The following is a 72,089-nucleotide window of genomic DNA, read 5'->3' as shown; positions in this document are numbered from 1 at the left end:
CTATCCCTATAAGATGTTCTGTAAAACTGAGGTTCATCATCAAAGAAATTTAAACACATATTGCCTATGATTCCTCTTTTGATAATTCACAATGTGCCTTGGATTTTAAAATTTCTGAGAAGTCTGGCAGTAAATAAACATATCTTATAATGGTCAGTTTTTTGGTTTGTTTATGGGTTTTGTTTTGTTTTTTCCCACATTAATGCTTGCTAACATCCCAAGGGATAAGTATTCACAGACACATTTTTGGGAAAACTTCTATAAATATACCCAGAGGGAGATAAACCAACTGATAATAAATTCCATAGCTATACTTCAAAGCCAAACATTAGAGTACCAGAATCACACACAGAACTCTGGGACCCTGGGTTTGTGCCAACCATTTCCTACCTTTATGTGTTCTGTCCAAACACCACAAATACCCCTCCCTTCCAGTTCCCCCAACAGCCATTCTTTCAGCATTGTTTTAAGGATAAAACTCTTTGAAGTTCTTTGAGCTTCAGTAAAAAGCAGACCTTTGTCTTTAGATGGAAAGTAGCAATATTTGAAAAAATACACCTACCCAAGTAGGACAATATTAGGGGCATGTCTAAGAAAAATAAAATAAAAATATAAAAGTTGATTTTTAAATGGTCACTTTCAGAAGTATATAATGGTGTTTGGGCTATGCAAAGGTATTAGAACTATGACTATTTTCTCATAAAATTGCATTAGCTCAAAACATCAATAGTCAATCGTTGGGAATGGTCAAGAAATAGAAGAATAAAAAAGAAAGTGATGAGAAATGTCTTGATGAATTCCAGAATGTTTCTTCTGAACAGCAAAATTACAAAGAAAATAATCTCATTTCAGAAAATACTACGTGTGGTAATGTATATTACTAGATCTATTTTGATGATCATTTTGTATACCTATATCAAGTCATTATGTTGTACACCTAAAACTAATCTAATGGTACATGTCAATTATACTTCAATTTCAAAAAGTAGAAAGCAATACTAATAAAAAGAAAATAAAATACTAATACTACATTTTCCCACAGAGCATCCAAGAATTTCCAGACATAGCACTTACTGGGATTGTAATGCCAAGGGGTATGTATGGTGAAGTGATCTATTTAATGTCTGTCTCACCCACTACATTGTGATCTTCCTGAGGGAAAGTACTGTGTCTGCATGTTCATCTCTGCATCCTCAAAAGTAGTACAGCACCCACACTCAGAATGAACCAATAAAATATTTGTGGAAGTTAGGAAAGGAGGAGGAAGTAAAGGAGGGAAGGAGAGAAGAAGAGAGGGATCTTCTTGAGGTTTGATTGCTTTCCCAGAGTGATCATGGATTTACACTATTTTGCCTGGTTCTTTCAGTGGCCCCATAGGTTGAGTATAATCTATGGCCATGAAATAGGAGATAATTAACCCACATAGGCATTGAATCATTACATCACTTTTATGTGCACTTGTATTCTGATCAGTCTTTGCAACAGCAGAAAAAAAATGAGAATAATAGGAAAAAATGTAGTTCTTATACTAAATGGATTCTATATGGATTTTATACCTGGATAGAGTCATATGATCTATATAAGATCATATGAAGAAAGGATGAAGGGAATTGAAATGTAGTATTTTTATATTGTTTGCATGCAACTAAGAAATGAGTATTTGATCATTGTGATTTTCACAGAAATCTCATTATGTTTTTCATAATCATGGCAGTCTTTAGGTTGCACAAACTCTTGGCTGGATTGCACTGGTATCTCCCATCAACTACCATTCAGCTATCAACATGCATAAAAAATTAGTATTTGGTTATCAGAGGTCAAGGGAAATAAAGAAAATGTGGTCATTGTGGGTCACATTTTTCCTTTTTTCCACTAAAACCATAAATAGGTGACCCAATAGAGCTGCTGTATATGTTGCCCTGTAATTACCTAAATCTGCACACAGAAATTAGGTGGACACCTTTACAGAACACAAGGCAGCAAGCATTTAAGTATCACTACTTCATAGGTATACTGCATGAGATCATTTATATATTCTCATAAAAAAACAAGGAGAAAAAGATAACTTTAGTTTCCTACTCTAATCAATTTGAAGTAAGAAAAATCACAAATTAACATACTTTTTATTATTATGTTGGGCAGGGTGTAAAAAAAATAGTTCTGCTTCAACAAAACAAAAAGACTCAGGTATTCTCATAACTTTTCTGAGCCTAGATTTCAGCGAGGCCATTCCATCTGATTGTAATTCCTGTAGGGAAGCAGATGGTCGGGCAGCATAACCAAGAATTACAACAATCTATGTAGGATGTTCCTAAGACATGAGTTAATGCTCTCAAACCCATAAAGCTTGGGACTTTATGGAGATGAACCACATTATAGACCCACATGCAAGCATGTGCTCATCAAAATTACTTCAACTGAATCAACAGCTCAGCTCATTTGCACCTCCTGACCTTCTGGAACTGACCTGTGATATGCATCCTCAAACCAGCTTCTTCCCTCTAAGGACCGAAATTAGATATAGAAAGATACACATAACTAGCGGGATAACACTCACTTTCAGGTTCAGATTTCTGGATCCAAAACAAATATGAGAAACAAGGTAAACTGAAATGCCAAAAGTAAGAGGTTTTAAATCATAATCCACTACCTCCCTAAGATTTCAAGGGACACCACCAAAGATGACTAGGAAAAGAGGTGGGAGGGAGAACAAATGGAAAAATTCACAATAGTAAACTGGTCTCCACAGATCATACACAATTAATTAAAAAAAAAAAACAAGAAGGAGAAAAAGATAACTTTAGTTTCCTACTCTAATCAATTTGAAGTAAGAAAAATCACAAATTAGCATACTTTTATTATTATGTTGATTATTACTTATCACCAGCTTTGGTGAAGTGAACAGAAGGCAGGGCTTGGAATCCAAAAAGAAATAGATGCTAATCAGGGCTCAGAAACTTACTAGTCAGTGACCTTAAGAGGTTATTTTGCTCTTGCTGCCTCAGTGTCCTCATCCTTAAAATGGGGATAGTAACACCTGCCTTGTAGCATTGTTGTAAAGTTCCTGGAACATAGTACACTGCCTATTAACATCTTTTACATTTCTTTCTCCTTCTATTTTTTCTTTTTAGCAAATGCTCTCATTTTTAAAAATCTCACTATTGGGCAGCCCAGATGGCTCAGTGGTTTAGCACCAGCTTCAGCCCAGGGCGTGATCCTGGAGACCCGCATTAGGCTTCCTGCATGGAGCCTGCTTCTCCCTCTGCCTGTGTCTCTGCTTCTGTGTGTGTGTGTGTGTGTGTGTGTGTGTGTATCGAATGAATAAATAAAATCTTTAAAAGAAAAAAATCTCACTATTTTTAAAACTCTTCTACATAGATTTTTCTTATCTGATCTCACAGCAGTGACTGATAGAAACATTAGGTCTTATTGACATATGAGAACACAGAGGCTCATTCTAGAACCCACACTAGATTCTAGTCACCCAGGCTACTTCTCATTCTGTGCTAATCCCACTAGATTGAATATTGGAATAGATGAATCATATGAAAACACAGCTGAAAATAGTAAACAGACTCTAAGATCAAAATAGATGGATCAAAAGTTTTTAAAGATATTAAGTCAGTAGACAAAAGAATATTATGATGATAATAATGAGAATATTATGATCCAGGTGATATACATTTCAGTTTCCACTACACAGTTGGGACTACAGAAGGCTAGAAATAAATATATCATTACGAATTATAGAATGCATGGTAAAGGACTTCGCATACAGCTCTCCAGCTGTGGAATAACTAATTTAAAAATCCGTTCTTTTTGCAATTATTGTTCATAGAAATCTACAGATTATATATATATATATATATACATAAATAAATAAGACGGTTATTAAAGGTTTTTGCTATGCGACCCCTGGGTGGCTCAGTGGTTGAGCGTCTGCCTTTGACTCAGGGTGTGATCTCAAGTTCCAGGATCGAGTCCCACGTCAGGTTCCCTGCAGGGAGTTTGCTTCTACCTCTGCCTATGTCTCTGCTTCTCTCTGTGTGTCTCTCATGATTAAATAAATTAAAAACAAAAGTTTTTGCTGTGGCAAAGTTAATGTTAAATAGTAAGGTTTCATCAGTTTTAGCAACTTAAAAAGATAATTAAAGTAATTCATAGTGTAGTTAAATACACTGGTAAAATGTCTTTTTACTTTTGATCTAATTTTCATTTTATTAGTGTAACTGGCAGTTACACACTACCCCCTAGAAGTCTTCATTTAAAAATGAAATTTTAGAACAACTTTATGAAAGTCTCAGAAATAAAATGGTGAAACAAAGAGGTAATTTTAAGGGTTCAGTAAATTCTGGAAGAAAATACAAATAAAGCTTTGTATTTAACACCCAGCACTGTGTCTGGTAGAAAGCTTTCTAGTCAAGTTTTCCTTTTCTGCCAGGGGAGCATGTGCTTTATGTTCAAAAGAATGAAAGGCGGGGATCATGTGTTTCATCTCAGATGAAATCTGAGAGCAAAGAGAGTAGCAAAGTAGGATCAGTTCAGTGTAGCGGCAGGTTTGTGTTTTATGTAAATAAAAGAGCCCATCAATAATTTCTCGAAGCCCCATGTGCGAACAGCCTGGCTGGGTTGCCATAACTGTACTATACCAACCAGATTCCCACTTCAAATCAAGATATTCCTTTTCAAGCTGCTAGAAGTGTTGGCTGATACAGGTAAGTCCTTCCCAGGGAACTGCCCTTGGCTGAAGGGAGCTGCCTTACCCAACTTCGTGCTCCTCTCTCCTGGAGCAGCTGGCCCCCAGTGACTGAGGGTTGCAGAGTTATAAGGTGCAGCAGCCCCTTGCCTCAACTGAGACTTTGAATGCCCCTCCCCACCCCAGCTCCAGAGCCTCTTATGGGACTGGCTGAAGCTTCTGTTACAGCTACATCACAGCTGAACCTCACTCTACCAAGACTGCTTCCCTCAGTCCATCACCAACATTGCTCCTTAGAGCACTCACCAATGAAGAACCATAAATCCCCATTTCAGAGCTGTTTCCAGAGGGCCCAGCCAGAGACACTTGGTCACAGAAGTGGTCCTAGGAAATAGATTCTAATATGGGATTTTGGAGATATATTGCCCACTGGCCAGCTGGCAATGAGGACCCCACCAAGGGTGGTAAGTGCAGAACTGAGATCCTGGCACATGGTAGGAGTCAGTTGTCAAACCGTTTAGCTGATGTTGAACTGGGGTGGGATGAAGGAAAGGCCGTGCATGGGCTCAGGCATCTGAGAGGTGCAGTGAGCATCACTGTTATCAGGACTATGGAGTAGGGGAAAGCTGATTGATCGGGGAGACAGACTTCAGTGCAGAAGTGACCGGAGCTCAAGCCAACACTAAAGGGTAAGTGTGTGTGAGGGGGAGAAATGATTACAAAAGAGCCTTCCAGCCAAAGGAAATAGCATCTACAGAACCTTTGATACAGAAAAGTGCCTGGCAGTGAGAGGAACTGAGAGTGAGACAAATCTCTGGGGAGTGGAAATGAAGCAGGGGAAGAAGGGTGCCAGATGAAGCTAGAGGACTAGGCAGGGGCCAAATCACAGCATGGTAGAGATTCTCGTCGTTCACAGCAATGATGAATCACTGAAGGGTTTGGAGCATGAAAGCTACAAGATAAGATTTTCCTTAAAAAAGATCTCTTTAGCTATTTCTGAACTGAGAGAAGAGAACAAAAATGTACACAAGGAAAGCCTTTCTGCATTGATCAGAACCAAAACGCAATTTTATGTAGGAACAGTGAGTGACCTCCTATTGAAGAGGCCTGCACAGGTGAGTCTGTGTCCTCTTACAGGCCATTGGAGTGGCCCATACTGGGAGGCGGTGACTCTCATTAGAGTCTTGTTTACTCACTGAGCTCTCAAACCGCCTTCTTGGTGATGGGAAGTGAAGATGCACTTACTGGTTGATGTCTTCAGAAGCAATCTGGGCCATTTCCCTTTAGTTTAAGATTTTAATCTCTACTTGACTGGAATATGGGCTCCACTGTTAATGGATACTTTATCTGTTATGTCACTGCTGTATCCCCAGCTCTTAAAATAGTGCTCCGTACTTAGAAGATGGTACTCAATAAACAGTTGTTGAAAATGGCATAATTTACTTTAAAAGGAAATACTCCTAATAAAAGTGTAGCAAATTCCTACATTAATACCTCGACATGAATGATAACTGTGAGCATAGGCTTAAATGGGCAGTAGAGAAGCAATGAATGAGGAGGCTTGCCTACTTTATTATATTATATTATATACTTCATTATATTTATAGTTATATTTATAGAGGTGGGTAGGTAGGGGAGGGAGACAGGTAATGCTTGTAGGTTGAAAATCTTCATGGGACTGGCTAATGATACACTTCTGAGTCAAGCTGTAACCTTGTGCTGTTAAGCAGTTCTTTCAACGTGAGAGCAATTGTCATGTTTTGACATAAACTGGTCATTGAGCCTTGCTTTTCATTTCCTGTTTTGTTTTAATGGAAAGATTTCAGTGTAATCTTCAAAGGTAATCTAACCTATCAGTGAAATCCAAAGGACCTCCAGCCCTCGCTTCCAAGAGTGGGCCTGTAGAAGAGTCAGTCACTCTTGACTGAAAGATAAATGGCAGCTCTGTTCCTTCCGGCAGCTGTGTCCCTTATCCTGAGCGTCATTTCAGCGCTGAGTCTGAGGCTTGAGTACCCCCACCCTCAATGGAGTATTGTTCCGGGGGCAACTTTGAAATTCCACCCCCACCCTGGGGTAGGGTGGCCCATCCTCAGTTCCCCACAGGGACAGGCAGTGGGAGTCATCCGGATGGTCACCAGGAATCCCAGGTTCCATCTCAACCTCCCTCTGCAGGGACAGGAGCAACAGGTCCCTCCTCCCTGACTCTAAGCCTGATCCTCTAAGGTGCGGCAGGGTCTGGGGAGCTCTTTGTTGGGGCAGATCTGGTGGTTTGAATAAAAACAGTCATGCCAAAAAAAAAAAAAAAATCCGTATCTTCTAAACTTTTATCATTCGTATCTTCTAAACTTTTCTGTGCAGCTCAGAACTGAAAATCAATTTTATGTAGGAACAGTAAGTGGCCCCATATTGAGGATCCCTGTACAGGTGAGTCTGTGCCCTCTGTTGTTGTAAACTAGGATATTGCATGTTCATACGGGGAGAGACCGGCTAGGACACCCAGACTCAGGAGCGTGTGAGAAGAGTGACATCCAGCGGCCAGTCCGGTGCATTTCTGACGCACGGTGCACCCAGACTTCACCCAGGTGAAGAATGGAGCTTTTTGCTCTAGATGCTGACTTCAGCTTTGTCCTTCCAACCTGGGAACCCTGGGACACTCCAGGGAGATTCTGATTTCAGACCAACCAGGTTCTACCAGTAATATTTATCCTTCCACATTTCTGGGTTTTTCTTTCAGACTAATCATTCATCTCCCTCCAGAGTTGCAATGTTTTAAATTGCATCAAAAATTTAATAACTGTTAATGTTCAACACTTGAAAAAATGTAAAGTTCCAAAATTACATTTATTCTTAGTTTTGAAAATAAGGTTTGTTATTCATTCAACAGATGTTTATTGTGCACCCACTAGGTGCCATGCAGTGACCGAAAAAAGAATTCTTACCCTCTTGGAGGTCATACTCCTACTGGGGAAGACACACAGTAATGTACATAAACTGTACATACGTACATATATACATGTCAAGTCATGGTACATGCTAAAAGAAAAAGAAAAAGAAACAAGATAAAAACATAGAATCTGACAAGGGGATTGGTGCTATTTGGTCTGGTGATCATACAAGGTCTCTCTGAGCACATTTGAGCAGCAGTCTGAAATGAAGGTTCAGATAATGTGTATATCAGAGGAAGAACGTTCCCAACGTAGAAAAAAAAGCAAAAAAAGAATAACTGTCATAAGAATCGAAATTCTAGAGAAAATTTAAAATGAGATCATCAGTGTTGAAACAAAAATAATTATCCCTGAAAGCCTAAGCTATGAACCTAAACTCAGCTTTCATATTGTAGACAGAAGAGTGCAAATGTTAATTACAATCAATCTTTGAATTAGGAATTCAGACCTAAAGTAAAATCCTGCCCAATAATCACAAAATGCTGCTATTTACAGTTTATTTCAGTGAAAAAGCCAAGGGTCGGGAATGTAGATAGATTCTTGCTTCCATCAGTCCCCTCCCTTGCCAAGTAGACTCAACAGGAACATAACACAGGCTGCCCAGTGGTAGCTGAGGGCACTATCTCTGTCTGTCTCTCTCTGTTTCTGTCTCTCTGTCTCTCTCTCTCTCACATACACACACACACAATGGGGAAAGGTTCACATTCATCATGTTATATAGTAAAGATACAACTTTAGGAAGGATAATTTGTACCTTTTCCTTCTTTTTGAGGTGTGATATATTTTTAAAGGTACAACTGGCTTAATTTTTACATCTGTTACATATGTATGGGTTTAACTACCACCCAGATTAATATGTAAGACATTCCCAGCTCCTCAGACTTTCTTTTGTCCTCTCTCCCACAACCTCCAAAAGGAATCATTATTTTGACTCTGTCACTATGCATTTATTTAGTTTAGCCTGTTCTTTGAACTTATAAATGAAATCATAGAGTATATATTCTTTTTATATCTGCGTTCTTTTGTTCAACATTAAGTCTGTCAGATTCATTCACGTTGCTATACGTAGCAATAATCTGTTTTCATTGCTGTCTAGTATTCTAGTCTAAATACATAATATACAATTGATATGTTTCACCCTTGATAAACTTTTGGGTTATGTCTTGGTTGGAGTTATTATGAATAAATTTATTATTAGCATTTTTGTACACGTCTTTTGGCAAAAATAAGCATTCATTTTTATTGAGTACATCCTCAGGATTAAAATTCCTGATTCATAAACTGGGCCAGCTACATAATTTGCAGGCCCAGGTGTAAAATGAAAATGTGAGGCCTCTTGCTTAATAAAAAGTAAGGGAAAAGAGGGACACGAGGGTGGCTCAGCGGTTGGGCGCCTGCCTACGGCTCAGGTCATGATCCTGGAATCCTGGGGATCGAGTCCTACATCGGGCTCCTACGAGGAGTCTGCTTCTCCTTCTGCCTGTGTCTCTGCCTCTCTCTCTCAGTCTGAGTCTCTCATGAATAAATAAATAAATCTTAAAAAAAAAAAGTAAGGGAAAAGTGCCATCCACAATGCTAAAATAGAAAACTCTTTCCTTTTTTCCATGATTTCTCTCAACTTGTCATAGCATTCTTTCATTTGCTATTTAATATCACTTTATGTAAAGAACAATTAAAAGGCTTAGATATTAGAATGAATTTCACCATTCACCTTTATATTGTACATTGGCAGGTTGCTTTTTTTAAGATTTATTTATTTATTATTATAATAACTATCATATTATTATTATATAAATATATATTTATTTATATATTAAATATATATTATTTATATTATATAAATATATAAATATAATTATAAATAATTATGTATTTAATAATATATAATTTATTATTATTATTATTATTATTATAGGGGAGGGGCAGAGGGATACCGAGAATCTCTAGCAGAGATTCCCAGCTGAGCACAGAGCCTCACGCAGAGTTCAATTCCACTACCCCAAGATCATGACCTGAGCCAAAATCAAAGAGTCACTCAATCTACTGAGCCACCCAGGCACCAGGAAGGGGCAGTTCTAAATGTAAATGTAAGGGTGTTTAATCTGTATGCAGAATCACTGCAATTACACAATTTGTATTTCATAGCTTGTACATGCCTATAAATTCCACTCTTCTTCTTTTAAAAGCTTATTTATTCATTGGGGGGAGAGCTGAGGGAGGGGCAGAGGGAAAGAATCTCAAGCCTGAGGTGGAGAGGTGGGGCTCAATCCCCAGATCCCTACCCAAGCCAAAGTCCAGAGTCAGCACTCAACCCAACAAGCCTTCCAGGTGCTCCCTGGATTTCATTCTTAGCAGAACAGTGAAAATGCTGCACTGAACTAAATCAAATATTTTTATTTTGTTTCTCGGTACATGCCCCTTATACCAATGCTTCCTACCCTCAGCTTACCAGTGAGAAAGAAGGACTAAAAGGAAAAAGAACTGTAGGTTACCCTATCTTTTCCTCTCCTTCCATGTTTTCATTTCCAGCGTGTGTATTTGGCTACTGCAGGGAAGTAACACAAGTAAGAAATGATATGATAGGATTCCTTGGTTTTTCACGTTCTTTAAAACAGTATTGACTTCTGTCCACATTCAGTGCAAGTTCGGGTTCTAGTGGAAACGAGGTTGGCCAGGGATGTCAGTGGCCCCCACGTACCTTGTACTCCTTTGAGTCTCGCTGAGCTCTCGGGCATGAGGTTGCACAGAACTTGGTTCCCCTGGGCATGCGCACACCGTAGGGGAAGCAGGCCGCAAAGAACAATGGCAGATACACACACTGCAGCTGCCTCCCTGCTCAGGCACATGCTCCAGGGTCTCAACAGGACTTCACTTAAAAAAAAAAAAAAAAAAAGTTTAAAGAGAAAATCATGAAGAATTTTAAGATGTGACCAGCCGGGCATTAAACTATGCACAGGGCCCTTCTGAGTTTTGTAACCTGAGTGATTACGCAGGTCATCTAATCCCTGAATCTGGCCCTGTTTGGAAGCAGTTCTGCTAAACAATATTCCAAGGTAGCTTTACTGATTTAACTCCCACCAGCAACATATGAGAGTTCTGGTCACTCCAATTCCTCACCAATGCTTGGTACCATTTTACCATCATACTGGGAGAGGATTAGTAGCTCTACTGTGATTTTAGTTTGCATTTCCCTGGTGACGGATGATGCTGAAGCTGGGAGGCCTGTTCTCCACTTTGATAGCTTCTTTTGCTAAAGTACCTGTTAAAACTTTTCCCCCTTTTTATATTGAGTTGTCTATCTTTTTCTCATCAATTTGTAGGTGTTGCTCATATTTTCTGCATTCTCTCCATGTACATATATATTGCAAATATCTTCTGCTCTGTACTCTTTCACTCTCTTAAGGACTCACTCAGTGCTTTTTCAAGAACAATAGTTGTTAATTTTAATGAGTTCTAGTTCATCAATTTTTAGGTTTCCAGTAAGCTTTGATATCTTGGTGTCAGTTGTCCAATTTCATTCTTCTTCAACATTTTCTTGGCTATTCCTTTTGAAATACCCTATTTGCCAACCTGGCATTTTCAAAAGTATTCAAATCTGAATTCCTTAAATTACCCAGCAGAGGGAACTATGCTACAATCGAGTAAAGCCAGACTACCTCTGGATTCGGACCAAAGCAAATTATTAATGTTGTACTTTGTCTTTCCATACCAGAAAAGAGAAATCTTTAGTTTCTTTTCACATACTCTGGCTAATTAGCACTCCCAGCAGGTGCAACCACTAGCTGACTTATTACACCAACAGTTGTGTTGAGAACTTTCTGGTGATTGTGAACGCCAAGGTCATTCAATATTTGCAAGGATTTTCATCTTTATTGCCACCATTCTTTATGGTACTGACTAATGTAACTTCTGTGGCTGTTTATGAACTCTTTCAGAAGCCATTGTTTCTGCTAGGAGTACCGGTCCATTTTCCCCAGCAATTCTGAACCTCAAAATAGAAATGACCAAAATAACATCACGAATCCCTTACTTAAAAATATTCCTTGAAATTAAATGAAAATTGCCTAGTATTCAGAAATATACACATATACCCACAACATGACGTATATATATAACATACTACATACATACAATGTGTATATATAACATACTATTCTGCATAATATATGTCAAATATGGTCAAATAATCTTCCAGTTTGTAGCTTGTCTTTTAACTCTATTTTATTGTCTTTTGATGAGCAGAAATTCTTAATTTTAATGTAGTCAAACTTATCAATCTTATTTTTATGCTTAAGAAATGCTTTCCTATCTAAATTCACACAGCTATTCTACAATATCATCTTCTAAATTTTTTCTGGCTTTGCCTTCACATTTGACTCTTGGATTGATTTGCTAGCGCTGCCATAAAAAAGGCTGCCAATTACAGCAGTTTGTTGTCTCACAGATCTGGAGGCTAGAAATCTGAAATCAAGGTTTTGGTAGAGTTTGTTCCTTCTGACAACTGTGAAGGGGAATTCTGTTCCAGGCCTCTCCCCTAAGCTCCTGATGGTTTACCAGTAATCTTTGGAGTTTCTGGGCTTGTAGATGCATGACCCCAAGTCATGTGCTTTTATGTTCACATGACATTCTCCCTGTGTGCATTTTTGCATCCAAAATTCTTTTTTTTTAATATAAAGACCTCATTTGTATTGGATTAAAGGCCCATCGTACTCCACTATGATCTCATTTGAACTTAGCTTTTCTGAGAACTGGGCAGTGGACATCATTTAATCCATAACAGCCCTTTAATCCACCTCTAATTATTTTTATATGTGACATGGCAACTTTCCCAGAAGCATTCACTGAAAATCCCATCCTTTCTCCTCTCATCTAAAATACCCTCTTTTCGGGGCACCTGGGTGGCTCCGTGGTTGAGTGCCTTCATGATCCTGGGGTCCTGGGATCGAGTCCCACATTGGGCTCCCTGCAGGGAAGTCTGCTTCTCCCTCCACCTAAGTCTCTGCCTCTCTCTCTGTGTCTTTCATGAATAAATAAATAAAATCTGTTTAAAAAGCAAAATAAAATAAAATACCTTCTTTTCATTTATCAAATATCTGCAAATGTTGGACTCTATATACCGTTTCATTGATCTTTTATTCTACCACATGGTCTTACTGTACCTTTATAATAACTCTTGAAATGTGAAAGGGAAAGTCCTCCCATCTGAACTTTTTTTTATTTTTTAATATTTTATTTTCTTATTGTAGAGATAGAGGCCATGTGAGCAGTGTTGGGGGTAGAGTAGGCAGGGAGAAGCAAAGGGAGAGAGACAAGCAGACTCCATGCTGAGCACTGAGTCCAACATTGGGCTCGATCCCATGGCCCAGAGATCGTGATCTGAGCCGAAATCAAGAGTTAGATGCTTAACCAACTAAGCCACCAGGCACTCCACCAACTGAACTTTTTAAAAGATGTCTTGATTATTTATGGAACTTTGAAATTCCCTATGAATTTTATAATCACCTTGTCAAGAATTTTATAATCACCTTTCACAAAAATCTGTTAAAATTTTCATTGGAATTGTATTTTTTTTATTTGAGAGAGCAAGTGAGCAAGAGAGCTAGAGCTCTGTTCATAAAAATGAACAGATATGGGATCCCTGGGTGGCGCAGCAGTTTGGCGCCTGCCTTTGGCCCAGGGCGCGATCCTGGAGACCCGGGATGGAATTCCCGGTGCATGGAGCCTGCTTCTCCCTCTGCCTGTGTCTCTGCCTCTCTCTCTCTGTGTGTGACTATCATAAATAAATAAAAATTAAAAAAAAAAGAAACTGGCTTTAAAAAAAATGAACAGATATTTAAAACTTATCATAGAACACTCCTAGCAATAAAAAAAGGTTAAAACTACTCATATGTGGAACAATATGAATGAACTTCAAAGACGTTATGTTGAACAAAAGAAGCTAGAGACAGAAGAATAGATACTGTATAGTTCAACCAATAAGAAGGTCAAGAAGAGTCAAAACTAAACAAATGATAATGAAAATCAAAACAGTGAGTTCCTATGTTTGAGGTATATGAGAAAAAGCATGAGGGAATCTTCTAGAGCGCTGGAAGTATCCTGTATTTTGATCTCTGGTTGGTAACATGGTCATGTATATATGAAAAAGGTTAAGATTAGTGTGCTTTAGGCACCTTATTTTATGTATGTTATGACTAAATAAAAAAGAACTTTAAAAAAACGCTCAGCCAGTTGTTTTGTGGGAATTAAAAAGTGATTCTGAAATTTATATGGAAATACAAAGGTCAAAAGATAGCCACAGTACTCAAACAAGAACAAAGTAGAAGGACTTGGTCTACCAGCAAAAAGAAAGGAATTAAAATAGTATGAGATTTGGCAAAATAATAGACAAAGAGACCAATGGAACAGAGAATAGTCTATAAAAATACCCATTAATGAATGACATTTAGTTTATGAAGAAGATGGAGCTTTAGGGAACAGATGATTTTTTTCACTAAACAGTGCTGGGTTAGTCAGACTTAAATAAAAATTAAATTTGAACCCCTAGTTTAAATCATTTAAAAATAAATTCAAGGCAGATCATAATTTTACATGTGAAAAATAAAGCAATAAAGTTCTCAGAAGAGAATTTAAAGAATATCTTCATGAACTTAGAGTGGGATAATATTTTTTAAACAGGACACAGAAAACAACGACCATAAGAAAAATAAGTGGTAAATTAAACTAGATCACATTTAGGAACTTCTTTTATTACTCTATTGAAAGAGCAAAAAGGCAACCCACAATAAGGGGAGAAATATTTGCAACATTTGCAACTGCCAAAGGTTTCACATTCAGCACATGTAACAAATTTCTTCAAACAAAAATAAAATTAAAAGACGATCTTAAAAAAAAAAAAAAAAAAGACGATCTAATAGAAAAAAATAGGGCAGCCCGGGTGGCTTAGCGGTTTAGCGCCGCCTTCAGCCCAGGGCGTGATCCTGGGGACCCCGGATTGAGTCCCACGTCGGGATCCCTGCATCGAGCCTGCTTCTCCCTCTGCCTGTGTCGCTGCCTCTCTCTCTCTCTGTCTTTAATAAATAAATAAAATCTTAAAAAAATAAAAAAAAATAGGCAAGAAACAGGAGCAGATCCCTGACACAAGGGTATATCCGAATGGCTAATAAACTTATGAAAAGGTTCTCAATGTCATTGTAACTGACGGGAATGTAAATTGTTATCACCACTTTGGAAAACAAGTTTGGCATTATTTACTTAAGCAAAATATGTCTGTCCCATGATCTAGTACTTACACTTCTGGGTATGTACTTGGGAGAAATATGTGCACCTAGGCAAGAGACATGAGCTAGAATGTTCCAAGAAGCACTACCTGCTAATAGCTCCAAACTGGAGACAATCTAATTTTAGTATATGTGCTGCCGAAGCGAGCACAACTGGAGACAATCTAAATGTCATCAAAATGGAATGTATAAAGGAATTGTAGCATTGTCATATAATGGATAACTTTACAGTGCTGCACTAAAGCTTTAATGTAGTAACACACATTTCTCAGCATAATGTTGAGTAAAAGAAGCCAGATACAATGGAAGTCCTTCAGTGGAAGGACTGACTTGGGGGAGAAAAAAGGGGGCAAGAAGACAGCTTCTGTAGGACTAGCATTGTTCTATTTCTTGTCTTGGACGATGTTTGCTAATGCATTCTCTTAGTGAAAACTCACTGAGCTATAACCTCTGTCTTGGTGCATTTTTGTGTTTGCATATTATACTTAACTATTACAAAAAAAAATTTAAGTGCATGGACCACTTCTCCAGAAATATTTCTGGAAGAACTGGAGGAAGATCTGATGAAACAGGATTCCATAACATTTAACTATTTGATATTATTTAGATTTGAGCAGAGAGCGTAATGTAAACACTGTTAGTGGTCCCAACTATCCACAATGAATGTCAGAGTAGACTAAAAGGATTTCAGAAACCTCCTAAATATTAGATGCTTATTATCTCCCCAGGACTCTCTCCTTTTCTCCTTCTTCCCCAACCACCACCTACCCTCTAATCTTCAGACGTACTTTCAGAACCTCTGTATATTTTGAACCTACCCCTGGGAGGTCCGGGGAAGGGCATCTGTTCCCATTCACGATGTACTTTATGAAATGGAAACACATCAAAGTTGCACTTTTCATAAATTAATAATTATACATCTTCATATATGCATTATTTTACAGTTCACCCTGTAACTGTTTTTGCTTTATTTTTTTAAATGCAGAGGCATATAAGGAAGTCATTATGAACGCAGACTTTGGAATTAGATTATCCAGGCTTCAGATCCCAGTTCTGTCGCTTATAAAGTGGGCAACCTGACCTACCATGTTTCCTCATTTTGTCATTTAGGGTAATGTGACTAATTCATAGAAATATTGTAAGGACCTAAGAAGGTGGTAAGTGTAAAATTCTTAGCATAGTACCTAACTCAAAGTAAGAATTCAGTAACTTCCCATGACAGTGATGATCATGATGATGTATCATTCCTGGAAGCTCTTTAGGAGTTCAGCTGGACTAGGAAAAGTTTGTATTTTTTGTTTGTAGTATTAGTGCTGGGATTGAGGGAGGAAGGTATTGGCCTACAGCCTTGCTGAACAGAAAGCTCAAAACCCATACATCAGACTCCACAAAATCAGGATCTCAGCAGGTAGTAAATCATGGCAAGAAAAATTGTCATCTAGACATTTCTCCAAAGAAGACATACAGATAGCTATCAGACACATGAAGAGATAGATGTTCAATATCATTTGTTATCAGGGAAATGCAAATCAAAACCACAATGAGATATCACCTCATACCTGTTGGAATGGCTAAGTTCAAAAACACAAGAAACAACAAGTGTTGGTGAGGATGTGAAGTAAAAGGAACCCTCTAGCACTGTTGAATGGGAATGTAAACTGGCGCAGCCACTGTGGAAGACAGTATGGAGTTTCCTCAGAAAGTTAAAAATAGAATTTACCCTACAATCCAATAATTATACTACTTGGCATTTGCAAAAAAATAAAAATAAAAAAACACTAATTAAAAGAGATACATGCACCTCTGTGCTTATAGCAGCATTATTTACAACAGCCAAATTATAGAAGCAGCCCAAGTGTCCATCAATAAATGAATAGATAAAGAAGATGTGGTGTATATAAACACAATGGAATATTATTTGGCCATTAAATAGAATGAAATGTTGCCATTTGCAACAACGTGGATGGATCTAGAGGATATAAGCTAAGTGAAATAAGTCAGTTAGAGAAAGACAAATACCATATGATTTCACTCATATGTAGAATTTAAGAAACAAAACAAATAAGCGAAGGAAGGAAGGAGAAAGAGACAAACTGAGAAACAGACTCTTTACTATAGAGAACAAACTGGTGGTCACCAGAGGGGAGGTGGGTGGGGGGATGGATGACATAGATAATGGAGATTAAGAGTACACTTATTATGATGATCACCGAGTAGTGCATAGAATTATTGAATCACTGTATTGTACACCTTGAAATAATATAACACCGTATATTACCTACACTGGAATTAAAATTTAAAACTTAGCTAAATAAATAAATAAATAAATAAGCACCAATCTTGGGGAAAAAAAAAGAAAGAAAGAAAAGTTGCAATCTTTATGACAGAAGAATATATCAGTTTGAATGTGTTGAGTCATTTCAAAAATCTCCTGAAGGATATACTAGGATTTATTTTGACTGGAAAGGTTTAGACTGGGAGGGAACCAGACTGCCTCTTGTTGAAGTTCACAGGGTGGGTGAGACAGTAGAATTTGAAGGTACAAAGGAAACTCCCTAAGGTGAGTTCCAGGGCACAGGTAAAAACAAAAGAAGTCATGACTCCACTCTTTAATTTAATGCATGGGAAACATCAACCGGACATGTAGCAATTTTTTAGGTCACACTCATCCTATGAGAACCACAGGCATCTGTTGAGGACAGAGTGGTGAATCTGTTAACATGTATGAGACCAGTGAAATTCTGACCTGCCATCTGACAAGTGCAAAGGGGAACATGCACTTAAGAAGGGTAGGGTATGAGGGAGGGCGAGCTATGTGCCTGTCTGCTTTAGCCCCTTTAGGTCCACAAATGGTTCCTATTTGAACAGCAGCACACATAAGCCCTAAAGTTTAGATACCAAAAATGGCCCCAAATACTTTTGCGGCAAGTATATGTCAAATTTAACTCACTAGACTTAACATGATAAGGATGAAGACTTACTAGTATAATTAACAGTCAGTAAGAACAACAGCAACTCACCACAATGCTGATGGTGCGCTGCTAAGATAGAGTGCTTCCTAAAATGTTCAGTCCTTCCGAAACCTTACTGAATCCGAAAGGCCCCAGCCGGGAAGAGAGAAATCATACCAGTTATTTTAACAGAAAGAATTTCCTATGTAGAATTGATGAAGCAGATGTTGGAGAACTAACAATGTAAAAGGGCAGTGGAAGTAACCAACTACAGAAAGCAACTCTCAGCCTCCAGGGCTGAAGGAACAAAGGGAAGCAGTGGGGGTTACATCCTGGCAGAGGAACCCAGGAAGCTGGAACTCGCCTCTGAGAATGGGCATGGCCAGCCCATTGCTGGTGTCTCTGAGGGGGCACAATGAGGCTGATTCTGGAAGGATGGAACCAGCTGCTCCTACCAGGGTGAGGAGACACTGTGGGACATCGCCAAGGAGGGCAGCAAATAGGAGGCCCAGGCCCCTCGCTTCTCCTCCGGCTACCGGCATTCCTCCAGTGCCCCCAATTGGTGGAACCTAAAGACCAGGCTGACAAACACCTGTTTCTAGAGGCCTAGGTCCTGGGTCCCAAGGCTGAGTCCCAGCCAAAGGGGGACGGGAGCTGGATTTATTCTGTTTCCAAGTCTTTCTGGGGAGAAGGAAGTAGCATAGTTCAGGGACTCTAAAAATCTAACCCTTCCTCTCCCTCCCTTCCCAGCAAAAAGACGTCTTTCTTTTCAGTTACTCTAGGTTCTTTTGTTGAAGATGAAAGTCGTTGATGCACGTGTAGGGATCTGATTTTGCACACTCAGGTTATCTGTGAGGGAAAGAGGGGACACGTGCGGGGTGAATGGTTTATTTCTCTTTTTTAAGGCTGTGCCCAACCGTTACAACTCCCTCTCAAGGACCAGAGCCGAGACCGGTTGTCAGGTTTCCTTTATCCCATTGTAACTACTTTAGCACATTTCTTCATTTCCACCACCGCCATCGCGTTCGTTATGAAGAGCCTGGGACCTGGAAGCGAGCCTGGGTGGAAATCCTCAGGCCCCTGCGCACAAGCTCGGGGGTGGGGGTGGCCGGGGTGGGGGGGGTCTTCATCCAAGCAGATGCCCTGACTTCCTGAGTTCCCCTCCTCAGGATGGGGGTAACGCACAACGAACGGGATAACACCTGGCTGCCGCCGGGGAGGGCTGCGTGAACTCCAAAGCGGTGCATGGCACGGTGCCTGCCTGGCAGGACGCTGAGACATAAACACGCATCTCCTTCCGGCACTGATCTCTGACATTACAAAGTTGAGAGGAGTGACTCTCCGGTTCTGCCGCAATCCCAGACGCCCTTTCCCGTGGGCTCACCGGCTCTCGTCTCCCCAGGGGAGGTCTGACCGCCGGCGCCCTCGTGGTCGGGCCCTGGCCGCGGGCGCAGACTCGGCGAGCCGCGGGGCTGGGGACCAGAAATCGCGGGCGGCGGCGGCGGCGGCGGCGGCGGCGGGGGGCCGCGGGGGGCCGCGGGGGGGGCGGGGATGTGACCCGGGCCCGCCGCCCATGTGGGCCCGCCCACCCCCGGCGCCGGGGACCCACCGAGGGGTCCCGGTGCCCGGGCGCCAGGCCCTGCGGCTGCTGCTGCTGCTGCTGCTGCTCCTGCTCGCGGCCGCGCCGTCGGGACGCGCAGGTAGGAGGGTGGCGGCCGGGCCGCCAGATGCGGGCGGGGACGCTCCAGGCCGGGCCGCCGACTGCCCCCCGCGCCCCGGGGCGCTCCGCGCGCGGGTTTCGGGTTCGCTGGGCGGAGCGGGAGGCGCGGGGGTTGGCGCTGGGAGCCCCGGGAGAAACGCGGCTGCCACCCGCGCGCCTCGGCTCCCTGGTCAAGTGTGCAGGGCTGAGGGCCTCACACTTTCCATTGCGGGGGAGTGGGGCGCAGAGCGAGAGCAAGTGTGACGGTGGCGGCTCCGAGGGGAGCTTGCGGCCGGCGACAGTGACCGCGCGCAGCGCCCGCGCCCGCCTGCCCGCTGCGCGCCGAACTCCGGGCCCCCGCCCCGGGGCTCTGCTCGGAAAGAAGGAGCAGCGTCCTCCGGAGCACGTCACGGTTTTCCTTTGCAGTTACGACCGAGTGCAGAGAGGTGCTCTTTGGCTTTTTCGGAAGTAACAAAACTTTTACCTGACTTATGACCTAAGGTAACTGAAATTTGTTTTGCTGTGTTTTTAAGTTTAAATTCTACCAAATGGGGGATCCCTGGGTGGCGCAGCGGTTTGGCGCCTGCCTTTGGCCCAGGGCGCAATCCTGGAGACCCGGGATCGAATCCCACGTCGGGCTCCCGGTGCATGGAGCCTGCTTCTCCCTCTGCCTGTGTCTCTGCCTCTCTCTCTCTCTGTGTGTGACTATCATAAAATAAAAAATAAAATAAAAATTTTAAAAAAAGAATTTTAAAAAAATAAATAAATAAATTCTACCAAATGGAATCCAGTAAGCCAGGATGATTTGTTAACCTGATTTCTGTTTTTCTTCTGCATTTCTGGTATATGAGAAGAAGATTTAAGATTTTTAAGAAGCAAGATATCTGGGATTTTTTTTTTTTTTTTTAGATTAAAACCAGCAAAGCTTCCCAAATACTGTACTTTGTAGGTGGTTCGGGCTTTTGTGCCTTTTAACCCAGAGCTGATCAACAGTGAATGCAGGAAGAAAGTTGTCCTCCAAAGTGCAGTATTCTTTTTTTTTTTTCCAGTATTCTTAATAGTCCAAGAAAAAGTTCCATACAAAGTTTAAGTTCAATACAGTTATTATGGAAGCAACTCCAATGTCCATGATAGATGAATGAATAAAGAAGATGTGATACACATACACGCATGCACACATCACATACAGGAATATTACTCAGCCATAGAAAAGAATGGGATCTTGCCATTTGCAACAACATAGGTAGACCTAGAGAATATTATGCTAAGTGAAATAAGTCGGGCAGAAAAAAGACAAATACCATATGATTTCACTTATGCGTGGAATCTGAAAAACAAAACAAATGAATAAACAAAAAGCAGAAACAGTGAGACCAAACTGATGGTTGCTAGAGGGAAGGGAGGTGGAAAATGGGCAAAATAGGTGAAGGGGAGTGGGAGATACAGCTTCCAGTTATGGAGTGAATAAGTCACAGGAATAAAAGGTACAGCACAGGGAATATAGTCATTAGTATTATCATAGCTTTGTATAGTGATAGTAGCTATACATGTAAGCATGGCCTAATTACAGGTTGGTGGGATCACTATGTTGTATACCTGAAACTAATGTAACATTGTATGTCAACTACACTTCAATAAAAATACAGTAATAATAAGTTCAATACAGTCACAAAAGAGGTTTGCATATTGATGTTGGAGAGATTTTTGAACAATAGAAATACCCTCAAAATGTTTCTCTTCTAAATCCTAAATTTATCAAAACTTATAGTTATTTTATTTTATTCAATATTTATAAACTTATTTATAATATTATGTTATGTTATTTTATGATTTTAGATTGTTTTATGGTTGTTTCTACATATGCTGTATAGGAAGAGACTCTTCCTGGCTTATACAAATATTGAGCCTTCAACTAGCAGATACGAATTTGCTTGTTTCTATATTTAATCAAAGAGAGAAATAAGGCTTGCTCCAAAATTGCGTTGCGGGGCTGGCATTAGAAAGTAGTAATATTCTTGGTGTTAAAGCAAAATTTTTTTGGGTGGGGGGAACCCAGAAGAAATTCTTTTCTGATCCATAAGATCCAGGTACTTACTTAGCTCTTCCTTTTTTTTTTTTTTTTTAAGATTTTAGTAATTTTTTCACGAGACACACAGAGACACAGGCAGAGGGAGAAGCAGGCTCCCTGTGGGGAGCAGATGCAGAACTTGATCCCAGGATTCCAGGGTCACACCCTGAGCCAAAGGCCGATGCTCAACCACTGAGCACCCAAATGCCCCTCCTTAGCTCTTCTTAAGGCATTTATTTCTCTTCTGGGTCTTCAGACACCCTGAGGACTGCTGGAAAAATCAGGTTGGAAGCTACCTGGATGTCATACTTACCCCCGAATAGAGAGTGATTTCTATCCTGATGGATTAGCCACAATATCCGCTAAGCAATGTGCGCTTTCGAAGGGTTACATGACGCTGCCAGGCTGTCAATAGATCAGGCTGTATAAACCAAACATTCAAAGAGAAAGAAAAAAATGTCAACGTAGCATCAACATTCTAGGAAAATATTGATATTTAAATTCAGGTAATCTTTTAACAGAATTCAGAACATCTGTGATGTTCCCTCAAGGCAGGCATGACACCCATATCCATTCACTTTCACTCTATAAACTCTCCAGAGACAGAAGTTTTGCCAGCAAGTTTATCCCTGTCACATGTCATACTCTGCCCTGTGGGCCCATTCCATGCTTATTCTTCAATGGAGATAAGGAACTACGGTCAGCATTCTAAAACAAGCTTCCGGAGCCAATAAGAGAGAGCAGGAGAAGATGGCTTCCCAAGGTCATGTATCTCCTCTCCTCAAGCCCTCGAGAAGTATTCATTGCTATAGAATAATTCTGAACTCACCTACAAGGTTTTTTGTGGACCACTCCTCCATCTCTCAGCCTTACCTCACACCACTTACTTCCTGATCTACTGGCCTTTTTCCAGTTCCTAGAGCAAGCCAAACCATTTTTTCATCTCAGAGACAGAATACTTGCAGTTCCCTCTGCTAGAGTGCTCCTCCCCACTCTAGCCCCAGCTAACTCTAACTCCTGCTCATACTTGGCATCTTACCTCCAATATGCCTCCCTCAGGGAGATCTGCCCACAATCCTCAAAGAAAGACAAGAATATGGAGTTTATGTTTAGGAATAAATGAACCTAGCTTTAGTTTTGGAGCTTTTAGAATATAGCCAAATATTACTACTACATCTATGCTTGTTAGAACTAATTTACTATAATTAACACAGTGATGGTATTTGTTGAAGTGTCTCTTCTTTAATATCAACATAGCAGCATTTGGATATTCTCTTTCACTGAGAAGTTATTTGTACACACGGATGATTCCAGTGGACTAATTAAATTCCCTTCATTATTTTTTTTAACTTTTAATTTTGAAATAATTTGAGACTTACAGAAAAGTTTCAGAACCAGTAGGCTATCCATAAATCCCTTAGCTGGTTTCTCCCAAGTTTAACATCTTACATAACATTGTATGGTGTTCAAAACCAGGACACTAACATTGGTGTGATATATTCACTAAACTATAGACCTTGCTCAGATTTCAACCGTTTTTCCACTAAGGCTCTTTTTCTGTTCCAGGATCCCACTTTACATTTACCTGTCCTGTCTCCTTCATCTTCTCCAATCTATGACAGTTCCTCGGCCTGTTTTTGCTTTCATGGCACTTTGGAGTGTCATCTCTTCTTAGAATGTCCCTCAATTTGGGTTCATTTGATGTTTCTTCATGATTAAAGTGAGGTTATTCCTTTTGAGCAAATTATATTGTCTTTCTCAGGGCATCATAGCAAAGGATTTATGATATCAATATGTCTTCTTTGTGGCGATGTTAACCTTGATCACTTGGTGAAGGTGGTTTCTACAGGGACTTTCACTGTATAGTTACTATTACTTTGGAGCAGACATAAAATAATTTCTTGTACATTTGCATGGCTTCCACGTTTATCAGCTAGAGGTGCATCCCCAACCTGTCTAGGGAACATCATGTATCCCCAGATCCAAGCGTGTGGCTAGAGTATCACCAGCTTCATATCTTCAGAATGTGTGTGTACCTACTGCCTGTAACTATTTATTAAACTTCCTATAGGACAAACCCAGGAAAGACAGTATGCACTCTCAAAAGAACAACTAAGGGGATTTGTTACCTCGGTGAGGTGGCATGGATCAGGAACAATGTGGAAAGGCTGAGGAGTTACCTCAGTTCTCTGAGTGTACCTTTTTGTACAGCTCTGGCTGGTAGAGCCACACGTAGGACACATATTTCTCATTTAAGCATAAACTTTGGTCAAGGGACTAGGCAGATGGAATTATTAGTGTTTTAAGTATGTTAGGATAAGCAGTTCAACGTAAAACATTTTTGTAGTACTTTTTAAAAATATTTTTAAATTTATTTGAGAGAGAGCAGGAGTGGAGAGAGGAAGAGAGGGAGAAAGACAAGCTGACTCTGTGCTGAGCACGACGTGGGGCTCTGACATGGGGCTCGATTCCACGTCCCTGAGATCATAACCTGAGCCAAAATCAAGAGTCAGATGCTTAACTGACTGAGCCACCCAGATGCCCCTATAATATTTTAAATAAATAAAACTGCATATCTGTGTGTTGCCTTTGTTAGTGCTCAGCATAGTACTTTTCACAAAATATTACTCAGTAAATTTGTGATTTTTTGCTTAAAAGCACCTTTAATTTCATGCATGATATGTTTAAAATGATTTTCTATTTGCATCATTTTCTTCACTGAACAGTTTTACCAGGTATCATTGACACATTTATCTCCATGATGATTAAAAGAAAAAGACACCTTAGAATCAGCTACAGCTTAATGTAGCATACGTTTTAATGAATAAAATCATTTTATCCATCTTACTAACATTACACTTATGCTAGGATTATGATATTTTGAAAGCATTCTGATTTTTCTTGGTCCATATTTACGACTATTTGACACAAAAGCTGATGCCAGAAAAGTGAATTAAACCATTCTAACCAATTCCAAAGTATGTCAATTACTTATAAAATTGGAGAATAAGAAAACTTTAGGAAAAAAAAGTACTGGCTGAAGACATTAAAATTAAATACATCCTCTATTTTAGTTTTCAGAATTCCTGTGTATATAGAAACCTGGAGTTGACAGGACATGAAAGTCCCGTCCAACTGCTTCTCCTATGAATCTCCTTTGGAGCACATTTCCAGATTATTACCTACCTGCTATTTGATTACCTGTCACCATGGGACATTCACTGTCTGACACCCAAAGCAGGATGTCGTGTCTTGGCAAACTTCCAGCTATTAAAATGTTCTTCCATATAATGAACGAAGGTCTTAATCTCTTGGATCTTCACCTACAGTTGGTCCTCACTCTATACTGCTGAAGCCAAGCAGAACAAGCTGTGCCGATAACTGCATGGAACATTCTGTGTCTTCTCTCCTCTTAGCTAAGCACCTTCCCAGACGTGCCATGTCGGCCTGTCTTGATCTTTCTAACATCTCTGTGTTTGTCGGCAAGGTCCCAGGCTGCCTCCCTGCCGATCATGATGAGATGGCCGGTTTACTAACATTTTAAGCACTGCGCCTGGCATGTTTGTCCTTGAATGATTCAGCATCAGGTTCTTGGTGAACATAGGGTTCTGGAAGCCCGAAAACTGCCCTCCTTTTCTTTGTTGTCCTCTCCTCAGAGACACAGACTCTGAACCCTCTTCTATACTCAGGCTTTCATATTAAGACAAGTTCACTTTGTGGAGGTTAGTTTTAGTTTTCTGTTTGCTTCTCGAAGGCTAGAAGATGGAAGTACAGCATAATGTTTTATCAAAGCTTGGGTCTGTGATGGTGGCCTTTAATTTAACCAAAGATACTCTTTTCTGAAAATAAAAATGTTTACTGGGTATCTATCTATTCAACTCTAGGTCTGATTTCTGACTGTGGTGGTCAGCACATTGCATGTTGAGCCACAAAATGGCTTCCATACGGCTATCTCAATCCCTTCATGCGCTGCTTTTGCAAATGCCAGCTCTACCTCTAGTCCCAGAGACCTGGCATCCTTTTGTCCTGTACAGACGCGTCAGTAAGTTGTCCTTCTACTTCCTGATTCTCAACATGTATGCTTTTCGTTTGACTTCCTCAAAGTTCCATCCCATATGGGTGCATTTGTGTTTTGGTCATATGAGGTGTTTTGGCAACTGCGTTGTCCTAGTTAATGCATTTGTTTACATTATTTCCCCGATTTGAATTTCCTCCTCCTTAACTTTGCAGATATTTTCCTGCTTTCATCAATCCCCTCATCTTTACTTTCTGGAGACTCGGCAGCCCTTAAAGTGTTCACTGTTCTCCTCAGTAAACACTGTTCATTTTTGAGGATAGATACAAGCAAGCAAAAAATACCTCCTGTATTAGTTTTCTGAGGCCGCTTTAACAAAGTACTACAAAGCAGGTAGCTTAAAATACCATAATTTATTATCTCATGGTTCTGGAAGCTAGAAGCCTGGAATCAAGATATTGGCAGGGTTGACGCCTTCTGAGGTCTCTGAGGGACCATTTGTTCCATGCCTCTCTCCTAGATTCTGGTGGTTGCTGGCCATCTTCGCCATCCCTTAGCTTGTTGATCATCATTCCAATTCTCTGCCTTCACATGGTGCTCTCCCTGTGTCGTCACACAATCTTTCCTCTGTGGATGTCTGTCTTTGTGTCCAAATCCCCCTTCCCTTTTAAAGATTTTATTTATTCATTGGACAGAGAAAGAGAGAGCACGAGCAGGGAGAGGAGCAGAAAGGGAGAAGAGGTTTCCTGCTGAGCGGAGAGCCCAATGTAGGGTTGGATCTCAGGACCCTGGGATCATGACCTGAGCCAAAGGCAGACGCTTAACCAACTGAGCCCCCCAGGTGCCCCTAAATTTCCCCCTTTTATAAGATACCAGTCGTATTGGATTAGGACCCAACCTAATGACCTCTTTTTAACTGATTACCTCTCTAAGGACCGTGTACCTAATTAAGGTTACTTTATAAGGTACCAGGGGTTAGGATTTCAACATACTTTTTTCGGGAGGCACAACTGAATTCATAACACCTACCCTCACTCACAGTCTTGAATGTAGGGCAGGATCCGTGGCCTTGGCTTGCAAAGTGGAGAAAGGCTCCCCTTTCAGCCCCATGCGGTGGCTTTCTCATCCTCAGCATGTTTATAGTCTATGTCCATTGCCAAAGAATGCAGAAGTGTCATGACTGAACGTCTCTCCTAAGAATGTTGAGGGCGGAGATGAGGTCTTCTCTTGTACTTTCCATAACATGAACATAAGAGAGAGCCACCATTTGGTAATATATTCAAATATGGAATTATTATTTTGTAAGCCTAAAACTAATGTGATGTTATAGGTCAATTCTAGCTCAGCAAAAAAAGCAGGTGAAGAGCCATCCATGGTGTGTAATAAAGCCAGTGCAGTTTAAAATTCTTCAGCAGAGGGGCTCCCTCTCCTCAGACCTCTACCTCCTGCCTCGGCTTCTGTGAGGTACACTTTCACTGCAAAATCGTCACTCTTCCTCCAACAAGGACCGTTTTCATACTTAAGGCTAACTATCCGTCTAATTCCAAGCCAGTCCTCCTTCTCCATTTTAGATTAAAATATATTTGTTGCAAAGTGCTCTACTTTGTTATTTTAAAAATTAGCTCATAATTTCTAAGTGTGAAATAAATTATCACATGCAACTCAGGAGCAAATAACTTTAGGGGAATAAGGTATTCCAAGTGACCAGATTTAAGGAAGAAGAATTACCCTAGCACCCCATGCATCTATTTTGGGTGTTCAGAAGTTAACATATACCTTGACATAATGTGATTTGAGCACTTTTCATTCATTTAGTGTCATTCATTCATATATATCAGGAATAGTTGTAGGCATCAAGGTGAACAAGAAAACAAGGTCTCTTTTGTCACATAACTTTTAGTCTCACACAGGCGATTATTATGTTAAAGTATAAATGCCAGAATTGAGAAAATCATGCTTCTTTAGAAGCACAGAACAAGATAACCAATCAAATTTAGAAGGCAAGTGGGGCTTCCCATAAAAGGGACCTTTAAACTAGGGCTTACAAGATTTGCTGGTAGATAGATGATAGATGATAGGTAGGTAGATAGGTAGATAGATAGATTAATTGATATATATATATTTGTTATGGCTATTTGTGGTCTGTGATCAGTGAGTATGACCTGCTGAAAGCTCAGATGATGGTTAGCATTTTTAAGCAATCAAGTATTGTTTTCATTAAGCTATAAACATTGTTTTCTTAGACATGATGCAATTGCACACTTCATAGACAATTGTATGGTATAAATATAACTTTTATATTCACTGGGAAACCAAAAAATTCATTTGACTCACTTTATTGTGATACTCACTTTAGTGCCATGGCCTGAAACTGAACCTGCAGTGTCTCCAAGGTATACCTGTGAAGCTAAATCAGGGGTTAGCTTCTATCTATAAATTACCAGATAGTTAATATTCCTTTCCACATAGAATATTCTATCTATAAATTACCAGGTAGTTAATATTCCTTTTCACACCTGAAGTTCTTTCTTTTAAGCCTACAAATCAACAAACAAAACGTGGGCAGGAGTAAGGAGCTCTGTAACTATAGGACAGCCTGACTTGATGGCCATTGGCAGCCTCAGGTCACTGTGGTCTGTGGCTCTTTGCAATACCAGATCAGACCACAAACAGTTATCAAAAGGCACAATTGTTATAGCTGTGGTTTTGCAAGATCAGGCTAGTGTCCTAGGTGCTATTTCCTACTTCCTTAATCAAACAGTGCTTTGAAGGCTCTCTTGGCTTTAATGAGCAAGAGCAAAGGGAATGCCTTAATTGATCCATTCTCTCAGTTATTCCTGAAGAAGTTCCAAGGCTGTCCACGCAGCAGTGCCTGTGACTCTTCTTTATGGGTGGCCTCTTCATTGTCGCTCTGTTTTTCTCTTGACCAGTGGTTTTTTACATCTTTGTGGCAGTTAAGGATCTAAAAGAGCTGATCTTCAGTGTGGCCTATGTAGTGTAGAGGACTTCTGTTCATTCTATTGCATATAGTTATGCAACTTCATCCAGGCATAATTCAACCCAAAAGAGGCCTGATCTTAGCCCGGGTAACCCTCAAAAATATCAAAGCATCACTTGTCACTATAGAGAAGAGATAGCCTATTGCAAAAAAAAATTTTACCTTTCTGACAGTGTTGGGTTTTTTTTTTTAAGATTTTATTTATTTATTCATGTGAGACACACAGAGAGAGGCAAAGACATAGGCAGAGGGAGAAGCAGGCTCCCTGCAGGAGCCTGATGTGGGACTCGATCCCAGGACCCCATGATCATGACCTGAGCCAAAGGCAGATGCTCAACCACTGAGCCACTCAGGTGCCCCTCTGACAGTTTTGTTTTTTTTTGATGGCTACTGTACACTTCTGTCTTGGTCTTGTTCAATTGGAAAATCTAAGATGGCAACTGGTGATCACACCATCAACATCATTTACCTCAGAATTCCAGTCAACAATGAACAGAAGCAAATACTATTAATACTTCCAAATCACCACTAAGTATTTACTTCCAAGTTACTTTCCACTAAATAATTATTTTTAAAACTCTCTTAACTTTTTCTATTAATTATTTTCTTACAATTTTATCTTGTTGATTTTCCCTCTGAAAATTTCAAGTGATAGAGATATTAATGAAAGAATGACTTTGCTTCTGTAAGGATAAAAAGAAGTACTAGTTGTGAATATGATTTGAAAAATAGATGATATTTAATCAATACCTGCTGATTGAACTTGGAATTCCCAACACTATTCTTTTCAATACTGTAGAGGTCCCAAATGGGTTGCCCTTGACTCTCTTCTTGCTTTCATCTTTTCATTTCTAAGGCAAGATATCAAGTAGTAGAGGCACCAACCCACACTCAAATCTGTTTTTCCATAGTTACTATGATGTTCATTATTACAAATCAAGGTACTTTAGAGATCACAAAATGTGGAGAAAATCAAGTTCCTGTCCTGAAAGGGCTAATTTCTAAAAGGGAAAGGAAGACATTTGTACAAGAGATGATATAAGGTAGTACAACTGGTTTTCTAACAGCAAGGTTGACATAGACAAGTTAATAATGGTGTCTTTAAAATAGGCCCTTTCATGCACAAAAACCTTACCACAATATATTTCTTAAACTCCTTTTTTCCAAGTTCCAAGTAGAGCTCACATGTTGGTCAGAATAGCCCATCAAGTGGCAAACCTTTACCTTGGAGGTATTATTTAATTTTCAAGAGCATTCCAAGCTGTTTCCAACAAACTTGGGTAATCAGGCTGGAAAATCAGGTTACAATTGGGCAAAAACAAGGTATGACTATAAAAAAAGTGAGATGGAATTTTTTGCATGTTTATAAGCTACCTCTGAAACCAATTATACCTGAAAGAAAGTGTGCCCCAAATGCCATGAGCTGAGCAGTACTATAGGAATAATTATAAACCCTCCTCTGGGAGCTTCATGGAAGATGCATACTTTTCTATGAGTAAACTTCAAAATGTTTCTTTTAAAAAGTAGTCGCAGCTTTAAGGTCTTGCTTGCTATCAGGTACCAACAGCAATAACCAAAAACATGTTTAAGCACATAAATGTATTTATTGAGGTGTGGCTATGAAGAAATAACACTGCTTTTTCTGTATGACTCATGCATCACTCATCCACATAAATGTTCACATTTCTGGCAGGGAAAGCATATACTGATGGATTGTGTCCCAAATTCAAATATATGCTCATTCCATGAGAGCACGGCCTTTTGTGTGTTTCTGTCTTCTGCTGCACACTGGTGCCTATCAGTTTCTATTTCTAGTGCACAATATGTGCCCAGTAACTATGTTGAATGAATAACGTGACTGTGTACAGTTCTGACCAGGAAAAGCTTCAATGAAGAAGAAATACTTGGGTTTTCCTCATTGAATTTCTTCTCTCTCTCCTTAGAAGCAATCATTTATAACATGCAAAATTGATAATGATCATACAATCCCTTCTTCCCACAACAGTGCTCTTAGGAGCATTTCCTAAAGGCAGTAGGTAAGTATCCTATAATAATAGGAGCCCTGTTATAGTCAGAACACTTGGCCTCAGTCAAGTATCCTCCAAATAGCTGAATAACTACAGCCAAGTCATGCAGCTTCTCCTGGGCTCTATCTAGTTAGCTGTAAAGAGAGAATAGTAACCATGGAGGACAACACTGAGCGAATAATGGTTGAGCTCTTTCTTTGTGCCAGGCACTATTCTAGGAGATCTGTGTAGAGCATCTTACTTAATCATCCCATCAGTCCTATGAAGCCCATAGTATTATTTTATTTTACAAAGAGGAAATAGAGGTGCAGAGGTTAAATAACTTACTTGAGGGTGCATGGCTCGTTAAGTGGTAGAGAGTGGCCTCCAGTATGGCTCTGGAACTCTTGTTCTTAGAACTTCTCTCTGACCTACTCGCCTAAACAATTACTAGAAGACAGTGAAAGAGGGCAGGTGGCAGTGCCATGTAATGTGCAGTATTATTAGAGAGAGCATAGAGGCAGCACCCACATATAGCAGAGTGAGTGGGCAAAGAAAGAGTAGAGAAGTAACTGTGGAGATGGTGGTTCAGGGAAGACAGTCCAGTGTGCAGGAACTAATGTTCACGCTAAACCATGCTCTCTCCTATATAGAACACAGCTGTGTATCTTTTCTTAGGTAAATAGTTTCTGAATCACATTTTAAGTGCTGTTTTTAGATGATTAGTTTTTAAGGGCCCTTGCCGGATATATAATTAGAAAGAAGAGAAGAAAGAGGAGTTAATATTTTTCAGGAGAACTAATTTACAACTTAAGACAAAAGAAAATCTGCTTTTCCTTTCAGCATGATGAAGTCAGAACAAGACCTGAGATAATCTGTCTAAAGGCAGCAATACCGTTTGGTTCTCATTTGGGAGTGGTTAAGATAAGTAACTTATAACTCGTGGCTTCAGAAATTGGTTGATCACCTTCTTGTGCTTTTTGTTAACTCTTTTAATTTCACTCCCCACAATAAAGAACTGATACAAGTGTATTAAGGTATTTTCCTCTTTCAAAAGACACTTGCAGTATGTAGCAACCACTTGCCATGCATGGACTACTGTTCCTTCATTAAAAAGCATCTGTGGAGTCTCTTTGGACTGTGTTAATCCCTGTGTACAGTGTGAGTTGACCAAGGTGGTTTCAAGATACCAAGATTTGGCAGATCAGGTAGTTCCAACCCCATTCAGTCCTCATGTGAATCTGGGTCCTGCACTGCCTCCATGGTTTATGTGAGCCCCACCAGTCCCTGGTTAGTTTTCTTCAAAAGCATTTATTTGCCAGATGCTGGGGATAAAAGACTCTAAGACATGTCAAACATGCGCAGAACCTGGTGATCCCTTAACTCTGCTTGAGCTTCAAAAGAGCAGCCGGGGCCACGGAGACTGGAGACTTTCTCTGGGCAGGGTTCCTCTATGCCAGGGTTCCCTGATTAGTCATGAACTTGAGAAACCTGAATGGCCCCAAAAGGGAATTCACCGGAGGTGGACACATTTGACTGTTGAGCCTCTTACAATCTGGTTGTTTTCCTCACTGGTGGATGAACATACAACCATAATAAGAAAGTCAAATTACCTCAGCACCCAAAGACAGAGATTTGGGTAACCACGAGACTGATTACCCTGACCCTTCATGAGTTCACTTTGAAAACCTCACCACTTTTTATGGGTGTACATCAGGCACTAATTTATGCATGAGCTTTTCCCACAGTATAATGAAATAGAAATGCCTTTTATGATCAGGCATATAATTAAAATTTCAACATTTTTAGAAGATGTAATGTCAGCTTTGAGGCCACCAGGAAAATGTTGCATACTGTTTTTGCTATACCTAGAGATCTGTATTTATAAAAGATAACTCTTGGAATAAATGTAGTAGCCACATTTTATAATATTCCACCAATGAAGTTGTCATAGATTTATCCCTTTCAAATATCATTTATCTATTGTCATCCTACTAGAAGGACCCAAGAAGAGAGACAGGACTTTCTCCTTATGGTGTGTAACATAAATGAGGCTGGACTAGAAAACTTTCCCAAAGGCCAAAATGTTACGAACAGAAAATAAACACTGAGAGCAGAAACAAATCTGAATGATGTGACTTACAGATATAGCTCATCAATCATTACTTGGAAGTTCATTAAGTAGACTCGTCCTTGCTGACCTATTGTAGCTTTGATAAGGCAGAGGCCATGCTAAATAACCACAACTCAAGGGGCACCATTAAGTATTGCTCAAAGTCCATACCTGGTCAGGGAAGCTCAAAAGGAGCCCAGAAGTCCCACCCCTTTTTGAGGTCTGCTGAGTTCCATTTTCTCTTCAAAGAGCAGCCTCATACCCAGATGAATATCATCAAGAATGCCTCCCCCACTTCAGTGGAGATCATGCATACTCTACATAACTTCACAGTATTGTCATGTCATTAAAATAGTATAAGCCAATATTTATTAAATGGATGCACACATGGAGGAATGAGGGGTCTTTTAGTTCCAAAAGATGCTCTAAGAGGAGGACACCAGAATCATAAAGGCACAGAACAGTGGAGCAAGTTAGGGTATTGCAGGTAATTTGGTGTGACTGGTGAACAAGGTGCATTTGGCAGAAGTGCAAAAGGAAAGGTCAGGCCCGACCATGAAGAACCTTGTGTTCCATTCCAAAGTTGTAATGCTACAGAACCCCCAGAAATAAACCTCTGTGTGCCAGTCCAGCAGCTCTGTGATTTAGGATGTGAAATGGATGGACTATCAGAGAATCAAAGCTGTACTTAGAGGCCATAAACCTATGTGAACAAAAATGCCTTTGTTACTCATAAGTTGGCCCATGACTCCTGACATTGATGTGGGTGTGACATATTTTCACTTCAGTGTTGAATAAATTATCTTATCAGTACTGGCAGGTTAGAAAAATGACTTCTCTCAATTTAAATGTTTACTCAGGAGTGTCTTCCTTTATGTTTTCCAAACCTGAAACAAACATAATGCCTAAAAACTTCACAAAGATTTAAAAACAACAAGAAAATACTAGTTATCAATTGTTTTTGTTTAGGTGTGCTATTTCTCCTTCTTAAAAAAAAAAAGTGCGAATTCTATTTTTTAGCACTCCTTTGCATCATCAAGACAGAAAAAAAAAAGGCAAATATTCCTTCATAAATCCTAATTTGTTAACTTAAGCTTTCACAACATGGTAATTCTGTTGCTGATGAGACTCTTGCAGCTCCACTTCATCAGGAAGTCCTGTTGTTTCTACTTTGAAAAAGAGTTTTGAGCTGCCCACCCATCTCCATATCCACAGCCAGCATGGGGGGGTGGGGGGTTGGTGGCAAGCCCATCCTTCCTCACTAGGACTGCTGTAATTATGGTCTTAGTGGTCTCTCCAGTTCGATTCCTGCCTCCTTCCAATCTTTTCTCCTCTCAGTAGTGATTTAATCTATTTGAATATAAATAGGCCCATGGCGTCCCCTATTTAAAAGGCGTCAAAAAAAAAAAAAAGGCTTCAATACTTTCCCACTGAATTTCAAATGGAATCCATACTCCTTCCCAGGGCTTATAGAGATGAGGACTCCAGCTCTACGTACTTCTTCAATTTGTTCTTGACCACTCTCCTTTTCCTCACTTTTTTTTTCCCCCAAACACCCTTGTCTTTTGACAATTTCAAGGAACTGCCTTTTTGGATGAGATTTTTTTTCCATCCAAGGGGGTTTTGCCTGGAATACTGCCCTCCCACCTCAAGCCAAGTCCTAAGACTCCACCTGAGTAGGTTCTGTGACCCAGACCCAACCTTACTGCCTTTCATAGCTTAATCATCAAATTTATAAGTACATATTTATTTATTTATTTATTCACTTGTTAATAGTGTCCCTCTCCCTGCTAGTCTGGGAACTCCAGAAAGGCAGGAACCCAGTCTGTATTCACCACCAGATATCTACATAGCAGCATCTACATTCATTTCCTGAGGCTGCCCTCATGAAGGACCACAGGTTGACTGGATTAAAACAACAGAAATTTATCTTCTTATAGTTCTTTATTTTCTTGTACTAGAAGTACAAAATCAAGGTGTTGTCAAGGCTGTGCTTCCTCTGAAGCCTTTAGAGGAGGCTCCTCCTTGCTTCTTCCAACTTCTGGTAGTCCCACATTATTCCTTGGCTTGTAGGGAATCCATGCCCTCATTTTCAAATAGCATTCTCTTTGTGTCACTGTGTCTTCATATGGCCATCTTCTTAAAAGGACAACCAGTCATACTGGATTAGGAGTCTCTTTACTCCACTATGATTTTAACTACTTATGTCTACAACTCTATTTCCAAATAAGGAAACACTTTGAGGTACTAGGCATTAGGACTTCAATATATCTTTTTGGGGAGGACACAATTCAACTCATAATAGCGCCTAACAAATATTAGTTGAATGGATAAATAAGATGCTTCTTGAACTGATGTTTCTCATCAGTATAAATGGGATTGACTGTAGTGTATTCTCTATAGGAGACAAAGAGCTAAAGGCCAAGGCAAAATGTATTATTTCTACATCTTTAAATTTTACTATGATTTCAAATTGGTAGAGGGCATGTACTCAGCAACTAAAAAGATACCAAAATCGATTCAAACATAGCCTTCTAGGAATCCCTGTTTTTCTAGTCACCATACACTGTCTGGGGATTGGCAAAGTAGAAATAGAGTTCCTACTTGCATTCTCCAGGCTCAGATATGGGCTGAAATAAAATACTCTGAGAGGAAAAGGAAAAAGAGTTTCCTACTACAGATTGTAGTGGGATCTAAAGAAATGTACTGACTACATCAATATCTAATATTTATTAATATTTAAATGATTTTATATATCAATATCTGGGATAATATGTATTTTCTCATAAGTCTTCTTTTTGTTTAAATTCAGATAAGGATTATCTGCATGTTTGCAAGGGTAGCAGATGAGTGAGGAGGTTAAGAGTGTGGGTTTTGAACACAACTCCTCCACTTACTAGCTGTGTGAACTTGTACAACTTGTCTGTGCCTCAGTTTCTGCATCTGTATAATGGAGATGATAATGGAAGTACTTTCCATACAGCTGTTATGAGAATGTATGGGAAAGCTTCAATAAATGTTAGTTACTGTTTTCATTATATACTAGCCATTTGGCTTGCTTCAGTTAAATATAACATGTAAAGGTTTTTCACGATATGTATTATATTTTTAAAGTCTTATGCAAATTAGCTTTTATTCACATTCAGTATCTACTTTTAAAATAAAATTTCTTAGCCTGTCATGAATAGATCTCACTATCAACATAACTTTCAATCATGCCAAAAGACTTCTCATGTCCTACTGAAACCAGAACAAACCCAGTCCTTAGAAGGCTTCTTTGCAGAAAGGTCAAACCTAACCACAGCAAGAAGCATCTATTTCCATTGATCAAAGGTAGATCATTAAAATTCCATAATTGACAAATATTACAAATGATACAGATAAATAAATTACTATCAATCCCTCATCCCAAATTGATAAATATCCATTTCCGAAATACAAGCAGAGAGATAAGGGTGATGAAAGAAGATTACATGGCTTAATTTGCTCTGATTAAAAATGGTTCAGAAATTAGCAGACCATCTCTGGGGTGACAGAGATGGGCTGATACTAGAATGTGACCTCCTTTGTCATGGTACAGCAGCTCCTAGATAATATTTTGATTTAATGACAAGGGAATGATCCCAAACTGATATATTTTCCACTTATGTATTCAGATAAATAATGTCAATCAAACAAAGGCTCTGCAGGACTAAAAGCTGGAATATTCCTTCCCCAGAAATAGTGTCCCAAACCACAATATCCGTTTTAAAATGTATTTCTATTAAAGGTGTTCATTACTCTGAATCCTTTTCAATGTACTGTGAGCTTAACTAAGCATTATCTAAAAAAAAATCCAAAAAGGTGTCGCTGCAATCTTTGCTTGCTACTAAAAGGCTAATAAATTTCCAGTCTTTTCACTGGGTTTTTAATTTTTGTTTAATAAATATAAAAGCAAACTATTAAAACACAGAGACTAACCCAGATACAATGCGGAAGGGGATTTACAAGCTGTGAATGCCAGGAGGAGGGGATTATCAAGGGCTCTTTGGAGGCTAGCTACCCAAATTGTGGTGATACATGTGATTTACCCATAATGTAGACTTGCAGAGGAGTTGCATATGTATTTCATAACATTTGCAATGAAATACATTTTCTTTTCAAAAAATAGAATGACATGAGAAAAAATGTTTAATGTTTTAATGTTATTGTTCACTATTAATTTTCTTTAACCTATTTTGATAATTAGCAGAGCATTTCTGGAGGATCATTTAAACAAATATAAAACATGAATCAAGATGTCTGTTAAACCAATGAACATTAACAATTGACAGCACATTCCAGAGCATAGTTCATTTCAGAATAGCAAAATTGCTTGTTTCCTCCTAATAACAATGACCAAGGAAATTAAGTTACATTAACTTGAAATGAGTAATCCATTTTTTTCCAGGTTATTTCTTAAAACTGTTTTGAGTATGTATGTTTTAGGCATTTTGAGAATTCTGTAAATCATGTACTTACATTAAAGATAAGCAGAAGGGGTACCTGGGTGGTTCAGTCCATTAAACAACCCACTCTTGGTTTGAGCTCAGGTCAGGGTCTCTGACGAGATGCAGCACCCCGTCCCTCCCATCACGCTCTGTCCTCAATGTGGAGTCAGCTTGAAATTCTTTTCCTTCTTCCCTCTCCCTTCCTCTCTACTCCTCTCCACCACACACGTTCACCTGTGCATGATCTCTTTCTAAATAAATAAATAAATAAATAAATAAATACATAAATAAATACATAAATACATAAATAATTTTTTAAAGCCAAAATCGATGTCGTCAAAGATAAAAATTTATATAGATTAAACATTGGGACATATGTCTGGACTATAATATGTAACATAACTTGTGTTTTATATCTCCAAACTCAAGTTGCCACAAACTGGAATATCCTAGTTTCTTATCAGTTAGTTCTATGGAGCTATGTTTTGGTAATATCTTCCATCTGTGATATTATAATACATTGTCTATTTTAATTTTCTTACAAGATGCTAACTACTCTTCACATGCATGTGTCATATAAATGTAGAGAATGACAGGCTTTAGATATGAAAAGACCCTTGGAACTTTTTGTGTTAAAAGTGTTCCTCACTTTTGAAGGGTTGGGAAATATGATGCTTCATGGCCCTGCCTCCCCATGTTCTCAGCTTCGTACTCAAATATCTGATTAAAAATCAGAACTTATTGGTAGCACAGAGCAGTATTAAGTCACTGATAATTATTTTCTGGCATATGATCTCCAGAAAAAAAAAAACAAAAAAAACAGTTGATACACAAAGGCTCCAAAGAGTTAGAAGGATAGAGAGACAGACATTGGGCAGGCTGTGTCTTTTTGAGATATTCTCTGTTCCTACTAGATACAAACCCACACAGTGATCAGCTGATACTGCTTCTCCTTGAGTATTTAACCTTCTTCTTAAAAATAAAACAGAGATATTTTTAAAAATGATCAAGGTTGAAAGCAGAAGCCATTACAAATATAGCATATGTATACACACCCAAACAAACACTCAACCACCTATATATTGGTTACTCTGCTATGCATTAAAGAGCTTATTTTGGGTTAGAATTAGAGTTACATTACAAAGTTTAATTTTAAAGCAAATATTTTTTTTCTTTCTTTTCATTTGGGTTGTGGGATTACAATACATTGTATAGAGCTAATCTTAGCTAATCTTAGCTGAGAAATTAGTTTTATCCCAAGGATAAACTGACATTAGTCCCAGGTAATTCACACAAGAATTATGGGACTATAGCTAAGATTAGACCAGTTTTTGATGACTTAGCTAAATTTCATTTCCTAAGGTTGGTTTGCAGTATCAAAATTTGTTATTTTCCAGTCCACTGACTAAAATATGTATATTTCTGATAAGATATGTTCTTCCTAAAATCTGATTGTTTATTACCCAGGACTTTGTGATCTCTCCAATATTTTAAGTTAACATTTTGATTCTTGCATGTTACCAATGATTTTTTAAATTTAATTCAAAGGTGATCCTTGTTTTCTTTTATAAGAAATTATCCTCCACTTTCCTTTTGTCCTTTACTTAATTTGTTGGTAGTATCTCAATTCTTTATTGTTTTTCTACAGCAGATTTCTACAAATTAATTCTCTAGGATACAGTTTTCTTAGATCACAGTTGTGTGAACATATCTGCATTTAATTAAATACATTGTCTTCTTTCACTGGTTTCTTTTCCAATAATTGCTTTATTATATCCTTTAGTAAAGCTAACCCTAACACCAGCCTCCAAAATTTGAGACTTTCAGGGCCATTTATCCTAAATTTGATTTCTGTATCTAATAAGGGGATTGTTTCAGTTATCTGCTGACACATTAACAACCTAGCCCAAAATGATTTAAAACAGTCATTTTATTATTTCTCACAAATCTGAGGATTAGCTGGGGCTCAGCTAGATGCTTTTTCTGCTGGTCTCATTTGGAGTCTCATGCAGTTTCATCTATGGCAGAAGTGGCTTCATTCTGGCCTCCTGGTTGGAATGCTAGGCCTAGCTAGGACAACTGAACATTTCCCTCTGTGCATGGCCTCTTGTTATTTCTCCAGCAGAGTGACCCAGCTTTTTAGATGGCAGCTCAGGATTTCCCTTTTTTTTTTTTTTAAGATTTTATTTATTTATTCATGAGAGACACAGAGGGAGAGAGAGAGACAGAGACACAGGCAGAGGGAGAAGCAGGTTCCATGCAGGGAACCTGATGTGGGACTCAATCCTGGGACTCCAGGATCACACCCTGGGCCAAACGCAGGGCCTAAACCGCTGAGCCACCCAGGGATCCCCAGCTCAGGACTTTCAAAAGAGCAAAAATAGATACTGCCAGATGTTCTTAAGACTTAGTCCCAGAGTTACTTCCGCCACATTCCATTGGTTAAAGTAAGTCATGGGGTCAGCCTAGGTTTAGGAGGAAATAAATAGGACATGAGTACTGGAAGGTGCAACTTGTTGGGGCCATGTCTGAAGACCATCTACCACAGGGGTTATGTTTTCCTTTTTCTCCTTTAAGACCCTGATTCCTCTCTACTCCTTTTTCAGTTCTCTGCATCTCTGGTGGTTTACCCAAGCCTACGAATATTACCTTCTTATCCATAAACATGAAGAACATCCTACAGTGGAGTCCACCAGAGGGCCTACAAGGAGCTGAAGTTACTTACACTGTGCAGTATTTTATGTAAGTTGGTTCTTTTCCTTTTGGCTAATTTATAAACATAAGATTCAGATACCTATTAACTGTGCAAAGATAAACCATCTATTGTACTAAACAAGTGGGAAAAGAAAAGTTTTAGATATTCTATGTTAAATTTTCTTGGGATGTTCTGTTAGATTAAATTAGAAAACCATTTTTTGGTGAAGATAGAAACATTGGGTGATTAAGTGAGGGAAAGTTACTTAAATGGGGAAAAGAAATTGGTCAAAATGTTATTCCCTGGCTGAGAAAACAAGGAAATCCATCATCTCTGAAATGTCTAAACTTATTGGAATTACAGACATTTTTAAGTGAAACTTAGTGTAGAAGTCTGTGCTACTAGCTCTTCCTATAAAAGGTAGTAGTGAATGGACATTTTCACATTTCACATGTCCCACAAAACTCATTGCAAGCAAGAAAGAATGCAAAGCACATAGATGATGCCCATCTTCAGAGAAACAAAGGAAACGACCAAACCCTAAGCCACAAGCTGTGGAACCTACAGGCCAAGTACTGTGAAATCTGAAGGAAAACAGCTGCAGAAACTGAAAGTGAATCTACCTTCTTGAACTCCAACAGTAGAACATAATTTCATAAGAATAAATGTTACAGTACAGTCTAAGGATGTGAATCTAAGGATTTCTCCTACCAGAAATTAAGGAAATGTCCCCATGAGCCCCAGTTTGGTGCCACAGAATGTCAGAGAAGGAGGAGCTGAAAGGGAAATCATGTTCAAGTTACACATTCCCTGTAGAGGGACCAGTCGCCCTGTTAAAGTGAATGCACAAGCAGTGAGGTGGCTTGTATGATGGTGGCTGGGAGGCACCCTAGGGGACTGTGATGTCACTAATGTGCCTTGTGGCACATCAGCTTCCTGCAGTTTCAAAACTTGAGGATGGGCAGGCTCTCCAGCAAAGGAAATGATATGATTTGGAGAACAGGTGTGTGACACACCCTCACTCCTATACCCATTTGCCTAATATTCAGTAAATAGCTGGCCCTGTTCAAAGAGTAATAGTCCCAAAGAATCTGGCATAGCATCTCTCCATTATTACTGGGAAGGAGAAAGACACACACACACACACACACACACACACACACGCACACACGTGAAAAGTTCCTGAAAAACTTTCTCATGGAAATAGGAGAAAAATTCAGATGAATAATTGTTCAGAGTTTGAGTCCATACACATGATCTCTAATGGTAAATCTGAAGGAAAGGAAAGGAGAAGAGAGGGGAGGGGACAGGAGGAGAGGGGAGGGGAGTGGAGGGGAAAGGGAGAGGACGGAAGGAAGGGAGAGAAGAAAGAGAGAGAAAGAAAGCAGTTAAAGAAAAGATTCTAAGACAAGAGGAAGAATTTTTTTTAAACAAGTGGGTGGAGCTTAGGGAAAAGATGGAAGATCAAAATATTATATAGAGAGTAAAACCCTATGGCTAACGGACAGTAGTAACTGAACAAGTGATAATGACTCTCTGGACTCTGGAATTGTGCATTGTAAATGCATGCTCAGTCTAGGAAAATGTAATAAAAACAATAGGAAGACCTATCCTGGTGAGGTTCTGAACTTGAAGAAGATGAAATACTTTATGCCTGTCATAGCAAAAGCAAGGCTCAAGGGGGGGCAGGGGAGAGGATGATTTGTGTCTGGCAACACTCAACAAAAGACAGTGATACATCCTCTGCGGAAAAAAGGGGTGTGATCTAGGATTCTTATCAAGTTCAACAGATGTATTTTCAAGCAAGCGAGATGTCAGGATAGCACTCCCCTGAGATCTTGAGAGGGAGAAAACCACTAACTAAAGATGATATCCGCTGACAGAGGTAAAGATGAACCTGAACAAAGACCTTAGTACTGACAAGATTATTTGTTATTGTGGCAAGACTGCTACGCATATTGAGACCATCTAAGTGAAGAACTGAGGCTAAATAATGATAGGAAATGTGGTTATCGAACTTTCTTGTAAATGCTTGAAACCTAAACAATAATATAACAGATTAGAAAACGGGAAAAAAAAAACTCTAAGTGTACTGAGTTTCATAGCAGGACGCCATTAAATGTGATCTAAAATGAAAATATTTCATCATCTTGATAACTAAACTCTCAATATTTTTCATAAACTATTTTCTTAATTTAAAAGATCTTTTAGGAACTAATGTCTCTTGTGGTGATAAAACACTTGAACTACAGCAATTCCTTTAATTTCACTTCAATTTATTTTTTTATTAAAGTTCAAATCAGGGGGCAGCTGGGTAGCTCCAGTTGGTTAGGTGTCTGACTCTTGATTTTGGCTCAGGTCATGATCTCAGAGTTCTGGGATTGAGCTCAGGGTTGGATTCCAAACTCAGCATGGAATCTGATTGGGATTTTTTCTCTCCCCACTCATACTCGATAGATAGATAGATAGATAGATAGATAGATAGATAGATAGATAGATAATAGAATCTTAAGAAAATATAAATTCAAATCAGGTTAAATTTACAACTTTGATTAAAACCATAAGTATGGTATGATCTAGTTATTGTCTGTGTATACAGCGATTTAATCATTCCTATGTGAATAAAGAAGCATAATGAGTTGTCCAGAATTATGAATGCCAAATGTTTCAGGCAAATAGGTTTTAGAGTGATTTGTTTCTCTCTTAATTACACATTTCTGATTGTTTGAATTTTTTAAAAGTACCCTATTTACAAAAAGAACACCAAAATAATTTTTCTCTAAGAAAAATATATTCTGATCCTTAAAGGCAGTGAAATATTTCAGCAGCTCTTCACAATGACCTCATTTTCATTTTCGAGGAGTTTCTCTGAAAGCTGGTGTTTTAGGAAAGAAGATGTCACTCTGCAAAAAGAAATGGCTCTTGAGTTTGCCCTGGATTCCTTTTCCATTAGGTGAAGCAATGAGCTTGTTCTGTCCTTTACATGTTTATTTGATTCTAAAAAGGCTAACAAAAAAAATTGAGTCATCATTGCTCTGTGAGAGCAAATAATTGAGATAGTACAACTTTCAAGAATGAATGTTGAAAAAGAAACTTGCCATATTGGAGGTCTTACATGCTTATGCATGTCCAAGATGGACAGGAATACAGAGCAGTGTTGTGTCACCAGTAGGACTCCAACCTCAGCTCCAAGGTCACACAGTCCTTGGTTTGTAGCCAGGCTGTGAACTTAGCCAGGTAACCTTGGGCAAGTTACACATTATGCTTTTACACTTTGGAGTGAAGTTTGTTTCCAAGTAAAAAATGAATTTTAACAAAAGTTTGAATTCTACCTGCCAAAAGAATTTAATGCAGAAAATATATAGTGCAGTTCTACATGCACAAGCTGTGGCCCAGGCTTTGAAATGTGGTTCAAATCCCAGATATGCCTGTTATTAGTCATATCAACTTGAGCAGTTCCTTAATCTCACTGAGTCTGTTTCCTTACCCATAAAATGGGGTGAAAATAATGGCACCTGCCTCGTAGGGTCATTAGGATAATTAAATGAGATAAGGCATAGAAATCCTAAGCATTAGTCCCAATACATAATAACATAATAAGCACTTGATAAAAGCTTTATGGAATTAGCAGAAAATAGTCAGAGACCATTGAGGGCCTCACATGACTTTTTGTCATGCATTAACATCATTACTGAAGTCGTCATTGAATGATTTATGTCTATCAGTTTATCAGGCGTACAGAGCATAATGCTCAGAATCCAGTAAAGAGTATTTTCTCCTCCATCGACCCCTGTCATGGAAAGCTGCCCTACCCTTGGCAGAGTAAGGAAGTTAGGGGAGAGGAGATCAAATCGATGAGGGCGATATTTGCCAAACTGTAAGTCAAGACTTGTTGATGGACCATGAAATCAATTTTGAAGAACATAGCTAGCATTATTTTTAATGGAAAGGACTGGAATGGTGCGAAGTAGATTGGAATGGATAATAACTGAATTCATGGCATATAGTAAAGTTTAAATATCATCTTATGAAATCTTTGTATTAGTATGTTAAATATATGTATGTTTATAGGAGCTGGGTCACAATGTAAAATGTATTTCTTCTTGTGGCTCACAGCCAAAAAAAAGTTGGAAAGCCTTAGGCAGTGGTGACTGCTTGATGGAAAAGTTGGTCAACAAGATCTGAACTGTATTTCTAATGTCTTTTCAGCAGGTATGGTACTTATGAAACAAGATACATTGTCTTTTGGAAATCTGTTGCTATATTATGAAAAGAGAGGATACCCTTAAGCTTTGACAACACTTGAGAAAGTCCACATTTCCTCATCCTCAAGACATGCTCTTGCCTTGACTTATGTAATGTCTGTTTCTCATTCTCCCTCTTTAGCTGCAATTTCTTTTCTTTTTCTTTTTTAAGTAGACTCCATGCCTAGTGAGGAGCCCATGTGGGGCTTGAACTCACAACCCTGAGATCAAGACCTGAGCTGAGACCAAGAATTGGATGCTCAATCAACTGAGCCATCCAGATGCCCCTTTAGCTGCTATTTCTAACTGTACTTTGGAGCCAACTTTTTAACCTTGATGATCCTGGAATTGTATCTTAGGCTTTGCTGTGGCTCCAGGATAATTTTATTCACACCTATGCCTTCAATGAACAATTTCGTGCCTTTGATTTCAAAACCACTGCCTCCCACTCACATCTCTGTGCTGAGCCCCAGTGCCTACTGGGCATCCGCATCTGGGTATCTTTCACATACCTGAGGTTCAACAGGTGAAAGGCTGAACTTGTTATCTTCCCTTCCTCCCACCCCACCTCCCCATTTCTCAAACCTATTTCTCAGGATTCCTCATCTTGGTAAATGTTACCACTGTCCCAGATGGAAAGATATATCATCCTGAATACCTTCATCTCTCTCATCTCTTACCTACACTCCATTACCAAGTCCTGTCTCCTAATATTTCTTCCTTTGGTCCTGTCATCTATTCCACTGCCACCACCCCAGCCCAGGCCACCTACATCTTCCACCTGGACCACTGCAGTATCCCCTCAAGGGATCCCCAGGCTGCCACTCCTACCCCACTGCTTTCTCCATGCTACACCAGCTAGCTTTCTAAAACCCCAGCACACCTGCTTTAATCCCTTCATAGCTTCCCATGCAATCCTGTCTCTCTTCGTGGCTCTTCAACTCTCTACATCTCAGTCTCTCCCACCTGAAAACTATTAAAAATATTTCCCCCTCCCCACTTGCTTTGAGTGTTGTGTCTTTAATAAAGAAAGGAGAAATCTATATGAACACCCAGTCACTATCATCACCATCACTATAATTACTGCGGCATGCACTCCAATCTAGTGAATTTTCCCTAGAACCCTTGATAACAAGTACCTTTTTAAATTTTATGGAAATGTCAAGGTAATTTTTCTTCCAAGAAAAAAAATGACTAATATTTCTAAAAATAGCCCATCAAATTGACCTTCACAGACATGGTGGACTAAAAATCTTACATAGATAATTACTAGAAGAACTGATCACACAACATGTAAATTTTTACTGTAACCCAAGAATAATAAAAAAATACATGCTCTCAAAATGTGCTATCCATATTATAATTTACAGAAAAGAGAGGTGATTGCAGAAATTCTGACTCATACTCCTGACAGCTAATGAAAAAAATTGCTAGCAGCAAACATGGATTCTTCTTATCTCAATGACAGGCACTTTTGTTCTGAAGTGAAGGTCTGAACTTCCATTCAATTTTGTATAATGACTGTTTTTCCCCCCTATTGGGATCACAGAGGGCACGTCATTATTAATTCAGTTTCTTTCTCAGCAGATATGGGCAAAAGAAATGGCTGAGTAAATCCGAATGTAGAAATATCAATAGGACCTGCTGTGATCTCTCTGTGGAAACTTCTGATTATGAACATCAATATTATGCCAAAGTTAAGGCCATTTGGGAAACGAATTGTTCCAAATGGGCAGAAACCGGACGATTCTATCCATTCTTAGAAAGTAAGTAACATGATTGTCTGTAAATACAGAAAATGTCAAGTTCATCTGACCGTCAAGTGTGGCGTCTCAGCCTCACAGACAGCATTGCCCAAGAGGCCAGTGCTCTGGTGACTTTGTTCTGTTCTCTGTCCCTCAGCTGCTAGAGTGACCAGCCCACAATGCTCCACCTTGCTAGTACTCAGTTTCGTCTTTATAAGGAGAGGTTTGGCTGAGTCATCCCTAAGATCTCTCCCAGATCCAAAATTAACATTAGATGCCAATATTATCAAAATTCAATTTTGTTTCATTATTTAGTGAAGACTGTAATTTGAAGAACTGACAGGTTTTTTTTCATTGCTGTGGGTTTATAAACCATGGATATAGGTGCACAAGATTGACACAAGATTGTTCTGCTTGCCAAACTAAGTCTCTTCTTGTTATGAACAGGTTAGTGTGATGACATCATTTCTAGGTGTAACTCAGAATTCAGGCAACATCTTCCTGATATTTGCTCTTTAAATTTTTCCATGTCTTGTTCTGTGCTGATTTAGCCGTAGAGGACCCGCTCAGAGCTGCCCTAATGAAGTTTACGAGTGCTCCTCCAGTCCTGGAGCTGGAACCTCTCCTCAGATGCCCTTCTTATTGTGGCACTGCCCCTTTCCATTTATCTGTAGGCCAAGAGCTAAGAATGATTTTTACATTGATATAAATAAGAATTGCAACAGAGATCATATGTCTATAGAGCCTAAAATACTTCCTGTCTGTACCTTTATGATAAAAATTTGTAAGCCTCTGCTCTAGATCATTCCAATCACATCTTCAAAAGTCTTTAACACTGCTTCATTCCTCCATGGCTGATTTCCACCACTTATTAAATCATATTAATGTTATTGATCACCAATTTTTCAAGTCACAGGAGTGTTGTAGACACTTTTAATGGTGTTTACCATCTGTTCATCCATGGGACTAGGAACTAAGCAAATACATGCTTGAATTTTGTGTTTTAATATTGTGTCAGGGGTGTGAAATGACTGTTTCAAGATGTGGCAAAACCTTAGAACATTCTGAGTCATCTCAACTAAGAGGGTAGCTTTAGGGCTTTGATTCCAGTAGGATTATACTGTAGTTTCATACATAGTGATTTCTACATGTGAACATGTTACCTCCCTCTCTCCACCCCTTTAAGCACAAATTGGGCCACCAAGGGTTGCTTTGACCACAGATGAGAAATCCATTTCTATTGTCCTGACGGCTCCAGAGAAGTGGAAGAGAAGTCCAGAAGAAAGTTCTATTTCCATGCGACAGATATACTCCAACCTGAAGTATAATGTGTCCATATATAATACTAAATCCAATAGAATGGTAAGTCTGGAATGGAATGGGGGCCTCTAATCTGGTGACTTTCTGTAGCTAATGCTGAATAAGCAGCCCTGAGGCACGGGAATCTGGGAAGATGTGATATTCAAAGACTTGCTAGACAAGATACAGTGGAAGTTGATATGTAAAATTCTCAACAGTGCTCTTCAGATTTCCCTTACAGAAACTCTGTCAGTGGGGTGTGATGTTGCTGTTGGGTGTAGAATGACTGTCCACCTCACTTTGATGGAGAACTTTGTCTTGCATATGATCTGTCAGTTACTCTCCAAGAAAGAAAGAAATGTCAGTGAGAACACAGGGCAAGGTTGAGCAAGAAATCTGTCCTTACATTATTATTTAAAATTGTTCCCAGAATGGTTCCATTTCCTGACCATGCTCGGCTGAGCTCAAGGAAAAGATTATTTTAAAGATATTGCTGAAAAAAAAAAGCTTATAGTGATTATGAAAGATTCAGTGGTATCTCAAGTGTTTTATTTCCTTCTGGAGCTATCTGTCTGGGGTGGTGCTGGAGTTCTTTGGCCCTAATTGCTGTTTCCCATCCCCTGCCCTAGTGGTCCCAGTGTGTGACCAACCACACACTGGTGCTGGTCTGGCTGGAGCCAGACACTCTGTACTGCATCCTTGTGGAATCTTTCGTCCCAGGGCCACCTCGTCTTGCTCAGCCTTCTGAGAAGCAGTGTGTCCGCACTTTGAAAGGTATGCTTAAAAACCCTCAGCTGGTCTAGAGAAGGAAATCTGATAAAACTAGAAGTGTGGCAATTATAAACAAAGTTTGGACAAATCCAAATCTACCAGAAACAGGTTGGGACAAAAGCGGAGACAACCATCACCAGATGTGCATTGAGAAGCCTGGGACTCTGCCATTGAACTTGACCTGCATTAGGGTGTGTTTACATTCCCCCCGGGGAACTCTTACCACCTGCCCTGATACCTGCTTGCCAATAATCCTCTTCCGTGGGAAAATGACAATTAAGAATTTTTACACGCATCTTTTTTTTTAAATTGTCATCCCTTTCATCAGTAGAAATTCTGTGGTCCTCCAGAACATCAAGTTTTAGTGCTAGAAACAAAACATTACGCTAAAAACACTTGAAGACACTAGCTTTTGCTCACTCTCAGGAATACAGATTACAGGCTCCACAAGTTGCATTCAGATATCACTCACTGGCTGCAAAAGCATCTGGGATCAGCAAATCCACAGTTACTCCCTCACTTACATTGCTTCTCTCTTTCCTTTTGTCTCTTCATTTTTTTCTGAATTTGGCTGAAGACTGTCATTCCTGTTAGGAGAGAAAAGAGTTTGGAACTTGGCATTTGTATATTTGTTCTTCCTGAAGGGTGAGAAGACCTTGAACTCAAAACCTGAACATTGCAAATAAACTCTGACATTTAGCTTCATCAAATGGCTCATGATTCATTATTCCTCCGTTTCCCTCTTCCAAACATGCTGTCCTAGAACTAATGTCACATCTTTTCCCCCATCACCAGCTGTGGGATGGCCATGGTGATAAGACTCCTGCTTTCCTCTTCCTTCTCACTGAGCTCATCACAAGATGAAACTGTCCTAAAGAATATAAAGGGGATTGGATTTTGTGAGTACCTATTGAAAGTGAAAAGCTTTATTTTTGAATCTCTATCCTTTCATACTTTCCCCTTAAAATGAAGGCTTCCTTGCCATATGTCAAAGAAAACTGAAATGCTAAGCAAGCAAAAGACAAAAAGCAGATTGGCCACTCTCGGCATACACTAGCTCAGCCACCTCCCTACACACATCCCAAGCTCCAGACCTACCCCAAAAGTCTAGAAGGTGATGCCATACATTCCTGTCTTCTACTTAGTATTTGGAAAAGGTTGAGTCAAATGTGTATATGGAAAAGTGGGGGCAGCTTAATAGGATCTTATCAAGAGGGTTTCCATTTTGGGTTTAAAGTGTATATGTTGCTTGAATATTAGACACACTTAGCTTCAAATATAAGACCTGCATGAGTCTCATAACCAGACATAAAATGTTGGAATATCTGCTGAAAGTGCCGTGTTGAAGTCTACTAGTATTAGTGTATTATTATCTAAGTCTGTCTTTACTTTAATTATTAATTGACTGATATACTTGGCAACCTCCCACATTAGGGACATAAATATTCATGATTGTTAGGTCTTCTTTTTTTGGTAATTTTATTTTTATTTTGAGGAACCTCCATATTGTTCTTCAAAGTGGTTGCACCAGTTTGCACTCCCAGCAAGAGTACGAGAGGGTTCCCTTTTCTTTTCTCTTTTTCTTTTTTGTGTGTGTACTTTACTTTATTTTATTTTTAAATTTTTTTTATTGGACTTCAATTTGCCAACATTTAGCATAACACCCAGTGCTCATCCCTCCAAGTGTCCCCCTCAGTGCCCATCACACAGTCACCCCAACCCCCCGCCCACCTCCCTCTCCACTACCACTTGTTCAATTCCCAGAGTTAGGTGTCTCTCATGTTTTGTCACCCTCACTGATATTTTCACTCCTTTTCTCTCCTTTCCCTTTATTTCCTTTCACTAATTTTTATATTCCCCAAATGAATGAGACCATATAATGTTTATCCTTTTCCAATTGACTTATTTCACTCAGCATAATACCCTCCAGTTCCATCCATGTCGAAGCAAATGGTGAGTATTTGTCATTTCTAATGGCTGAGGAATATTCCATTGTATACATAAACCACATCTTCTTTATCCATTCATCTGTCAATGGACACCGAGGCTCCTTCCACAGTTTGGCTATTGTGGACATTGCTGCTATAAACATTGGGGTGCAGGTGTCCTGGCATTACACTGCGTCTGTATCTTTGGGGTAAATCCCCAGCACTGCAGTTGCTGGGTGGTAGGGTAGCTCTATTTTTAACTCTTTGAGGAACCTCCACACAGTTTTCCAGAGTGGCTGCACCAGTTCACATTCCCACCAACAGTGCAAGAGGATTTCCCCTTTCTCCACATCCTCTCCAATATTTGTGGTTTCCTGTCTTGTTAATTTTCCCCATTCTCACTGGTGTAAGGTGGTATCTCATTGTGGTTTTGATTTGTATTTCCCTGATGGCAAGTGATGCAGAGCATTTTCTCATGTGCTTGTTGGCCATGTCTATGTCTTCCTCTGTGAGATTTCTCTTCATGTCTTTTGCCCATTTCATGATTGGATTGTTTGTTTCTTTGCTGTTGAGTTTAATAAGTTCTTTCTAGATCTTGGAGACTGGCCCTTTATCTGATAGGTCATTTGCAAATATCTTCTCCCATTCTGTAGGTTGTCTTTTAGTTTTGTTGACTGTATCTTTTGCTATGCAGAAGCTTCTTATCTTGATTAAGTCCCAATAGTTCATTTTTGCTTTTGTTTCTCTTGCCTTCATGGATGTATCTTGCAAGAAGTTGGTGTGGCCAAGTTCAAAAAGGGTGTTGCCTGTGTTCTCCTCTAGGATTTTGATGGAATCTTGTCTTACATTTAGATCTTTCATCCATTTTGAGTTTATCTTTGTGTCTGGTGTAAGAAATTGGTCTAGTTTCATTCTTCTGCATATGGCTGTCCAATTTTCCCAGCACCATTTATTGAAGAGACTTTTTTCAGCAGATAGCCTTTCCTGCTTTGTCAAATATTAGTTGACCATAAAGTTGAGGATCCACTTCTGGGTTCTCTCTTCTGTTCCATTGATCTATGTGTCTGTTTTTATGCCAGTACCACACTGTCTTGATGATCACAGCTTTGTAGTACAAACTGAAATTCGGCATTGTGATGCCCCCGGCTCTGGTTTTCTTTTTTAATATTCCCCTGGCCTTTTCTGATTCCACACAAATCTTAAGATGATTTGTTCCAACTCTCTGAAGAAAGTCCATGGCATTTTGATAGGGATTGCATTAAATGTGTAAATTGCCCTGGGTAACATTGACATTTTCACAATATTAATTCTTCCAATCCATGAGATGGAATATTTTTCCATCTCTTTGTGTCTTCCTCAATTTCTTTCAGAAGTGTTCTATAGTTTTTAGGGTATAGATCCTTTCCCTCTTTGGTTAGGTTTATTCCTAGGTATCTTATGCTTTTGGGTGCAATTGTAAATGGGATTGACTCCTTAATTTCTCTTTCTTCAGTCTTATTGTTAGTGTATAGAAATGCCACTGACTTCTGGGCATTGATTTTGTATCGTGCCACACTGCTGAATTGCTGCATGAGTTCTAGCAATCTTGGGGTGGAGTCTCTTGGGTTTTCTATGTACAGTATCATGTCATCTGCAAAGAGGGAGAGTTTGACTTCTTTGCCAATTTGAATGTCTTTTATTTCTTTTTGTTGTCTGAGTGCTGAGGCTAGGACTTCTAGTACTATGTTGAATAGCAGTGATGAGAGTGGACATCCCTGTCTTGTTCCTGATCTTAGGGGAAATGCTCCCAGTGTTTCTCCATTGAGAATGATATTTGCTGTGGGCTTTTTGTAGATGGTTTTTAAGATGCTGAGGAATGTTCTTGTTGGGTCTTCTTGTTGAATAGACCCTTTAAGTATGATATAGTGTCCCTCTTCATCTCTTACTACAGTCTTTGGGATAAACTTTAATTATCTGATGTGAGGATTGCTACCCCAGCTTTCTTTTGAGGATCATTTGAATGGTAAATGGTTCTCCATCCCTTCATTTTCAGGCTGGAGGTGTCCTTAGGTCTAAAATGAGTCTCTTGTAGACAGCAAATGGATGGGTCTTGCTTTTTTATCCAGTCCCATACCCTGTGTCTTTTGATGGGATCATTTAGCCCATTCACATTCAGAGTAACTATTGAAAGATATGAATTTAGTGTCATTGTAATACCTATTCAGTCCCTGTCTTTGTGGATTATTTCTTTGGGTTTCCTCTTTCTTTTACAGGGTCTCCCTTAATATTTCCTGCAGAGCCGGTTTGGTGATCACATTCTTTCAGTTTCTGCCTATCTTGGAAGCTCTTTATCTCTCCTTCTATTCTGAATGAGAGCCTTGCTGGATAGAGTATTCTTGGCTGCATGTTCTTCTCATTTAGGACCCTGAATATATCCTTCCAGCCCTTTCTGGCCTGCCAGTTCTCTGAGGAGAGGTCTGCTGTTAATCTGATATTTCTCCCCATATAAGTTAAGAATCTCTTGTCTTGTGCTGCTTTAAGGATTTTCTCTTTATCTTTGAAATTTGCAAGTTTCATTATTAAATGTTGAGGTATTGAATGGTTTTTATTGATTTGGGGGGAGGTCTTATCTATCTCTTGGATCTGAATGCCTCTTTCCTTCCCCAGATTTGGGAAGTTCTCAGCTATGATTTGTTCAAATATGCTTTGTGGTCCTCTGTCTCTCTCAGCCTTCTCTGGAATCCCAATTAAATGTATATTCTTCCTTCTCAGGCAATCCTTTATTCCCCTAAGCCCATTTTCATGGGCTTTTAATTGTTTTTCTCTTTTTTCCTCAGCTTCCTTCCTTAGCAGCAACTTGTCCTCTATGTCGCTCACTCTTTCTTCCACCTCATTAACCCTAGCAGTTAGAACAACCAGTTTGGATTGCATCTCATTTAATCTTTTTTTAATTTCGGCCTGATTAGATCTCAATTCTGCAGTAATGAAGTCTCTATCTCTTGTAGTGAATTCTTCCTTCTAGTGCAGAGTGGCTGTATGAGTGGGCTGAGTCAAAAATATCAACCATGACCTAAGTAAAATACACCCTAGATGATTCCAAAGAGGTCAGAGACCAGAAAATAAAAGAAAAAGAAGGACGGAACAAAATAAAACAAAAAGACTACTAAAGTGAAAAACAAATTTTAAAACAAAGTAGTATAGGGGGGATCCCTGGGTGGTTCAGTGGTTTAGTGCCTGCCTTTGGCCCAGGCCGTGATCTTGGAGTCCCAGGATCGAGCCCCACGTCAGGCTCCTGGCATGGAGCCTGCTTCTCTCCCTCTGCCTATGTCTCTGCCTCTCTCTCTCTCTCTCTCTTTCTCTCTATCATAAATAAATAAAATCTTCAAAAAAAACAAATAAAACAAAGTAGTATAAGTAAGAAGCCAAAAACTGAAAACAAAGAAGAAAAAAGTAACGAGGAAAGGGGGGTGGAGATGATGGTGGTGAGAAAGTGGTAGTGGAAAAAGAATGTAGTCTCCCTGAGGGGTCCTAGAGGGTGATCCTCTTGGTTCTGAGTGTATTTTGTTTTGTATATTAGAATATGCTCAGTCCCAAATTTATATAAACCAGCAATACTTATGTAAAACCCCAACATTGACCTCAAAAACATAAACAAGATAAAAGAGGGGGACAGAATGGGAAGGAAAACAATATAATCTCACAGAATGAACCATCACGGTGTCCCACTTGGTTCTGGGTACATGTTGGTCATGTTTTAGACGGTACTAACTTCCACCATTTTAAAACAAAATGAGGCAGAAAAAACAAAAAACAAAAAACAGAAACCCATATCTCGTATCTACCAAAGTTAAATTGAATATATTGAAGGGAATCCAGAAGTGGAAAATATATCTAAAACATGTAATTGTAGAAATATGAAAGTCAAAAAGGAAAAAACTTAAAAATGAAGAGCTGGCTGGTAAAATATTGTAGTTAAGGTGGGAAAAGAGAAAAATCATGGGAATTTTTAGTCTGATATAAGAATGAGTTGTAATGGAAAAGGGAAAAAAGAAGAAAAGAAAAAGGACCCTCTAGTTCTACATACTATTTTCCCTCAGTCCTGGAGCTTTCTAGCACTGCTTAGTCAAGAACTTGCTCTTCCCCTGTCCTTCCAGCTGGTCTCTGGGGGGGGAGCCTGCTGTGCTGATTCTCAGGTGTGTGTACCTGGGGGAGCTGCCCCGCCTTCTGCCAGGTGCCAGGCTCAGTGTGAGACCTCTGTCCCCTGGCAGCCTCGCCCTTCCCAGGCACAAGGTGACACCAGGAGAAACAGCAACACTGGTGGGGGCCAGGTCTCCAGCACTGGAGTCAGCTCTCCCAGTAACTACCGCAGCTCCCAGTCTGCACCGGCCTAGGTGCTCCCAGGGCAGCAAGGGGCACTGACCTGCACAGCTAAGGGGCGCCCGGCGGCAGGAGCGTCCTCGCTGTCCTGTGCCCTCCCTGCCTCCGCCTGTCCCGGGGGGAGCGCAGGATCCTGGCTACGTCTGCTCGGTGCCCTGTGCTCCTGGAATTGCGCTCCCAGGGCCCTCTCTCCCACAGGGATCGGGGCTCAGCCACCTGCGTCCAGAGCCTCCGCCTGACCCCTGGCTTCTCCCCGATGCCCCAGGGCTGAGCGCTTTCCCCCGGGTGCCCCTCTTCTCATAGTGACCCCGGGGATCTGGAGGCTTCCCTGCCTCTCCTGCGGTTCTGCCCAATCTCCCTGCTGAGCACGTCTGTGTCCAGGAAAACTCGGGCGCGGATTTTTAAAGTCCCCGCTTCCCCAGGGCTGGGCTTTCCTGCCCCGAGGCTCCCACCCACCCGGCTCCTCCCCGGGGCCCTCCGCCACTTGATTCTTTTTTATTTTCTTTCCACCTTCCTACCTTGTTAGAAGTGAAAACTTTTCTCTCTGTAGCGTTCCAACTGTTCTCTCTTTAAATCTCACGACGAATTCATAGGTGTTCAGGATGTTTTGAAAGTTACCTAGGTAAGTTTGTGGGGCCAGGTGAGTTGAGGACCCCTACTCTTCCGCCACCTTGCCCCTCCCTCCAGAATATCTGCTGATTGGGTTGTTGATGCAGCCATACAGTGAGGTCTACAAGTCCAGATGATTCTTGAAAACCAGCTCTTGTCAGAGAGTAAGAATTCTGAACATTATATGGTCTCATTCATTTGGGGAATATAAAAAATAGTGAAAGAGAATAAAGGGGAAAGGAGAAAAAATGAGTGGGAAATATCAGAAAGGGAGACAGAACATGAAAGACTCCTAACTCAGGGAAACGAACTAGGGGTGGTAGAAGGGGAGGTGGGCAGGGGGTGGGGGTGACTGGGTGACAGGCATTGAGGTGGGCACTTGATGGGATGAGCACTGGGTGTTATGCTATATGTTGGCAAATTGAACACCAATATAAATAAATAAATACATAAATTAATCAATTAATTAATTAATTAATGAAAAAAGAATTCTGAGAACCCTTATAACTTTTCCTACAAGCTTCTCCATTTATAAATGAAAAACTGAACTCCTGAATGTAAGTGATCAGCCCAAAGCCACCTGACATTGCCAATATTTTCCCACCACATGGAATCATAACCCTCTATCCCCCCCCTCCCTTTTTTTACAGACCAGACATCAGCATTGAGGGTTAAAATCATCTTCTGGTATGTTTTGCCCATATCTGTTACCGTGTTTCTTTTTTCTGCGATGGGCTACTTCATGTACAGATACATCCATGTTGGCAAAGAAAAACACCCAGCAAATTTGGTGAGTGCTTAGCGTGGCAGGAGTCATACACACTCCCTTCCAGAAAAGTAGAAAAGGAGACTTTAGAACTGACACTGGTCCCTTTTACAGGCAGAGTGGGTTTAGAGTTGATGAATTAAACAACACTTTTGCTACTAGATTCACTCAGTAACATAACCAAAGAGAAGGATTCCTCAGCTTTGACGATGATTTTACATGTAATGAACAGATTAGACTAGGTCTTGAGGTACACAAATAAACTTAAGTCAGGATCCATGCCTTTCCAGAGGCTCTGGTTAAGTTGGGGACAAGTATTTCAAAATGATGCACAAAGGCTAAGATGGAACCAGGCACTGAGGACTGTGAAAGTTCAGGGAGTTACGGGGAGGGTGCTGAAACCCCACAGGGGGGCCAGGAGACAATTTACATCTGGCTTTGATTATGAAAGTGGAGTAAGAGTTAGAGCACCTACTGCTGGCAGAAAACCCAGGGGAACCAAGGTGAGTGGATGTTTGGAAAACCACATGATACTGCTTGACCACAGGTTGCTGATAAGGAGCTACAGAAGTGAGAGTGGGAAGGAGGGGGAGGGCCAGGTAACAGGAGAATTGGGTGTTATTCTAATGAACTTGGGCTTTGCATTCTCTTCGAAAAGAGAACTCTCTGTAGGGTTTTGAGTAGGGAGCGTCAAGGTCAATATCATGTTTTAGATCCAGATGGAGAGGGTCTAAGATAACGTTGGAGGAAGTAAGATTAGAAACAAAAAAAAGCAGCTAGGAGACTCTGCAGTTGTCCAGGGAACAAAGAGGAGAGTCTACAAGAGGAGAGTGGGATGTAGGGCTGGAGACAGTGTGGAATGGGAACACATTTTGGAGGGAAATGGCCAGGACAGGCATTCACAGCAAGGAGAGCAGGAAAATATTAAGATGGAATAAACCTATACTTCTGGACAATACACTGAAGGTTTCCCATGAGCTGGGCATATTTTAACCACAAAAATAATTTATCTGCAAATTATTAAAATATAACGTTTACATATGCATGATGCATACATGTATTCCTGTTAGTTTGGTTTTTAAATGTTTCTTTTGTTCTGCCCACTTTTAGGCTTCAGAGGTAGCTTCCTATGGCAGAGGGATACCTACCTGGGAGGAACAATCCCAGGAGAATTGAGCACATGTCACTTTCTGAAGCCGAATGTTGTAAAAGAATGAGGCTAAAGGTCCTGTTTTGTGATGTTAAATCACATCAGGGGGTGCACAGTGAGGATTGAAACACAGCTCATGGCAGGCCATCTCAAAGGGCACCTTCCACATATCCCCAGTACCAGTTTAATCTCCACCCAGTTTTCCTGGGTGACATGATTTAGAGTATGTCGGCCATAACCTGGCACATAGAGTGCCCTTTTTGGCCTCATTACAGTATGATTAGAATGGTATGGGGGGGAAGTGAGGAAAACCATCCCTACTCATGTGCCTCTTTCCCTCTTTACATCCAATTTTTATGACCATCCACATTTCATGTCCAGGACATGACCCAGTCAGGTCTGGGAGCACAGGTAACCACTGCCACCCAACAAATACTTCGTCAACAGTAATTAACAAAGCAGTTTCCAAACTATCTCACTCAGTGCTCGCTGCTTCATAAGTGACAGAAATTCTGAGTTTACAGAATTAAAAACTGAGCCTCAAGAAATTAAATAACTGCCCTGAACTCCCTGGGCCAGGTAGGGAAGGGGGCAATAACACCCAGATCTTTGGACTTGATACACACCCCCCAGGGACCACTTTGCACTTCCATATGCCTTTTTTGTATGTCTTGGGTCTCTTGCCTCCATGTGAATGAGGCTTTCTGTTTATTCCAAGAATAACTTTCACTTCCATGAGTTGGTAAGAATAGGTCTTTAGAACTATGTGATGACAGTATAAGTTCTACTTAACAGCTGTTTTTCGTGTCTCTCTCAAGTGAAAAGGTGAAAACCGTTCTCTTCTGTCTTTACAGATTTTGATTTATGGAAATGAGTTTGACAAAAGATTCTTTGTACCCGCTGAGCAAATTGTGCTTAATTTTATCACCCTCAATATTTTGGAGGATTCTAAAATTTCTCAGAAGGATTTAAGTGTAATGGAAAAAGGCAACGATGTATGGGATCTGAATGAGCCCCACCAAGACCAGGAGCCACATCAGGCAGAAATGGAGGTGAAACACTTGGGGTATGCTGTACATTTGGTGGACATTTTCTGTGACTCTGAGGAAACAACCAAGGGTCTGCCCCTAACTCAGCAAGAATCACCCAGCAGCACAATGCCCACAGGTAAAGCGGTCATTGAATATGAGTATGCGGTAAGAACTGCTGACACCTGTGTGGGGCCTGGAGATCACGACCTCAATCTGCAGGAGGAGGTGTCCCTCCCAGGACAATTCTTTGAGCAACAGACGGCTCTGACCAACCTGGGCTCCCCCACACCACTGTATTCCTACGTCCCTCAGCTGCGAGACTTGGACCAGTGGCAGTGGGTGCACCCAGACACGAGAAAGGAGCCAGATGAAAAGTCCTCCACCACACTTGTGGATTGGGACCCTCGGACTGGTAGGCTGTGCATGCCGTCATTCTCTAGCTTTGAACATGACTCAGAGGGATGCTCACATCCTGAGTACAAGGAGTTCACGGAAGAGGGCCTTTTGTCTAGACTCTATGAGGAGCAGGCTCTAGATGAGCCATGAGAAGAAAGTGAAGTCTATCTCATGAAATTTATGGAGGAATGGGGATTGTATGTGCAAATGGAACACTAATCCTTGAACTTCCCTTTGCCACACCCCTGCTGTTACAAGGCTCGTGGGTGTAAACATAGGAGTGATCAAACAATAAAGTACGTGGAATGAAAGACAGTTTACTCAGATTTTCTGTGTTGCTGAGAATTACTTGTTTCTTCTCTATTCTCATAGCACTTCTTTCCTTCTGCCTCATATGGGGGGTTGGTTCATGCATGTGGGAGTCTTGTGACATCGGTGGGTACCTGGAATGAAGGTGCTGACCCATCATTTTGTAAACATTCAAAAATGTCTGCCAAATTGGATGAAGAATTCACTCAAGTGAGCATGTATGGCTTTTATTTTCTGGGCACTTATCAGGTGTACAGCACCGTAAAAAAATATTTCATGAAGCCCATTCATTTTATAAATACTACTTTTTTTTAGAATTTGGTCTCCTGTCAGAGTGATGAAATAGATCAAACAAATACCACTAAATTGGTGGTAAGTTGGTCATATTTAAGCCCAACCCACTATTCAATCACAATAATCCAAGTTCAGAGTGAATAAATCACTCACAGTTCTTGATAGCACACACTTTTGGCTACTTTAAGTGGCCATATTTATATTTTATGAGAATTTCTGGAATGCTAATATAAATTATTACTATTTTGTAGTCAGAAAATATCCTCTCAATAACTTAGTAGGCACTTTTAGTAGGAAACCTACCTGAAAGAAAATGCCACCTTTTATGATAGAATAGTACATTTTATTTCTGGAAATTTGTATTTTTTAAAAGATTTTATTTATTCATTTGAGAGAGATGAGAGTCAGTGCAAGAGAGAACAAGCAGGGGATGCAGTAGAGGGAGTGGGAGAAGCAGGGTCCCCATAGAACAGCGACACCCGCCCCCTCCATGTTCAAGCCCAGGACCCCGGGATCATGACCTGAACCAAAGCAGATGCTTGACCAACTGAGCCACCCAGGTGTCCCTGCAAATATATCTTTAAAAAGATACTATACAATGGAATATTATTTAGCCATCAGAAAGGACGAATACCTACCATTTGCTTCAACGTGGAGGGAACTGGAGGGTGTTATAGTGAGTGAAATAAGTCACAGAAAGACAATCATCATGGTTTCACTCATATGTGAAATATAAGAAATAGTGAAAGGGACTATAAGGGAAAGGAGGGAAACTGAGTAAGGAAAAATTAGAGAGGAAGACAAACCATGAGAGACTCCTAACTCTGGGAAACAAAGTGTTGCAGAAGGGGACGTGGTGGGGGGATGGGGTGACTGGGTGATGGGCACTAAGGAGGGCACTTGATGGGATTAGCACTGGGTGTTATACTCTTTGTTGACAAATTGGATTTAAATTAATAAATGAAATAAAAATTTTTAAAAAGATACTAACATAGTCTATAAGCTGGAATATGTTTAGCAGCTGAAATATTATGTTACTATTATAATATCAAATATTCTATTTGAATGAACAATGCCTCAAAGACTCCTTGGAGTATGTATGAATGAATATCCCCTATCTACATAATCTTAAAGTCAATAAACAAACAAGGATATACAAACAAGGATATAAAAATATACAAACAAGGATATACAAACAAGGATATAAAAATATACAAACAAGGATTTACAAAGATATATAAAATATACAAACAACATACAAAATATATAAACAACACAAACAGGTATACAAAAGAAAAAAGTTAAATGACTAGAATATGTAAGGTAGAATGTATTAAAATTTGACACAATTTACTGTGGAAACTAAAGTGTACCATAAAACAATACCATCCTAGTTAATTTCCAGTAACTAGGCCCATCGCCTTCACCATTCATCACCTAGAAAGTTAAATTCTCCAGACACTGCATTAAAATATGAAAGGATCTATAAAGTGGAACCATATAAAATTACTTGACAGTTTTTGACCTGCAGAAGCAGCAATATTTTCATATTTTACCTTAATATATATTTGTTGATACTCTTGCAGGAAACAGATAACATCCATATTTCCTTATTTATATTTTGGGTACAGGAAAACAACTCTGGTAGGAGAGATGGATTCTAGAGTTGTGATCTTTAGAGATTGTCCACAAATCCAAACAGTTTCTAATCTAATGATTTAATTAGACCATAATTATGTTAACCAGAGTGTTCTGTCCCTCTCAATCTTGGTAGACATGATTCTGCTGGTTTTAAAGAAAAAAATTTATAATACTAACTGTAAAAGAAGCCGAGGAGTGGAAAAGAACAAGTCATGATTAAGAGCAGAAAGAAAACAAAGTGATTGATGTGTCGTACAGTGTCCTCATCTTCCTCACCTAGGAAAGAAGGATGAGAACTCCCTCAGGGCTGTGTTGAGGTGAACAGAGTTGGAATACAGAAAGCACTTAGAACAGTGCCTGGCACCTAGTGAGTGCCGTGGGTTTATTGTTATTAACAGCCAGAGCATGTGCTTAGTGCCAGAAAGACAAGCCATTTAGACACGACTATTTCAACTTAAAGCCAGAGTGTGCCTCACCTTATTTTCCTAACTGAAAAGTACAATCATAATTTGCTTCCCACTTTATGTCTTCACGTTGAAGTCATGGGTGGTTTTGTAAAAGGGAATCTAATTCTGAGTTGCTCTTACATCTCTTGTCATTCTAAGCATGTCAGTAGAATTGAGCATTTCCAAACTTTTGTTGCTTCTACCTCTTCCACATTAGGTAAGTTTTCCTCATGAAAACATCAATTAATGGCCCTATTTTTGTACCCCATAAATTCTAAGCAGGGTGAATGAAAATATACCACTGCAGAGTGAGTGAAACCTAGTGCCACATCATGAGCATAGGAAGAAGGATGTGAAAAGGGGACATTGAGTGCTCAGCCTACAACATGGGAAAGATCTGGTGCCCCCAGGCTGAGCTAACTCCCAGGAAGTCAATGCAGAGGAAAACTATTTGTACAGCCAAGAGCGCAAGTCTGTCCAGCATGGTAAATCTAATCAGAACATTAAATAGAGGGCTCCATCAGCATGGATCAGTGCACCTGGATCATAATCACATCCTTTCTGGCCCATACACTACCACCCCCATGTCTTGAGGGGAATTTTTGCTAACTTATCTTAGAAGAACTGTTTCTATTTTCTTTGTGGTTCCCTTCATGATATCTTCCATAAATCTTCTATCTACAGAGTTGTGTTTTTTTAAAGACTTTACACAGAAGTGTGTGCCCATAATTTTTTTTACCAAAGAATGCTATGGTTGTAGGTATTTTAATAGTAGTTGCTGTTTTTCACTATAGGAGATTAATGTACACATATTAATTGTAGAATAACTAGAAATAGAGGGGAAAATTACCTGTAATATCCCAGATTTAACTACTGTAAACATATTAGAGAACTGAAACTCAAATAGGAGTGATTTTGTGCCCCAAGGGATATTTGGCAATGACTAGAGACATCATTTTTGATTGACAAAACATAAGTGAAAGGTGCTGCCAGTGTGGGAGCTGGTGGGGAAAGGCCTGGAATACTGCTAGCATCCTAGCATGCACAGGGCAGCCCTTCATGACAAAGAGCTCTTGTCTAAAATGTCAGTGGTGCCAAGGCTGATCACCTTGGTTAGAATTTTCCAGACATTTTTAATGTATATATGTATACATTTAAATGTATATATGTATTTTTCCCCAAAGGAGGGATCATACTGAACTCTTTTATAACTTGCTCTTTTTTCACTCATAAAATATGGCGAACTATTTTATTTTATGTATACTTAGATTAACTTTATGAAGCATCAGTCATAAACTAGAGCTATTGAAATGCAGTTAGGAATTATTTTTTCTACATTTAATGATTTAAATTTTTTTGTTGAGCAGCAATCAAAAGTTGGAGTTATTAAGGGCAAAGAGCTGTGAGTCCTTTACAGATAACTGAACCTCTCAAAACAGTATTTTCTATCACTCACTACCTCTGCAGAGTGGCTGGTTGATTATTAGATGGTCATTTATCTGCCTTTTGAGGTATTGTCCTTCCCGTACTTAGTTCCTACTACTGTCCTGCAGTCTTTATCTTCAGTGACAGGTGCTTGAAAGCAACCTGGGCTTTCACTATAAATCCTGGATAAATAGTCATGTCTATCACTGATATTCTTTTAGACTCCTTTACCTACAGTAGGTGCAAGATTTCTTTCTTACTTTGTTAGTTTTAGTCTTTAAAAGATCTTCCAGGTGGTGTTCATTTCTGAATGCCAGTAAAGATACCAGGTTAAGGTTCACATTGCTAAGGTCTTTATGTAAAGACTCCAAGGTTCTCTTTAGAAAGAGGTGAGGGCTGATGTGTTATGTTGTGTTTGTACAGATAGAGGGAGGCTCCTTCTGTCCTCAAAAATGGTTCCCTGTCCATGTTTTTACCTCAAACCTGTCTCAGGTGCTTTGTTAAATTTGGAAGCAGATGAGATATTTTCTCCCTTACCTACTCAACAGATTTCTTTTGATTTCTCAATCTGTCATTCTCTGGATTAGGTGGTACTTGGAGGCTTTCCAGCTACTCAGAAGATGGGCATATGCCTCATGTTTATGTTTTCATATACAGGCCACTGAGACAGTGAACACTGATGGAGATAAATGCCATCCTCCATTTGTCTGTCCCTGGAACGGAGTCCATGAGACATACAAATTAGTCACTACTCTTAAAAGGCTCATATAGTTAAGATAGTTTACATAATATTCTTTCTTCTCATGAAGTGCATTCCTCCACATTCTGAAATTGATTCAAAATGCAGATACTTCAGAATATTTGATGTAAGGGGGAGAAAAATAATAGGAATTTTTAATTCCAACCCCAAAAAGGAGATATGGGACATTGAATCATTTTAATTCCAACCCCAAAAAGGAGACATGGGACAAATCTTTATCAGATTTGTTGGCTTTGTGCTTCTAAAAGAATTTATTAACAAAATTGACTAACTTACTAATAATTTGGCTAACAAAAGTATATATAAACAAATGAAGAAAAAGCCCTAGAACTTTTCAAATTGTCTGAGTGATTGATTAGCTGAAGAATTGGTATGGTATACTGACAAAGTATAGACTCTGGAGCTAATAACCTTGGTTCAAAGTCTAGCTCTGTCTCTTCTTAGGCTTGTCACCTTGGGCAATTTACTTACTCTCTTTGAATCAAATACCCTCATCTATGAAATGGAGATAATAATTATACCTACCTTACAGAGTTGTGGGAAGTTTGAATGAATCAATACATTTAAAGTGATTAGAGGAGTACCTGGGACAAAATGAGTGCTTGATAAATGTCAGTAATGGAAAAAGCACCAGGAGGCATATACAAAAATTTTCATAGAAGCATTATTCATTGAGAAAAAGAAACTTTGAAAAAGTGCTAATATTTATCAGCAGGAGAAAGCTGTGAAAATGAATCAAGTACACCTATACATGAAACATGAATGAATCTCACAAACATGTTGAGCAAAAAGAGTGATTCCTTGGAGAATATAAAGAATAATTCTATTTACATAAAGACCCCAAACTTATAATATTAAACACCATTTTTATATTTGTGGTAAAAACTATAATAATTTGAAAGGCAAGGAAGAGTCACTTGGCTGACTCAGTTGGTAGAGCATGGGACTCTTTACCTCAGGGTTGTAAATTCAAGCCCCAGGTTAGGCAAAGGGCTTACTTAAAAAAAAGATAAAAGAAAGAAAAAATGAAGGAAGGGAGGGAGAGAGAGAAGAGGAAAGGAGAAAAGGAAAGGAAAGAAAAAAAGAAAGGCAAGGAAATGGTTAACAAGAAAGTTCAGGATTGTGGTTCCCCGGAGGACCGAAAGATATGGGAAAACATGGGGATCACAGGGGCTTTGGTTCAATGTCTTCTTTAAACATGGGAGAAAATGAGTATTTATTTGATTATTCTTCTTTAATCTGAGTATATATATTGCACAAGCCCTAATGTATGTATATTTAGTTTAAAAAAAAACTAACAGATACAGAGCCTCCAAAATTTGTATTATTCTGATGAGTTCCATAATCAATGTCAGCTTCATACCATTGGTCAAAGCATTTGGAATCTGAGAGCTGTTAGACATTATCCCTAGTAAGTCAGAATCAAGTACACTTAGGTTATATTCTGTTTACAAAGCTTCTTAGTTTCCAACATTTTGATTATGTTTAAAATCCAAAACTAGAAAGAATCGTTGACAAATTGGTTAATTGGATTTGCATGGTGAAGGGCATGAGCTGAAAACCTTAGCTTTGCTGAGAACTGCCATTATTCAAAGAGGAATACCTGAGACCTGGCAGGAAGTGAGGAGACCTGGCAGGATGTGAGGAGGACACATGATTCACACAAACTTTAGAAATGCTAGCATCTTCTCCGACTCATGGGGGAGTAATGAATTAATAAGTAATAAGATCTCAGAAAGGCAGACAGCCCCAATGACAAAAACTGGGATGTGTAAACAAATTCCTTCCATTATGTAGGAGCTAACAATTGATCTCTGCTAACTGATTTTAGCAGGCAAGGAAGAAGGTTAGGATTTCTAAATGCTCTGCTTTTACACGTGAACTAACCGTTCCTTTCTGTAACAAGCTTACCTTGGTTACAAATGTTTAGTGATCATTAACAAATAGAATGTGTTTGCTTTTCCTAAGTCCCTTATTTCCTGCCAGCCTGCTGCCACCAGCTTCCAAAATGAGAGATTCGTAAAATTACAGACTTAAACAACACTTCCAAGTGGAAACACCTTTAATTCAGGCATAATTATGAACTTTAAACATTTAGCTCTACTCCCCAAAAAAGTATAAACTGAAGTACAATAGACATTTATTGATCTTTCTTCCTAGAAGCCTATATCATTTGAACTTTCAAAATCTGCAACATTTGTTCATTTTGAGCATTTTGAGTGGTTTTTTTTTTTTTTTTTTAAGATTTCATTTATGAGAGATACACAGAGAGAGGCAGAGACACAGGCAATGGGAGAAGCAGACTCCTCGCAAGGAGCCGGATGTGGGACTCAATCCGGATCCCGGACCCGGATCACGCTCTTAGCTGAAGGCAGAGCCTCAACCAACCACTGAACCATCCAGGTGTCCACAAGCATTGTGATTTTGCAAAGGCTTTAACCAACAGAAAACACCTCAAAGAGGGTCTGGTAAGCAGGACATAAGAGGAAGTGTGGAGGGAATCCAGGCTTTAGTGAAGCCTAGAGAGCTACCATATGCAAAGGACTTCCTACGAATGAGGACATTAGACAAGCATTTGTTGCTTCAGAGAATGGAATTAAAACACCTATGTGGGATTTGCTGGAAGGCAGAGCTCAGCTCAATGCTTTCTATAATAAACAGGCAGCTCTTAATTCTTTTTTTTAATAAATTAATTTTTATTGGTGTTCAATTTACCAACATACAGAATAACACCCAGTGCCCATCCTGTCAAGTGTCCCCCTCAGCGCCCGTCACCCATTCACCCCCACCTCCCGCCCTCCTCCCCTTCCACCACCCCTAGTTCGTTTCCCAGAGTTAGGAGTCTTTATGTTCTGTCTCCCTTTCTGATATTTCCCACACATTTCTTCTCCCTTCCCTTATATTCCCTTTCACTATTATTCATATTCCCCAAATGAGTGAGAACATACACTGTTTGTCCTTCTCCGATTGACTTACTTCACTCAGCATAATACCCTCCAGTTCCATCCACGTTGAAGCAAATGGTGGGTATTTGTCGTTTCTAATGGCTGAGGAATATTCCATTGTATACATAAACCACATCTTCTTTATTCATTCATCTTTCGATGGGCACCGAGGCTCCTTCCACAGTTTGGCTATTGTGGACATGGCTGCTAGAAACATCGGGGTGCAGGTGTCCCGGCATTTCATTGCATCTGAATCTTTGGGGTAAATCCCTAACAGTGCAATTGCTGGGTCATAGGGCAGGTCTATTTTTATCTTAATTCTTGACCATATAAAGTATTTACTTCCCTGTTTCAGGAAGGGTTCAAATACAAGCTGGTTTCTGCTGAGGCTTTCTGCAGAGGAGATTCCTCCAAGGAATTAGAATAGATGGTCTCTAAGGTCTCTTCCACCTCTAAATGTCTACTACAAAAAACAATATTTAGAATCATCTTTACTTGCCCCCCTTTTTCTTTTTTTCCAGGTAGTTCACTAGCTAGCAACTCATTCTGTTTTTCAAAAATCATCATACACCTACCCTTTGTGTATAGCTAAGGGAAGCCAAGCCTTTCCTTCAATGTGATACACAGGAGCTTAGAAACTCTTAGCTAGACAGACGGTTCTGAGCCCTCACCCTTCCCCAAAATTAGATTGAGCCTAGAAATGTCATCCTTTTTTTTTTTTAATTTTCCATTTTTACTGCTATCCTGCATAGCAAGTCTCTTTTATTATTTTTTTTCTTAAATTCTTGGGTTGTCAGAAATGAGAATATTGCACACAAATGAGGCTCAGAAGACAACTTGTTTCTGTAAATCTCTTTCTGACTCCTGGACCAGGACCAGATATATAGATATTATAGATATTATAGATATTTGTCCTAGTATATAAATATTACTAGGACAAATATATATCTATGAAATACAAATAAGTGATAAAGAGCAGTTCACATTATGAACTGTCTATATCATCCTTCAATCTGAATAAATATTATCTGTTCTTATCCCAGTTATCCAGAAAACCCCAAGGCCATTGGAGTTTCTGTGCTGGAAGTATCAGAGTGAGCTGTGAAGTATAAAACCTGTATCTCATTTTGTACTGCCCTCAAGATCTAAGATATGCCTAAATCTAAAAATAATGTTATAGTGGGTTTTTTTTTTAAGACTTTATTTATTTATTCATGAGAGACACAGAGAGAGAGGCAGAGACATAGGCAAAGGGAGAAGCAGGCTCCACGCAGGAAGCCCGACGCAGTACGGGATTCCAGGACTCCCGGATCATGCACCAACCCAAAGGCAAATGCCCAACCACTGAGCCACCCAGGTGTCCTAAAAATTATATTACAGTTGATCCTTGGACAACACAGGTTTGAACTATGTGGGTCCACTTATATGCACATTATTTTCAATAAATACAGTACAATAGTGTAAATATATTTTCCTTATGATATTAATAACATTTTCTTTCATCTAGCTTATATTATTGTAAGAATACAATACATGGTACATATAACATACAAAATAGGTGTTCATTGACTGTGTTATTGGCAAGGCCTCTGGTCAACAGTAGGCTATTAGCAGTTAAGTTTTGGTGGAGTCAAAATTTATATTTGGATTTTTGACAGTGCAGGGGGCTGGTACACCTAACTTTGCATTGTTCAAGGGTCAACTGTCTTGTATTTTTCCAATGAATAGGAAAAGCAAACACAGAATGAAAGGTTGGAGGGAAGGGAACACCTTCAAATTCCCAGCACTTTGCACAGTGAGCATTTGTGATGTTCAAATTTGTGATGACCAAATGCTTTGAAAAATATGAGCAAAGACAGTGGAATTTAAGTGCATACTATACTTAGTTGTGAAAGAAATGTGAATAACTCTAAAAATATTCTCATATGTTATATATTACTTGACTTCTAGAATATGAATTCCATGAAGGCAGGAACCTTTATTTTTTTTAAACTAATATTCTCTCAGCACCTAAAACAGTGTCTATCATATAGCAGTTGCTCAATAAATATTTGTTGATGAAATGTATGAATCTTAAGAATTATATGAATTAGCACCCAGAAATCGGCCCATTCAAATATATTAACTGATCTTTGGCCAAGACATGAAAACAATCAATGGAAGATGGAGAAAGGATAATATATTCAACAAGTGGTGTTGGAGCAATTGGACATTTATCTGCCAAAAAAGATTCCAGAAAAGGCCTTCACAAAAATTAACTCAAAATGGATCATAGGCCTAAATTTAAAATGCAAAACTGTAAAATTTCCAGAAGAAAACAACTAGTAGAACAGGTGATCTTGAGTTTGGCAATGAGCTTTCGTTATAACACCAATGATGCAATTCAGAAAGAAGTTCTTAGCTGAGGGAAGGGCAAGTGCAGAGTCTCTGAGACATACATGCATTTTCACTTTGAAGGGAAGGTCAGAAAGAAGGCAACCAGGGCATAATGAGCCAAGAGGAGCCTGGAAGGAGATGAGGGTCGGGGCAGGTAAAAAACAGGCCTTGCAGTGTCTGTATGGTATTTGGGTTACACTTTAATTCCAGTGGGAAACCACTAGAGAGCTTTATGCTGGAGATTGATATGATTTGATACAATCAATAAATGTCAATTAAATGAATCTGGATGACTGTGTGATGGTGAATGAGGGGCACCTTTATTTTAAGAGTGAGCATCAAAAAGAAAAGAAGTTGTTTGGGTTTGGGACAGAAGGGGTTGCTTTTATCTTTTATTTTTATGTTTGTGTTTGTTTTGCTAGGAGTTTGGAGTAAAGCATGAGTGTGGTCTGGGGAATACTAACTTTGAGACACCTGCATGTGTGACGGTGCCCAGGTGGTGGTCAAGAGCACATGTTGAAGAATTGAGGGAAAGACTAGAAGCCAAAAATTAACCATTCTCATAAACTAGAATCAGAGGGGGAATTGGTTAAGGGAGTGTATGACCTACAAGGAGAAACCATGGACAGAATCTTGGGAAATGCCGGCATTTAAAGAGAGAGCAGAGGAACAATGTTGAGAGATAGGAGAGAACAGAAAAATTCTAAATATAACTTTGTTTGTGTTATTGGCAAGGCCTCTGGCAAGCTCCATATAATCTCCAGTAAAGGAATAAAAAATATAACCCAAATGAGGAATTTCCAGAGATAAAGGAACTAAAACAAAGATTTCAGGTCAGAGAACCAAATGGAAGAATCCAGTAGAGGCAATACTATCTTCTGTGTTGGCAAAATCAGGTCCCATTTCAAGGGGGGCAAGATAAGGCCATGAGCAGAGCTACAGTCAAAAAGAAAATGGGGGTTCAGAACATTCATATTACAAAAGATTTGAGCAAATGCATAAGAAGTTAGCTATAAGATGTCCATTTACCATAGAAAATATTTTTAAATAATTTGAATCTCCAACAATAAAAGATTAATTGAATTAATTTTATTACATCCAAACAAGGCAAACTCAGGCAGCCATTGAATAAAGAAACGTGTTCATGTCATAGTCAACAGGAAAATATTATAGCGATAAAATGTATCATATTTTTCCAAATATATATGTACTTTCTCATAAATACATATTTATAAATACATTTAAATGCATAGTGTTTCTTCCTGCTTATGTGTTTTCTCATTTTCATCATGGACATGTATTGCTTGTGACATTTTAAAAAGAAAAGTGTGGAGATTTTATTATGAGCACATTTACTCTCTGTTATCAGCCCCACTCTCAGGAACAGAGAGGCCTGTAGGCTATTGAATTTTTAAAGACAGAGTCTCATAGAAAAAGTAATTAGGATAGAATGGTGAGAATTAAATGAATGATATCTTTCCAATAATATTATAAGGACAAACACAGTATAGAAGCTCAGACAGAAACATTCAAAAACGTGTTTGTATTTGAAATAAGGGAGTAAAACCAGATGAATATTGCAGAAGATGAATAGTTCTCTGAGAAGTCTATTAGCCTGAAATAAGGAAATAGTAGAGTCTATGAACATTGAATTATGAGAGCTCTTCGACTCAGTCACACACACAAAAACCAAACTGTATACAACCTCGTGAACCTTTATATTTTAAACGTTTAAAAGGACCAAAGTAAACTTTAATTGTAAGTGAGATGAGTTTTCTGGATATTTTAACACTGCTAGGTATAAAACTATGCTTACTTACAAAAGCCATGTTTGGTTTGTGTAGAATCTGAAATAAGAATATACAATTTTATAAGCAAGTCTCCTAACCTTCGATAAGTCTGCCTTTTCAATACACTTGAGGCTAGATGGTCAAAATGACAGAAAAGAAGTATTGAAATTTCAAAGTTTATAAGGATTTAATAAAGATCCCACCTAACCTGATGGGGGTAGTTGGTAAACATAAATAGCTTTGTGTTGGGTCTATATTTCCAAAGTACAGAAGACAGTGCCTAAGGGTTAGGTTTTGAGTCACATTCCCTTTCCCCAGCCACAGTTCCAAGCAGCCCAGAATTTATCTGAATGCAGAAACTCAGCATGTCTCTGACAGAGAAGGCTCCTGGGTTTAGATCACACACTGCCCTCAATTCCAGAGCTGCCCAAGCCGTCTTCACATCCATGGCAGATGGCCTCCTCTCCACCTGTTTGACTTCCACTCTGCTCTCCTGCTTGAAAATCCAGAGAGTCAGAGACGCCCACTGAGACGGTGGGAAAGAACCAGCAGGTACAGCCTCTGCCTCCTTTCCCTCCTCTCAGGTCTGTGATCAGCTTCAAGGAAGGTGGGTGGCTCGGTGCAGGAAGAGGGGTGGAGGGAGACAGCACACAGCAATGATGTCTTCCCATTTATGTCCAAAAATGGCTTGTTCTGATCCCACAGGCTTCCCAGAGGAAAGTCTGTCACGTCCTCATCACCCTCCACTAGAAGCAAGGGTTGTTCCTCACAAGAGGGTACATTGGCAGTGATCCCCCACCTTGAATTCAGAAATGCAGTAAGGTTAGTCACTGTGGCCAGGGCTGCTACCCATATCCTGCTGCCCCACACACGTCTCCTCTGCCTGCCAATTTCCAGGCCACACCTGCTTCCAGCGCTGCCTTTGGGTTGACGTCTCACAGTTGCCAGGCTCCTGGTTGGGGACTGCGAGTCCAAGGAGAGGTGACAAGCACCTCATCCCTCCACAGCCTCCCTCTGCCCCCAGGAGCTAGGCCGTGAACCCTTTCCTTGGTAGCCTCCCAGCTAAACGCATTCAGGGCAATCTGCCCCACAAAGAGGTGGCTGGAGGGGGAAAGGCTCATCTCGCAGAGTCCACTCTCTAGGCAACTGGCCAATAACACTTACTGAACAACATTCAGATTTGCATAAAATCATGGCCGCTTTAGGAGGACTCAAAAGAAATTTTTAAAAACATGCCTTCTGCAACCGAGAGACATAAGACTGAACCAAGAACACCGACTAGCCAGTGTTGTAGTTTCACTACCAGGGCCCTCCCAACATCATGCTCTTCCAACCAGAAATTTTACAACGACAAAATTTGCTATTCAAATTTGCAAATTCGGCAATCTGATATAAAGTTATATTCCATATGCAGGGATGAGCATTCTTGGGAGTGTTTTTGGAAGCTGGTTTTCCTTTTGCAATTCGGTTCTTGTTTTATTTTGTTTTTGTTCCTGCTTCAAAGCCAACTGAGATCTTATAGCTCATTTTTTCAGACATATCAACCGTGACTCACAGCTATTTGATAAAGGATAAAATGCTTCTATTTCTCAAGCTTAGCTTTCAAAATTAAACATCCAAATGAAAAAATAACATTGCTCCAGTAGATGTCAGTGATTAAAATCATGAAAACAGTTCTTTTCCAGAGAAGCTCCATAGTGCATCTGGACTGTTTCTTCCCTTCGTCCAAACCTGACCTAATTCTGAGCTTTTCTTTTAAGTGCATCCTGACTTCATTGTTTACAAAGTTGCCTCTCAGAGTTGAGCTTCTGTTCTGAATAGAAACCCCTGAGGAAGCTTCTAGGGGTCAGGAAAGCTCCAGGGGACATTATGCTCT

General features: G+C 39.6%; 1 protein-coding gene across 2 annotated transcripts; it reads left to right on the top strand.

Moving 5' to 3' along the window:
* The first annotated feature begins 19,421 nt into the window (after positions 1-19,421).
* IL20RA (interleukin 20 receptor subunit alpha) lies at positions 19,422-58,553 on the top strand. Of its 2 annotated transcripts, none has more exons than XM_055324666.1 (7): positions 19,422-19,569; positions 39,844-39,979; positions 45,764-45,942; positions 47,108-47,283; positions 47,850-47,994; positions 55,535-55,674; positions 57,655-58,553. In XM_055324666.1, the coding sequence occupies exons 1-7, from the start codon at positions 19,443-19,445 to the stop codon at positions 58,375-58,377; spliced, it is 1,626 nt and encodes a 541-aa protein (XP_055180641.1). In that variant the 5' UTR covers positions 19,422-19,442; the 3' UTR covers positions 58,378-58,553. The 2 variants fall into 2 exon arrangements, with proteins under 2 accessions (XP_055180641.1, XP_055180640.1); XM_055324665.1 differs by having other exon boundaries at positions 45,761-45,942.
* Positions 58,554-72,089: the final 13,536 nt, after the last annotated feature.

The sequence above is a fragment of the Nyctereutes procyonoides genome, unplaced genomic scaffold, assembly GCF_905146905.1.
Source record: "Nyctereutes procyonoides isolate TBG_1078 unplaced genomic scaffold, NYPRO_anot_genome, whole genome shotgun sequence".
Taxonomy (NCBI): Eukaryota; Metazoa; Chordata; class Mammalia; order Carnivora; family Canidae; genus Nyctereutes; species Nyctereutes procyonoides.
The sequence above is the reverse complement of the archived record's forward strand: the minus strand, read 5'-3'. Positions and strand labels throughout refer to the sequence as shown.

Bases quoted from the DNA above. Each gene is read 5' to 3' on its own strand.
- IL20RA (XM_055324665.1), top strand. From the start codon at position 19,443: ATGTGGGCCCGCCCACCCCCGGCGCCGGGGACCCACCGAGGGGTCCCG. The intron at 45,943-47,107 runs GTAAGTAACATG...CACCCCTTTAAG, and splicing joins ATTCTATCCATTCTTAGAAA to CACAAATTGGGCCACCAAGG. The intron at 47,995-55,534 runs GTATGCTTAAAA...CTTTTTTTACAG, and splicing joins GTGTGTCCGCACTTTGAAAG to ACCAGACATCAGCATTGAGG.